General features: G+C 38.8%; 3 protein-coding genes across 3 annotated transcripts in view; all 3 read right to left on the minus strand.

Moving 5' to 3' along the window:
* Nucleotides 1–11,228: 11,228 nt before the first annotated feature.
* auh (AU RNA binding protein/enoyl-CoA hydratase) lies at nucleotides 11,229–36,266 on the minus strand. The gene is made up of 10 exons (XM_084383769.1): nucleotides 35,986–36,266; nucleotides 31,433–31,500; nucleotides 25,062–25,149; nucleotides 24,657–24,743; nucleotides 23,667–23,759; nucleotides 20,774–20,830; nucleotides 18,279–18,466; nucleotides 17,984–18,034; nucleotides 14,275–14,322; nucleotides 11,229–11,810 (listed from the first exon to the last, which is right to left on the minus strand). Exons 1-10 carry the CDS (start codon nucleotides 36,209–36,211, stop codon nucleotides 11,733–11,735), a joined length of 984 nt encoding a protein of 327 aa, XP_084239895.1. The 5' UTR covers nucleotides 36,212–36,266; the 3' UTR covers nucleotides 11,229–11,732.
* Nucleotides 36,267–46,227: 9,961 nt separating this feature from the next.
* On the minus strand, nucleotides 46,228–58,757 carry nfil3 (nuclear factor, interleukin 3 regulated). The gene is made up of 2 exons (XM_084383263.1): nucleotides 58,502–58,757; nucleotides 46,228–51,227 (listed from the first exon to the last, which is right to left on the minus strand). Exon 2 carries the CDS (start codon nucleotides 51,119–51,121, stop codon nucleotides 49,835–49,837), a length of 1,287 nt encoding a protein of 428 aa, XP_084239389.1. The 5' UTR covers nucleotides 51,122–51,227; nucleotides 58,502–58,757; the 3' UTR covers nucleotides 46,228–49,834.
* Nucleotides 58,758–70,288: 11,531 nt separating this feature from the next.
* The window catches only part of ror2 (receptor tyrosine kinase-like orphan receptor 2), a 58,018-nt gene continuing 56,217 nt past the window's right edge, over nucleotides 70,289–72,089 (minus strand). The window contains exon 9 of the mRNA XM_084383778.1: nucleotides 70,289–72,089. This exon is cut by the window's right edge and continues 2,105 nt beyond it. The gene's annotated coding sequence lies outside the window, so the exon portion shown is untranslated.

Below are 72,089 nucleotides of genomic sequence, written 5' to 3' on the forward strand. Positions count from 1 at the left end.
CTGACGGTGTTCCGGATGATGGTCTCAACATGCCCTCTGGTGGTCAACAGGGTGGTAGGTTGTCGAATTCAGAGTTTTTGTCGATGGAAAATTCCATCTGGTTGTTTAGTCACGTTGCTGCTGATGACATTATATAATTCTGCAGTGCATTTTTTTGAGTCTGCATCTGGGGGAATGTACACAGCAACAATAAAAACGCTGGTGAGTTCTCTGGGCCATAATATGGTCGACATCTTAGCATCACTGTCCATCCATTCATCCATCCATCCATCATCCACGTTTTTTTCTGTTACCCTCAGTGATTCACAGACAAACGTGAATATTGTATTAGACTCATGATGAAACAATGTTTTGCATTTTAGAGCTTCTACAATGAGAGCATTGTTGACTCTGATGATGAGGAAGACACCCTGAGGAAGTGGAGGCAGAGGCCATGAACGCGGGAGTGGAGACAGGTCAAGGAGCAGATGTTCTGAAAAGATGACATACATCGAATAGAAGATCTTCAAACTTTCTGATAAACTATGTGTTTGCACAGTATATTGACCAAGCACTTTTACGCATAAGTGCCCTAATCAGAATCTCATTTGCCAAGTAGTTTTTCAGTTTTAATTTGTCATGGTGCATAATAAACACAGTAAGTAGAAAAATGTAAAGAAAGAAAAAAGAAAGTCAAAAGCATGAATAGATAAATTTAAATAAAATGTAGTATAAACTGGGACATCTGTACAGTTTTGTCCAGGAATGTCTAAAGTATTGACCATTGAAAGTGTATATGTTCACAGTATGCTGAGGACAGTCAATCTCTGTTCCATGAAAATATCTAATCATGTTATCCATCTGTTGCTTTGCAGGCCAGAATTCAATGACTACATTTGGAGCAATCACATCAAGTGCTGGAACTCTGCCTGACACCTGTTTATTTGTGGTTCTGTATTATCCCCTTGTTTTGCATTATCTCTACAATGTTTGAATAAAGTCTTGACAATGATAAATGCCTTTTCTTTACACTTCCAGCATAAACAACCAACCCATTACAGATCTTACACTTTACATGATGCACTTATAATAACAACTGAATTAGGTAAGACTCTCTTTGCTAAGACTACAAAAATAGTAAACCTTTTATCATTTAAACAATATACAGTACAATTAGCGTTAACAACTCTATACAGGAAGGACACCCAGAGGTTTCTTGACTGATTATAAACACAGATCATTGTTGGCCAACAGGTGAGGCTGTTGATGTCGGTGCTGTCTTAATCCTCTACTGTTTTGGCAGTGATTTTCCTGTAGACAGAATAGCACAATTACTTATCTGACAGTAAATACAGCTTTTTCAAGGACCTTGAAATAGCATATTGCTTTACAACATTACTTGTCCAACTCCTGTGACTGAAATAATAATAATAATAATAATGATAATAATAATAATAATAATAATAGTAATATTAATTAAAGAAAACTGGATAAGGATGGAGGACTCAATGTATTTACAGGACATAAACGTAAATTTCAATGTGTTTACAGGACGTAAAGTTACATCTGAATGTGTTTATGGGGCATACAAATGCAAGACAACACAGAACTGTTGCCACGAAAAAAAAAATAAACACACATTCTACTGTGGTCAGCTGACAGTCAGATCATGAATTGAAATGCAAAGTCTATTTTGTTAGGAAATGTCTCACTTATATGTAATAGCTCAAGCGGTAGGCTGACATGTGACTGCTAAGACCAGTACTTGAAGCATTTTACTGGTGCAGGTACCAGGCGTTGTATCCCTGCTAAGGAGCACATTCATACACATAAAGCAAAACAACATGATATGAAAGACGGACAGTCGGACACATATATATGAAATGTATCCATCAAAGAAACATATTACATGAATAACAGTGGTGTGATCCATGTTGCTATCATCATCAAGTAACATTCACCTGACAGAGAGAGACTGCAGAAATAGTGGAAACATCAGGGCATGGTTCTGCTGTGAACTGACGCTTCAAGGCTGGAAGTTGATGCTTCCCTCTCATAACTATAGAACACAGAAATAGGATACATCAGCACATTTGTAAAACGTGCAGTTCAAAAGCTTTATGAATGAACATCACATAAATACCATCAAACAACATCTGCTCACAAATACAATGCAAACTATATTCACAGATATATGCAAACTTTCCATGACCTCTGAACAGTGGACTTGGCCTTTCACAGATGTAGCACACAAGACTTAGTCCGGCTGGCTGGCTAGTGTCCAAACAGCCCAGGGTAGCAGTACATGTGTGAACACTGCTATATGGATAAGATCCACAGTACATGTAAACGTTGGCCTGTGTGTAAACTGTAACGTTACATGTCAATATGTTTAATATAGCTAGCTAACGTTAGCTACAAGCTGACGATGCCAACGATGCTACTGTTGGGCTAATACATACGACAGCAACATAAGGAGCTAACGTTAGCTACCTTGACTACATAATGCAGAGTAATAATACGCTTGTGGCACATCAGTTTAACTTTGATTATTTAAATCATTCGATAATTCTTTGTTATTATGAAAAAATATTTACATAATGGCATTATGGCACAAATTCATTGAACTCTACAGTCTCTACAGCTAGTAAAACCGACTGAAAGCTGATCTAGCTGTGATCAGCTGCAGCCGTAATCAAAAACAGACATGGGTAATGTTATTTTTAAAAGACTTGTTGCGCGTGTTGGTTATATTGTCCATACGGCGTGTAGCCAACTGTACATCTACCCTCATTTTGTAGCCTTCTTTTACGGCCCACACTTGGTAACTTTGCAGCCTAATAATAGGAATGACTGACGCAATACAGCATTTACAGCTCCTTATTTTGCTAATAATCTGACAGCAAACTGGGCAGAGACATACAGCATTAGGCACAGCTGTTTCAATGAAAACAATACAACAAGGGCTCTTATAGCCTAGAATATGATGTTTAAAAATGCAGCTAATGAACTCATAAACTATGAGTGCTTACACAGAAATGATAAAAGCACAAATACAATGAAAGTGCATGGGCTTGTTTTTTTCAAAACACATACCTATATACAAACAATTAAACTTGCATTTCACCATGATGTTGTTCTTCTCTGCCATCTCGCTACGTTGAATTAGTTAGTTAGTTAGTGCATGCGCACTGACACAACTGTAGGTTCACCTTCCGCTGGCACACAGCCACCTGCTAAGCAGCAGGAGTGAAACAGAAACAGTGCAAATGCTTCAGGGATTTTATTTTATTTTGTGACGACAAAAGAAAAAACTAATACTTGTACTAGTACTCAAACAGATTACTTTGTAACAAGTTACCCCCAACACTGCTTGTTTCCTCTCCCCTCGCACGGTTTCCTCGCACCTCTCCACGAATCCTTGTGGGCGGGACTAAGAAGCAAGTGAGGGAAACGTGAATGCAACTATGAGAAATGGGATGCACCCTTTGTGTTGTTTGACCCTGAAGATGCACATGGCGTAGAAAGGTCATTATGCTGAATATTCTGAAAGTTAGCATGCTTGAGAAAACATGACTTTTGGTGCATAGCTCACTTTTCCACCCATGACAGGGACATTACCAGCTGCCTGCTGACGGTGGACCGGGTGATCATGAAGCAGCTCTGTGTAGCTTAAGCCCACAGAAGTAGCTGCGGCAGTTGTCATCCGGTCATGGCTTCCTTATCCCAACCTGAACCTCATCACCTTCTATTAAAAAACACATCAGGTGGAGATGTATAGATGTACTAACAGCTGTAAATCAACTATAGTCTCAATTATGAATTATAATTACAATAATAATAATTAAACACAATGATGATGATGATGATGGTGATGATAATAGGAGTCACAGTTTCCTGTATGAACCAAATACAGTATATTCATTTTATGAGTTACTATATAAAAGTTATTATAGTTATTATATAGCAGACATATGCAGTGAAAGTTTTGGTTCTGCTGCAATTTAATTTCTATGGGTACACACAGAGGTTGTGTTTGTTTCATCCAACCACTGACTGTAGCTTCAACAACAGGCAAGAGCAGAACAAAATATTTGCCTATCATAAAGCTTTGTTTATATGTGATTAAAATTTGGAAATGAGCTTTCTGTGAGTGTCATCTTTTGGCCAACTTGAACTTCTTCTGTTCTTCCAGTTCTGAGGGAGGGACGTATAAGCTGTCATTTATTTATTTCTTTGCACTATTTATATTGTTTACAACTTAAAGAGCAACTGACTTCTGTATAGACTCTTTTTTGGCTATTGCTAATAAATACAGTTGTGGTCAAAACTCAATGGAATTTCAACAAAGGTTGGCATCTTCTCGTTCGCAAAGGTGAACAGCTCTGCATGCTCACCTTGTTACATTGTGTGACATAAATGTAACGAGCTGGGCACATTCAGTGTTGTCCTGTCATTCACTCTGTGTGAGGGCCGAGGGGCTGCATTTCACCGACCTACACACTTGAAACAAGTAACTAAGAGTTACCTCTAAAAATAATAAGTGGCTGGAAATAAATGGAAATGGATGTTAATGCATGGACAGTAGGAAAAACACAATTGTAAATAATACAATGAATGATGGCTGAATTTCATGCTTCAGTTTCAGGGTCTTGGTATTTTCTCATGTTGGCTCACTGTCACGGCATCCTGGGACTAATGAATACAACAAAATCAATGGTAATACCATTGCTCTTCCTCTTAGTCAAAATGTCTTAATTAATTAGTTTGTGTTGCTGACAGCAATTGTACGGGAGATGTGCATTTTTCAAAATAATGTGCCTGTCATTCATATGATAATGCACCTCACTACTTTTGACCACGGAAATAGTACTGGCAATATCAAACTGTAACATATACAGTATATACTGTGGAGATGACATCCAGTGGCATGTAAAGCCCAAAACCATCTGTTGAGAAACAGTTTAAAGAAAAACAGCCCCTATGATATAGCCAGGGAGGAAAAGTCACATGTCCCAGATAGGGCTGACATGCGGTGACAAAAAACGGTTTCTTAAAAAAAAAAAAAAAACCTAAAAAGGACAAGGTGAAAAAATGCTATGATAGATGCCGTTACAGTTGCACCTTTAGCGTTTCCCATGAGAAGCGGCTGGGCTGTGTGCAGGCATTCAGTATTGGGGAACCGGTCTTTCTTTACGCAACCTTGACATGTGGTGGGATTCCCCCCGGCTTATTGCTGGGACATCTGCCGGAAGGAGGCCAGCCACAGTGGGGATGTCAGGCTCTGTGCAGCAGCAGCATGAAGCCACAGGGTAGGCCTCCACTCAACCGCTGGCCAGCGCCTCAGAAAAAGATTAAAAATTGAGCGCTAAAGAAAGCTTCAGACCTGAAAAACACACTTTTGGGTTAGTTTGACTGAATTTATTTTTGAATGTGAAAGTGTTGATATTTATTGCATATATACAAAAATATCAAAGATGTTACATTACTCCATCATTTATATTTTTTTTAAATTAATTAATTTTTCATACTTTTCACTGGCTATAATATCACAATCAGTTGTTTGATTTCATCAGTAGATATTTGTACTTTGTCTACTTCAAGGTTTTCTATCTGTCTAATTGCTATTGAGCCTGTTTTTCAATGGGGTTCTTGAACTTTGCAAGTTATAGCTTGAAATGGCTTGGTTTGTTGCATACTAGATTTTTTTCTTTTTATTAGGGTCCCCATTAGCACCTACATAAGCACTGGCTATTTGTCCTTGGGTCACATACAGTCATATACGTTTATAACTACACCCACATAAACACAACAAACAAACTGCTCATCTCATCAAATTAACATCGAAGTTCATATGGAAAAGAGAAACAACATTGCCATCCTTTCAGAAAATACAATACAATGAATCAACCACAATTCCTACACAAAGAAAAAAAAATCATAGCAAACTCAACTATTGCATTAAGACAAATAAATAAAATAAATCATTACAAATGTAACTCTGTGTTTGACCATCTTAAAATTATATAGTTATCCACCATATACCTTCACATATTTGATAAATAAAAAGGGTCTTTAATTAGATTTCACAGTCAAGAGCAATTTCTAATTACACCAAGATTAATGCACTCACACCCTTTTACATTTACAAAATACACGATTCAATTACAGTTCCCCAAATATTCGAAGATACTGTTTTAACATTTTAACTGATCTCTACAGAGCCATGGTCAAGTGGAATTTATTACCATTACTATACCATTCATCACAGTTTTCTGTATCATACTTGTATTTGCTATAGATAGTATATTGGTGGCTATGGCTCAGGTGGTAGAGTTAATCAATCTGAGATCCTTAGCTCAATATTATTTCACAATGTCAAACTTCTCTGAACTAATCCCTGACACAATTAACTAGTAGCACTGAAAACGATAATGCCACCTGAAACCTGGTTTTGGTCTACATGGAGAAGTTGAGTTTTTCATTTATGTTTGCTTGAATTGATGTCAGAAATTAGTTCAGAGTTCAAAATAATTAAATTATATATATGTATTAAGCTAAGGAATTCAAATTAATATTTCGTCTTGAAAAGGGTGACATCATCTAGTATGCAACAGACCAAGCCATTACAAGTTATATCTTGGAAAATTCCAGAACCCAATGAAAAACAGGCCCAATAGGTTTTTTTTTAATGCAGGACCAAATAACTTCTAGATGTGACAGAAGTACAGTTTAAATGATACTGCACAGAACCACATTTTGGTTGCAAGACAGTGAAAACCAGAAGGGTAAAAAAAAAGAGAATTCTTCATTCGGGTGAAAAAATACTTGACTGTAATCATTCAACAACTATTTAAATGAAAACCTGTTCCCAAGTTTCCTTAAAGTCTCTTGGATGTAACAAATTTCAACCCAATCCAGTTAAAAATGAGCAATTGCCAAATCCTCGAATACACATACAAAGAATCACAAAAATGCTGAAATTTAGTTCTGAGGGGCAAACTTGGGAGAAATTGGGATGCTCTGTAAAACATCTAAAAACAGAGTGTGATCATTTGCTAATCCATTTTGACACGTAGTCAATTGAAAACTGAATAAAGACAATTTATCTAATGTTTTTCCTGTTTAACCTCATTGATTTTTGTATTTTGAATTTGATGTCTGCAACAAGTTTGTACAAGTTGGGACAAAAGCAACAACAAATTGTGAAAGTTGTGGAATTCTCCAAAAACAACTGTTTGGAACATTTCACAGGAAATCAGGTATATTGGTAACAGGTGATAGTATTATGATTGGGTATGAACGGGCATTTTTGAAAAGCTCAATCATTCGCAAGCAAGGATGGGGCGAGGTTCATTACTTTGGCAAACATGTGAATGCATAAAAGGTTATTACTGCATGGGCTCAGGAGCACTTCTTAAAACCATTCTTGGTGAAAACAGTTTGTTGCCAAATGACTGAATTTACATTGTATGCAGCATGCCTACCTTTTTTGGAATCGGGGTTGTACAGGCACACATACATATATACTGTATATGTTAACTATATATACACACATTGAAATAAAGAAACATACACACTGAAACATTAAACCAACACTTTATACCAACAGAGTAAACAAACTAAAACAAGTTTGATACATTAATCTGAACTCAAGGTAAATTTATTAGCTTTCCCAAAGCTTTTGGCTTTGTACTTTATCTCACAGGTAAAGAGTAACAGCCTAGAGTTCTGAAAAAGATTGTAAATGAACTCTAAATTTAGTATTATTTATTCATTGATGTATTTCTAATATCAAATATGAACCCCCACTTTTCCTGGTCATGTCATGGATTTTCTTGAAAAAAAGAAATCACGTTGAATTTATTTGGAGGTTCAACATGATTTATTTTTCTCAAGAAAATCCTGAAATGACTGGGAAAAGTTCTGAATGCTATAGCTGTGGTCCAAATACTTTTTTAGTTATGAATTTTGGCACTCTGAGCTAAATTTCAGCATTTGAAGTCAACATAGTACAAATATCTGCCGACAAAATACAACCACTGAAAACAACAACATTCAACATTACAGCCAGTGAAAAGTACAAAAAATAAGCTATTAGTAAAGTTTCAAGAAAATTAAAATAATCCTTCTTGGTCAAACTAACCCAAAAGGTGGGCTTTTCAGCTCTGAAGCTATATTTAGAAAGATCTGTGGCACTCAATTTTTTCATGCATGACCAATTTGGTTGCAAAAAAGTGAAATCTAGTGGAGATGTGAATTTTTGAAAAAGACAGATTCTTTGTATGGGTAAAAATGACTTCCTGTTATTAACTTGATAACTGTAACCATTCAGCAACAACTATTTAAATGAATGAATGTTGCCAAGTGTCCTTAGGGTCTCATGGATGTTCAGGACAAATTTCAACCAATCCTGTGAAAAATTAGCGACTGGTGTGGTTTAGAATACACATACACAGAATCACTAAAGTGCTGAAATTTACCTCAGAGGGCCAAACTTAAAAAAATCATAGCTTAAAATGTATTTGGAGTACAGCTTTAGGATTTTGCAGGGTCTTATGAATTTAATGAAGTTCCAATATGATTTTTTTCAAGAAAAACAATGACATGAACTGGTAGGCCCTAGGTGAGTTGGCATGGACCTGATGTCATCAAGAAACTGTGTAATGAAAATAATACAACTATTCTCCACTTGCACAATGTAGTGTGACGTACGTCTGCTTCTGGAACTGCACCTCCTTTTGCTTCAGGTGCCAACTCTACAGTATACGTCTATAGTTATCTCTTTCATTCGTTCATTTCTGTATATGCAGTTTGTAAGGCGGATATATACTGATCAGCCACAACATTAAATCCACCTACTTAATATTGTGCAGGTTCCCCTTGTGCAGCCAAAACACTCTGACCAGTCAAACATAAGACCTCTGTCCCTGTATACCCTGTGGTGTCTAGCACCGGGATGTTTGTAGTAGATCCTTTGGGTCCTGTATGTTGGTGGGTGGGGCCTCCATGGATCAGACTTGCGCCAGCATGACCCACAAATGCTTGATCAGATTGGGATCTGGGGATTTTGGAGGCCAGGTTGATGCCTTGGTCTGGCTCTTTGTTGTGTTACTGAATCTGGCTGAGTCATTCAGCAACAGAGCAATTTGAGGCCTGATAAGGGTTTGCAAAAACATTCTGATATGTAAATCTGAATGAAGAATAAAACACATTCTATAATACAGAAGAAAAGGGTCAATTATTACAGTACAATGTCTGTGAAGTCTTAAAGGATAATCTACAACCCTGATTCCAAAAAAGTTGGGACACTGTGCTAACAGAATATAATCATTTATAAATCCTTCTCAACCTTTATTCAGTTGAATACAGCACAAAGACGAGATATTTAATGTTCAAACTAATAAACGTTTTTCCACACATTCCAAGTAAGTTGGACAGGTGCATGTCTACCACTGTATCCCATCACCTCTTCTTTTAACAGCACTCAGTATGAGTTTGAGAACTGAGGATTCTCGAGGTTTTGAAAGCAACATTATTTCCATTCTTGCTTGATATACTGTACAGTCATGGTCAAAAGTTTACATACACTTGTATGTATATCATGGCGGTCTTGAATTCCAATGATTTATACAACTCTGTGATGAAGTGAGTGGTACACATACTACTTTGTCATTACATCATTACAATTTGGAGATAATCCTCCTTTCTATTCCATTTACTTTCTTTAGAGCAGCAGATCCACTGGCAGCTAATCAGCCCCACAGCATAATACTACCAGCACCATGCTGGACAGTAGGTCTGGTGTTGTTGGGGTTAAAGGCCTCACCTTCTCTCCTCCAAACGTATTGCTGCTCATTGCGGTCAAATAACTACATTTTTGTTGCATTTGACCAGAGTTTTCTTCCAGAAGGTTTTTTCTTTGTCCGTGTGATCAGCAGCAAACTTCAGTGGAGCTTTAAGGTGCTGCGTCTGAAGCAAGGGCTTCTTTCTCACACGGCAGCCTCTCAGCTCATGTTGATGTAAAACACACTTGACTGTGGACACTGACACCTGTCTTCCAGCAGCTTCTAATTCATTGCAGACTTTCTTTTTGGTGGTTTTTGGTTGACTCTTGACCATCCTGACCAGTTTTCTCTCAGCAGCAGGTGATAGTTTGTGTTTTCTTCCTGATCGTGGCAGTGACACAACTGTGCCATGCACTTTATACTGACAAACAGTTGTTTGTACAGTTGATCTTGGGACCTGTAACAGTTTTGAAATGGCTTCAAGTGACTTTCCTGACTTGTTCAAATCAATACTGTGCTCCCTTAAGATCAATGCTGAGCTCCTTAGACTTTCCCATTGAAGTGCTTGTGGCCGGGTCTAATGGGTGTAGCAAACAAGCCCTATTTAAATCGCCCCAGAAAAGTCAGCAGCTGTTATCAATCAGAATCAGTCAGAAGAAGTGAAGAGGCCACGCTACAAATAAAATTTGAATCACACAACTTTCTATAATCACCGAAATTGATTGTTCAAGTTACTGTAAGTATATTTTTGAGCCAGGAGATTTGGTCACATTTTCAGAAGACCTGATATACAGTACATCCTCTTTACAAGTATATGTAAACTTCTGACCATGACTGTATGGCTTCAGTTGCTCAACAGTCTGGGGTCGCCACTGTCATATTGTGCACTTCATATGCATACAATCAAGCTACCTGCTTGAAGGTGTGTCTTAAACTGATGAAGGGTTGTCTTGAATACTGGTCAACAGAGTGTTATGGACACTACTAATTTAGTTTTAATCATGGTTCATAACCTATAAATTCTTTACAATCCATCCTGACCATCCTGGGTGCTGCAAAAACAAATCGTGGTTTGATTCGGCTCAGCCAAGTGTCAGTGGAAGAGCCTCAGAGTGACAGCAAAGTTGTGTGTATTCTGATGTTCAGTTATCCACTTAAATAATTTCTAAACAAATAACTGACTACTACACACAAGGTGTGCCAATGTGTCAGCGCAGTCAATAAACTGAGAAGTACCCCTTATTTTTGAGGCAGAGTAAAAACCTTTAGGGGGAAATTGCTTGGCGGTCATTGAAACATGTGTAGAATGTTTTTCTGTCATCATAGCATATTGAAATTATTCTAATGGTTTTAGGTTCGATTTGTAAAAAAAAAAGTTTTGTCTCCAACGCAGGAGATGTGGAGGCACCCAAGTCAGAAATTGTCAAATCCTACACATAGTAGAAAAACTCAAATCCAAACTCCACTCTCTGGACATCACTCAAGTGAGGGAAAATCCACTCTCTTTAATGACTTCATGCAGACACCTCTGGTGTTAATTAGGGTAGAGAACACAGTAGTACATTTTTATCAAAGTAAAACCAACAAAAAAACAAAACAATCATTCTCATAACTTTGTGGAAATTTCAATGGCTCTGACTAGTCAAGGAGGCTACTATTAATGACTGCCCACCATACTGCAAATACTGATATCAACCAAGTATTTTTTGTTTTAGATTCCACAAGTTTTAAGTGTTGTAAGCAAGGCTAATTCTTGGTTAGTTTGCTAGGTGATAGTTTAAGTCACTGGCAAGAATGCCAATCAAGATTGATGCTAATGTCCTGTGGTCAAACAGATACCCTCTGGAGACTGTACAGGTTAATGTGTTTACGGGTACAGTTTCACCAATGAATATATTAGAAGCGGAGGAACAGTAGGAGAGCTGAAGGCAGAACTCTGTGATTGTTTCTGGAAGGAGTGTGGCCTCACTCTCCCTTGAAGTGAGGACGCCTCTTCTCCTTGAATGCAGCCAAACCCTCCAATCGATCTTTAGTCGGTATAACCTTAAAAACAAGACCAATGTGTCAGTACTTAAAAAGATGCAGCTCCTTATCAGAGGTCTATCTTACTATGCTGTCAATCAATTTCCTGAAGAAGACACTGCAGTGAGTTGTTTCCTAACCTCATTTTATAGTGATGCGGGTAAACTGAATTTAAAAAGCACATCTCAGTGTAACACAATACAATTCATCACCAATTTACACCATCTAAAATGAGCATGTTAAAATTAATACTGCTCTTAAAAGAATTTCAACAAATAATGAACATTTGAACATTTTTGAATTTATTGCTGCAAAGCCTTGGTCACAGGCAGTTACACTGAAATAAAATCAAGTATTTGAACTGAATGAAACATTAGTAAAAATACAGAACAATATTCTTCAACAGTCTAAGTTCCTAGTGTGTGTGTGTGTGTGTGTGTGTGTGTGTCTTCTGCACTTGGATTTTCATGATTGTGTTGCAATTGTAAAACACACTGTGTTGCCCTGTGTATGAAATGAAAAAGATCGACAAGAATGACAAAATCCTGCCAATGGTTTTGGTCATCTTCAACACTACTACACTTGATGAAGCTTATTTTAAAGGATCTTTATGCTGTGAAGCTGTTCAGACCTGGTATCATCATGCACCGGAGTGATCCAGTGGACAGCTCTAATTACTGGGGTGTAAAGGTACCTGTATTCGTCCTGAACTGCCATGTTCCGGTGTATGCAGATATACGACGAATACATCTGACTGTCATATGGCAAAAACGTATGGCAAAAACGTATGTCAACAAACGAGAGTATAACTGTTCTGATCCACGCTCCAATCCAATAAGTGACAGTAACATGCCTAGAAGCTGTTTTCCAACCACCATAAAGCAACAAAAGCAGCAAAAAAAGAAGATAAATGAAGACGAAGAAGAAGACACTGTGATGTGCGTGTATGGCTAATTCAAAGAAGACACCAGAACTTATGGACCACCTCTTGCTTTCAAATCAGCTGTGTGAGAAAGTTTCAGAGTGAGTGGTGAATCAGATGAGGACTGTGTGTAAGCGTTGTTCAACAGTTGTATGTGAGTGGAAACACGAGAAACATGCTCACACATAATAGACAGTATCACTCAGATCTGTCAAACACCAGAGCAAGGCATAAATAAATGCGCATTGCTGGCTGTAAAAACAAAATAATACCAAGAATATATGAAAAATCTTGAATGTTTTAGGGTTTGTTGAAAAGCTGACGTTAAATGTACATTGCTGCCTGTATATTCTTTGAATAATGCATGAATGTATGAATAATGTGAAACATCTTAAGATTTGTTAAAAAGCTGTCGCCAAACTGAATTCCGGGCTGTAAAAACTTTGAATAATGCCAATAATGTATTAATGATTTCTAATACTTAACGGTTTGTTGAAAGCTAAAAAAAACAGTAACTGCTATCACTTAAATGGTGATATGAAACAGTAAGTCTTCTGAGCACACTGTGAAATTTTTGTCACTCAGTCTGTCAGGATTCTGCCCCATTCATACCAATGTAAAAATCTGATGATGAATGATGAATTTAAGTATAAATGTTATGAAAAAGGTGAATTGATGTGAGGAACTAAGCTTTGTGAACATTTCAAAGTTTGAATGGAGTTTCTATGTGAATATATGAAGAAGTGGGGAGAGTTTGAAAATGAGCGTTTGAAGTGCATTGTAATTGACTTCCATTATAACTAAGATACGACTAAGCTTCAAAGAAAGTTGCATATTTTGTAAAGTTTTAATGGGATTTGAAAGATGATTAATAACTTGAATGTAGACAAATTGTGGAATATTTGAAAATTAAAACTCACAGTTTGAATGGATTTTCTAGCTGAAAGCATGAATGATTTTAGATTTTAATAATGCTTGAAGAAGTGTCAAAATGTGGGATATCTGAACATTCCGTCCATCTGCACAAATGAGGAAAAAAAAAAAAAAAAAAAAAAAAAAAAAAAAAAAAAATCGCACAAAGCGAATAAATATATTATTTTGAAATATTTCTGAATAAAAGATATCACTGAGAAAAGTAAAAGCCGATATGTCCTAACTGAGCTAATATTTAGCTGTTTTAATGGAGTTAATACTTGTGTAAATGTGTAAGGAGATGCAGTCCAAAAAAACATGATGTGGGAATTATAAAACTAGAAAACGATTATTTCCTGCAAAAAAAAAGTGTGAATGCTGTCAGCTGAATTGATTTTGAAAAATTTGCTGAATATGCAGAAATGTGAAATCAGTTGCCAGAAACATCATAAAAAAAATAAAATCGTGTTGATACCAAATGTGAACAGCCTCTCTGTGGTTTCACATTTCAATGAACCACTCCAAATATGAAACACACCAAAAGTAATTCATTTTGGCAGTAAAATGACCCACCTAATAAACTGGCAACCAAATGTATTTCTTGTACAGCATGGCAAATAATTGTAAACTGAATTGAATTTAATTACTCACCTGGGCATAGCATGCCTCTTCTATTGCCAGACCTGTAGATAAATCCACCTGAAAGAGAATGTGGCATCTCTTAATGAATGTTCACACTGCAGTTGAAAATATCTAAATCTTAATTCTTTCCTTTATTTGACTCAGTCCTGATGACTTCTAATGAACAGTAATAAGATATATGCAATGACATGTTATTGTTTCTACACTACACAAGATGAATGAAATCAAGCCTGAATACAATTGTATTTAAAAGTTATGATGTTATGTTGACTTATGATCTGACTACTCATGTTTCTTGACTTGTGTTCAGCTTTACAACTTCAGAGCGCAGACAACAGGACAACTCCACCTATTCCGACTGATCAATGAGTGGGCCACAGTGCTTTAACTCTACCTTTTAGTATCAGATCAGAGTGTTAGGTACCTCATCGGAACGGTGACAAAAAAGCAGAACGAATCAGAAAGGTTGTTTTGGTACCATCGACAATTTTTGACAATGGAAACTGTTCCAAAGTGTAACCAACCACACTGAACTAAACCAGACTGCCTGGTAGAAATGGGGCTTTAGCTCCACCACAACTTGTGTCTTATATCAATAAAAGAACTGATACGGATCATATCAATAGGGCGTTTGTCAGAGGAGAATGCACTACTCCATTGCAGTCAACCTGGTCTGTCAGAGATTAAAGAGGGTAGACTACAACTCCAAATCACATTAGAAAACTTAACATGTATAGATGTTTTAGTAAAGAAGTAAAACAATGAATAATTAATACACATTGTACATGTCAACACTAAACTTGCTTGCTATGTATGTTTGCTTGTTCTGCTTTGCAATGTCATTCTATACGTAACCAATCAGCTAGAACATTAACGGGGGACCTCCGGCCCTCTAGCGAGTTCTGGGGGCATGCTCCCCTGGAAGAAAATTGTGCACATTTTAAAGTTAAAAGGCAATCTGGTGCACTTTGAGAGAAAAAAATAAGAGGCTCTCTCATAAATAATATGACCATGAATGAGAAATTATGGAAAATATAAAATGTAGAAAATAATCCAATATGACCCTAAGCTTTGGCTGTGCTGCCAGGTGATTAGTCCAGTCCTCACAATTCACTCTACTACACACCTCTGGCTATACAATGTTAGCACAAACCTATGAGCTAGAGTTAATATCAATCTTTTGCTTTCAAACTTAAAGTCTACTAGTCCTGACTTGAAACTAAACGTTGATTGAGGGACTAGATAATCATCGTCTTGTTTTAAAATTATGAGCACCCGACAGTGCCATCTTAACTATATATTGTCGTATTGCTGTTGGAAAACGCAACGGTCATTTCTTGTGTGTGCATGTGAACCTGTGTACATGCGCAACCGGGTTATCTTTCCGAGCTGTGAGTTGTTTTTCAGTCTCGTGTTTTTCAGCCACAGACACACAGAACAGTGCTGGAAGTGGCTGGTAAATAAAACACAGACAGAGGGATAGAGGCTATGTACTGCCCAGGTAGGTAGACAGCCACACAGACCAGACAGAGATTGTGACTACAAGCTACAGATGAAGCCTCTTAAAACTTCCCGTTCCTCCGTGACGGGGCCCTAACTGGTCTGCAACGGGTCCGTGCTTGGACCTGGAAGAGTCTGTGATTGGAATGAGATCCTCTGCGATTGGAATGAGTCCCCCTGCGATGACGTAGTGAATGCGAGACTGAATCGTAACACCCCTAAGTGCCATGTGGGGAGACCAGTTGCAATGGTTTATCTATCCACAAGGTGGAGCAGTGATGATGGAAGCTGAAGCAGTGTGAAATCAGCTGTTCTTACTGTATCATAGGCATACAGTATTTGACGTGCGTGAGAGTGTGATTCCCACACAGAGCATATTTAATGATTATTAGGCTACCATGTAATGAGGTCATCAATATTATGCTTCAGCTTTTTTGTTTTTCAACTGTACTGCATGGAAGTGAAAGTAATATTGCCAGGGATTTAATGATTTAACAGGAAGGAAAAAACTGCGCATGCAGCACTCGTCTGAGCGGCTGACTTTATCTGCAGTGGTACAGGGACAAATTATTATAGTGTAAGAGACATTTTCTTGCTTGTTTTTGTAATCATATAAATGTAATTTCTCATGCTGTTAGATTACTGCTAGACCACGTAAAAACAGGGAAAAACATGTTGTGGATTTTGGAAATTATTACATAGATCTTTTTTCAATATATTTTGACTTTTGGACTTTTCAAGTGCTCTGAACTTATTAGAAATGTTCGGATTACACAAGTCAGAAGCAATCCTACGCAAAACAAAACAAAGATAAAGGGCATTCGCTAATTTTTTCGGTATTTCCACAAATATTGAAGACACATGAGAGCAATTTTTGGTGATGATATCTTGTCCCTGTTGAGTCCGCCTTGAATGCTTCAGAGATTGTGGGATTACCAAAACTGAACAAATACTGTACATATAAACACCAAAATGCTTAGCTGTCTTGAGGTTGTTATAACTAAAATACCTGGTGAAGAAAAATAATTTCCACGGACAGATTTTGGTAGGCTACTAGATATCTGCAAACTTCATGTGAAGTAACTTCATAGTGTTAAGAAGTACAAAAGTTGAAATTTATGAAAAAAATAGTGATGTAATCGTTTTGAAAATCCACAACATGTTTTTAGCTAACGAAATATTCTGCCCCAATATGTATTTAATCACAAAAACAACATGTTCACAGTTGCAACACAAAGTTTGCTCTCGAACCCCTAACCCCCCTAACCCCTAACCCCTTGCGCAGGCACCTGACGGCGTGGTCTGACAGTAATGTTGTTAGATTAACAGTAATCTAAACACACACTCTTTGTTTTCATGACAGAATAAACAAATGGTCCTTTTCAAAATAATATACGTATAGTATATTCTCGAATTATTAACTATTAATAACTATTGATGCATTAATGTGTTCATAACTTTAGGACTGCAGCAGGTAAAGGATTACTTTATTTTTAATAGCTGTATATACTGGTGGGTGGCTTAACCTATACTAATATAACCTAGCTACAACTTTAGATTATTGATATAAAATATAAATAAAGTCAGTATAGCAATAAGTAGGGCTAACGCTACCTAAGCTAACTAAAGCTTTAAAATAAAAGTGTAATATTTGCCACTGAGATGTAATGGGGTAGAAGATTATGGTTTAGGTGTAAAGGGTATCAATGTTTTTTGTGAAGGAAGTGCCATCTCACGGTGACCCCCCTCAATTGAATGAATGGGCGTGCTTACATTGGAATCTAGGCACAACCCCAGGAGAAGGGGGGACTCCCAGTGGCTGGGAATCGACTAAGAACTGGCTTGCAGTTGGCTGAAAGGCAGTCGTATGGGAGGGGAAAATCGAGGCGGCTGTAACTGTAGCACAGAAGCAGCTCTGATACAATAGGGGGAAGGCAGTGTAATTTTGCAGGCCTCGGACCGGAGTATGTGTGTGCATGCATGTGTGTTGAGAGAGACATATTTTTTTCTTCACAAAATGTATATGAAACGTTTACCGCTGTTATTTGCTTGCTAGTAACAGCAGTTACTTGCTGGATCTTTGAAATTGCCTGACTGGTTGTATAACATGACAACTATTGCTGTAATGCCCTTTTTGTTTGTAAATAAAATTCACAAAGAAAATAACCAAAAAAATAAAATAAATCAAGGCAGTTCTGCACCGACCTCGAAGACTTACCTCTATACCTTGGTTGATAGCCAGTTTTGCCATCCTTACTGCAATTGGACCCTGCCGAGCCAAAAATTCAACAGTGACTGTTTATTTACAGATTGTAAGGTTTCATAAATTACCATGTGTGATAGAAATTGCTCTTGTGAATTGTTTTGAATCACTACAATATTATAATGCTATTATTCAAGACCTAACATGAACAAAAGCTCTTCCATAATCGGGACATTCACTACTAAATCATCTTTGTGTTCCCTCTGTATGAAATTTCCTTGAAACACAGGCACTGAAGTGGTCTATTTACCTGAGGGTTGATCTCACGGGCGAGCTCCAGAGCCCGCAGGTAGGCAGCATCTCCACTCTGATTCTGTTCCACAGAATGACTGACAAGACCCAGACGACACGCCTCTGTTCCATCAATCACACGGGCAGCAAAGATCAGCTCCTTAGCAAGAGAGACACCGATCACCCTCGAGAGTCGCTGTGTACCACCTGTACAGAAGAGGTGAGATTCCAGGATAGAACATGGCTTCTACCACAGACACTGCAAAATCCAAACCGTTGTTTCAGTGTTAATTTTGTTAGCTGAATTTTAATTTAGTCTTAGTTTTAGTCCTGTTAATTGATTAATGTTAATCAATTAAATGTGTGTTATTACTATTCATTAATAATCATTGGAGCACCACCTTGGAATCACGGATCAATAATCAAATGATATGCTTTTAGTCTCAAGGGCCCGAAGTTTATCTAAAATTGTTAATATTAAAGAAATATAAATAATTTGAGAAATAGAAGGCGTAAATCCGAGCACTGACCGTCTCAACCAGCTGTTATTATAACATTAGATTGTGCACAATAATCACAGAAAACTGCTCAGTTATAATCAACAGTGTTTATTAAAGCTTGTTCTTGATCAATAAACCAACTTTCTTAACAAACAACAGTTGCTAACTACGACTAGCAATGCTACAACACAAACACAAGCAAGCACAGATATTTATGGATGGATGCCTTTGTCATACTTCATAGAAGTCTCACTGTTGTTTGTATCCTTCACCTGATAAGTCAGGGTGAAACCCAATGCTGCTGTTTTTGTTAAAAATTTAAAGCAGGACTTTGTTAAAACATTTTGTTAAAAATTTAAAGCGGACTTTTGCTCTTAATGCTTTCCAAAAGCGCTTCTTGTCTCGCTGAACAATGAAAGTTTGTGGGGGAGGAGGTGGGAGTACGCACCGGTCCCATAATGCGGTGTTCCCTCTCCAGTACCACCGGGTGATGCACATTTAAAGTTTCTCTAAGCCATTTTTCCATAAAGGCGCAAGGATCCATCCCCTCTTCTTTCTTTGGTATGCCCACTATTTGTTTTATTGTACTATATACTATAGTGTTATTGCACTGACTTCTGTTCTCCAGATCCTCTTTCCTGGTCACCAAAAACTTCACCTTTCCTTCCAGCACACTGACTTTTGTTTGCAGGCTGTTAATTGAAACCGTGGATACACGGTCTTTAACCTGTGTGATGCAACTGCTGCATTCACTTATGTTAGCCTGAATATCCTTGAATGTCCTCCTAATCTACCCTTGTGTACCCCTTTGGACACTTGAGTAGAAGGAGTATGCTCTTCCTGTTGGATTGATAATCCTCCACACATCTTGTAAATTTGTATTCTTTATATGTATTTAAGAATTTCACTAGACTTGGAAGGGTTTATTCTCCAAGATGAAGACCTGTCTAAATTGGTCTAATACACAATTGAAATCACCTCCAATTATTAAGGTATCAAGATGTATTATATATTATTAATTTATTATTATCTATCAAGATTTGGCTCGTTTAAATTCACCAAAGTCAGCAAGGTTGAGTGTGATTCTCCCGTCACTATTATGTACCTACCCTCCTTATCAGCTATTGTGGCTTTATGTTTAAATGGTGTTCCCTGGTTGGGAATGGAGTTTGAAAATGTAGTTTACTTTCCCTCAGAACACTTTTTGCCCCCGTATATTCCCAATGCTTCCTAAGGACCTCCAGGGGGTAGTTATGGTCTAATATCACTGTTCTTTCCTGGTGTACAAACCATTTTTACTGCCAGGCCAACTTTAACATTTTCTGTTTAGTTTTGAAACTTGTGAATTTGACCACTATTGATCTTCAAATGATCGCTCCACAGGGACATTGAAGTTTTTAAAGTTTTACATTACAATACTTTTTTTGGTCGGCACGATCACGGATGGAGATGATCTGACTTCTCGTGGCAAATAAACAGTTTTAGCTCCCACAAAAACCACTGGAAATGTCAGCAGGTCTCCTTAAATAAAACACCCGGTTATGATGCAACAAAAATGGATGGAAATATCCTCAGATCCTCTGAAAAAACACCTGGTTTTGATGCAACTAAACTGGGCTGAAATATCCCAATGTGTGACTTGAACTGTGGTCAGGCGTTGGCAGCCTTGTTAGCTGTAACAATGCCATCAACCCATGAGTTCCCTCCCCAGACAGCTAACCATTCACACCTGGGCTCACCTAGCCCTAGCAACCCACATGAGGGCCGGTTGGGTCAACGACTCACAAGTGGCCGTATCGACTCTGAAACTCAGAGCTCACGTGTCCGTAACGTTTCTGTAAGGACACTCCCACACAGAGTTTAAAATCCTGCAACTCCTCCAGTTAGTTAGAACTGAAGAAGCCTCTTGGATGTGAGGTGAAACATCTTCAAGAAACTGAAACACTTCCAGTTACGGCGATACAGCACTTGGAAAATGAAATGGAATATGAAATCAAATAAAATCCATCCTTACCTGCCCCAGGAATAATCGCAAGTTTGGTCTCAACTAGTCCCATTTTCGCAGTATTGGCTAGAAAGAACAAAGACCAGTATTACTATTCACGCATAAATACTACTACTACTAGTAGTACAGATGTATTAAGATTCAATCATGGCCCTAGCCAGCTATGTCGTCACTGAGGTCCAGACCTCCATAATTATTTCCTAGAACATAGGCCTGTATTTTTTCTTATACATAAAATGCCAATCGCCGCTACATAACTGTATAATTAGGAGTTAAATGTATGTCCCTAAAGTTCCAATAATTTCTACAACTCTCATTTTTCTGTGATGAATGAGTGGAACACAAACTACTTTGTCACAAAAAACATTCATGAAGTTTGGTTCTATAATGAATGTATTGTAGTCTTCTGTCTTCTGAAAATGTGACCAAATCTGCTCGGTCAAAAATATACATACAGCAACTTGAGCAATCAATTTTGGTGATTATAGACAGTCAGCTTCTTCTGAGTGATTCTGATTGATAACAGCTGGTGACTTTTCTGGGCCCATTTTAATAGGGCTTGTTTGATACAGCCATTAGACTCAGCCATGAACACTACAATGGGAAAGTCTAAGAAGCTCAGCATCAATCTGAAAAGGCGCATTATTGATTTGAACAAGTCAGGAAAGTCACTTGGAGCCATTTCAAAGCAGTTACAGGTCCAAAGATCAACTGTACAAACAACTGTTTGTCAGTATAAAGTGCATGGCACAGTTGTGTCACTGCCACGATCAGGAAGAAAACACAAACTATCATCTGCTCCTGAGAGGAAATTGGTCAGGATGGTCAAAGCAACTAAAAACCACCAAAACGTCCGCAATGAATTTGAAGCTGCTGGAAGACAGGTGTCAGTGTCCACAGTCAAGCATGTTTTACATCACCATGAGCTAAGAGGCTGCTGTGCAAAAAAATAAGCCCTTGCTGCCCAGACGTTGCACCATACAGCTCGACAAAGGCTTGCTGCAGATCACATGACAAAGAAAAAACCTTCTGGAGGGAAAATGAGCAGCAAAATGTTTGGAGGAGAGAAGGTGAGGCCTTTAACCCCAACAACACCAGACCTACTGTCAAGCATGGTGCTGGTAGTATTATGCTGTGGGGCTGTTTTGCTGCCAGTGGATCTGCTGCTCTAACAAAAGTTAATGGAATAATAAGGAAGGAGAATCCGTGTATCATTCGTTCTTTTACTATTCAATTGGGAATCAAAAAAACGATTTGTTATTTCACTATTCGCCTATAAATCTGATACCAAAAACAAATAACGGTTTGTGACCCTGATAACTTCCGGGTCACACAAATTGGATAACTAAATATATTAAAATCAAGTTTGGCCCGTGGCCTGCTTGTTCATTTCCCTATTCTTGATCTGAGCATAAAATCAAGTTATGAGAAAACAAACCGTTATATGTTTTTTGGCATCAGATTCATAAACGAATGGTGAAATGATGAATCCTTTTTGTCATTTTCCGATTTTCGATTCCCAATAGTAAAAGAACAAATGATACACGGATTAAGGATGATTATCTCACAATTCTTCAGAAAAACCTTAAATCATCAGCATTGGGTCCTGGAAAAAGTTGGTTCCAACAGGACGATGATCTCAAACACATATCAAAAGTGAATTGCTAAATCGGGCTAGAATTGAGGTTTTGGAATGGCCCTGCCAAAGTCCTGACTTGAACCCCATCAAGAACATGTGGACTGTGCTGAAGAAACAAGGTCGTTTCCAGAAGCTAAGAAAGCTAGCTGAACTTCACCCATTCTGTGAGTGGTTAAAAATTCAGCCAGAGGACTACCAGAAGCTTGTGGATGGCTATCAAAGCACTTAATTGAGGTGAAAATGGCCAAGTGACATATAAACAAATATGTATGTATATTTTTGACCCAGCAGATTAAGTCACATTTTCAGAAGACCTTTAATAAATTGAACCAAACTTCATGAATGTTTTTTGTGACAAAGTAGTATGTGTTCCACTCATTCATCACAGCAAAATTAGAGCTGTAGAAATCATTGGAAGACTTACAAATTAGAACATTAACAACATTAGTACACTTTTTCCCGTGATTTAATTTGAAAAGTGAACTTTCATATATTCTAGATTCATCACACATGAAGTGAAATATTTCAACCCTTTTTTTTAAAAACATTTTTTGGTGATTACGGCCTACAGCTCATTAAAATAAAAAATCCAGTATGCCAAAATATTAGAATATTAAATAAGACCAATCACAAAAAGTATTGATAATACAGAAATGTGGACCTTCTGAAAAGTATTACCAGTTACTAGTAGTTTTGGCACATCAGCGTCTCCATACAATATGGAGACACTGATTTCCTTTTCCAGCAGGACTAGTAACTGGTTTGCTGACCATGGGATTACTGTGCTTGACTGGCCAGCCAACTTGCCTGACCTGAGCGCCATAGAGAATCTATGGGGTATTGTCAAGAGGAAGATGAGAGACAGCAAGCCCAACAATACAGACAAGCTGAATGACGCTATCATGACAACCTGGGCTTCCATAATACCTCAGCAGTGCCACAGGCTGATTGCCTCCATTGCAACACCGCATTGATGCAGTAATTCTTGCAAAAGGAGCCCAGACCAAGTATTAGTGCATAAATGAACTTCTGAACGAATGAATTTCTGCATCATAAATCCTTTTTTGATTGGTCTTGTGTAATATTCTAATATCTTGAGATACTGAATTTTTTTTCACTTTCTGAATTAAATAACGGGAAAACATTAACTTTTCCATGATATACACATTTTGAGATGCACCTGTACATGATCCTTACAAGTGTATATAAACTTTTGACCACGACTGTATCTGTAAACTCAAAATATAGCCCACTGGGTCTTACAGGCAATTCTGACGTCACAAGCAAGAGCCATTTCCAAGCCTCCTCCTAAAGCAGCTCCATCAATTGCAGCAATCGTTGGTGTTGGTAGGTTACCTTTAAAATAAAAGTCCGACAAACAACAAGAAAATGTAGTCATAACGTACACACTAAACCAACAACATGAGACAACTACAACTATTGATCAACTACTAATACTAATACAACATTTTTGGAAAATGTATTTCTTTCACTTCTGACAGAGCTTCAAGGAGTTTGCCTTCGATAATTATCAATAAAAATGATGATGTGATTTTCCTTTACCCTGATTAGAAAGAGCGAGAAAGCGTGAGGGAGAATGGAGATGGAGGGAGGGAGTAAAAGAAAAAGACAGTGCAGAGGAAAAAAGGGAGAACCATGTGCATGTTGCAGAAATTGTCGAGACTCGAATCTCTTGATCAAACGCCACTGCAGCCTCGCTTGACACGCATCTTAGCTGCTTTTTTTAAAATCTGTTTGGTATCGGCAATGAGAAGCAGGTAAAGGCTCATTCATGCTCACAGTAGAGTCACATATAGATACGGATGGACCCTTTTGTCCGTTCTCTGCTTTCATTCCATCTGTATTTTTCTGCACATTTTCTCAAAGCTTTCTGATACAGACCAACGGAGTAGTACATCAAGTAGTTGTGAGGGGCAGTGTAGCCAATAGTTCAAGCGAGAAGTGATCACAGGACAAGAGGAAGACGTTATAAAAGTTAGTGAGAAGTTTTAACATCTGTATAATGTTACTTTGCCTGGGAGAAACAAAAAGTTACTACAGAACAGCAGGGTGAAGATTCAACAGAGATTAACTGTGAGTTGGATGGTGGTGAAGGAAAGATGGAGGTCTTGAGCCCTGGCACCCTAGAGCTGTTGTATTGCTTAACGTCCATGCCAACAGGAAGGACAAATGGAAGTATGTTGGCAGTGACGGTTATAGTCACTGAATTCCAATATTCTTTACAGTCTTTACCCAGCTCTGTGATAAGTGCTCTTGCTTTGGACACAAACGGTCCCACCTCACTCTGGTGCATCTTGGCCCTCTCCTTTAGGTCTGCACCTGCACACAGAGACAAAGCATCAGCATCAAGCCAGAGGACTGCGGCTTCCTGAAAATGCAACAGTGCAGTCCACTAGACAGAGCTTTGGTGATTTCTCCAAAACTTCCTAATCAAGGTTTCTGGATATAAGATGAATATAGAATTTTCTCTACTAGATTCATACCTGCTAAGCAATACTGAATCAAGATCTCAATATGAAATAATACACATAAATGACACATGACGATTAGATTGGAAAAATGTCTGAAATTTAACAAAAAGAACTGAAATGGAAAAATAGCGATTCCAACAGTAAAAATCCCTCCAGTACAATGTACCTGCACAGAAGATCCCAGGAACCAAACTGCATAAAATGACACTGCGCACTTTGTTATTTTTCTTGATATCCTCCACAGCCTCAAACATCTGAAAGACATTTTTTAGGTTATTTCCAAAAAACTGCACTTAAAAACATTTCTCAAATTGTCATGACTTAAATGCAAAACTCACTTGATATTACCCATCAAAATAAAAATTTAGACATCAGACATTGGGATAAAGAAGATGCAGTGGCCAGTAGCTCCCCCAAATTATGTTACTTTTTGTTTTTTCTCATTTTTTCAGGGTGATTGCTGACTGTTTATGACATTGCTGCTTGGTGCTTACACAGTCAGTAGAGTATATGGACAGTGTTTCTCTGACGTCAAAATTTTTATGTGAAGATGCTGACCATATTATCATATCATTTTGCTTAAAAAGATGTACTACATGTTCATGTATATTTTCTATATAAATACTGTATGTTCTGTAATTTATGTAGCATGAAGTTTATGAAGAGTTTATGAACGATCATTTAATTTTGTATAATAGCAATCAGATTAACTTGTATCCTGTATTATAAGAGTGAAAGAACAAAATAAAGCTGGGCCCTATATTTACATACACAGCTGCAACAGCTACAACGCGATCCTTTAAGGCAATGTGGACTCATCAAAGTTTACTTGGAGACACTCCCAGCAAAACTTTTTTTCCAAAGTCATGGCTGAATATCCAATCACCTCACGAGATTTCAGAGTGACACTTATTTATAGAGTGTTCTGATCTTATTACTTAAGAAAAAGGTCCATCTCTGTAGAAATTGCTTCTGTAGAAAATGTTGTCAGACACTTAGGATAACAACCTCAGCTTGTCAGCGGCAAAAACAAGCACTTTTTGTACTGATGGCAAAACCTAGGGTCCAGGTACAGGAACTGTATTTATATTTTCTGAAGATCCACTGAGTACATTTCCATATACTGTCGTCGTCACATTAAGGGGTGTACTACGAAGCAAGATTAAAAGGTTGGTGAGGTATACTGATGCTAAAGCCAGAGTGTTCAATGACAAGAACGTGGCTGTTTTAACCTGGCTTGATCACCATGGTAACTTGTGCTGAACTTATAAATATGATAAATATCGTTATCATGAGATGAGACTGTATACCATCAGAGATTTTGGATATTGTTATGTCATATGGTGATATGACATAAGTTTTGACTTTTCTTGGTTTCAAAGGCTGCATTATAGTAAAGTGATGTAATTTTCTGAAGTTACTAGACTGTTCTACTTGTTCTAAAACTTAGCCACTTAGTCATGATATGATAAAAATTGAGATATACATATCATGTAAAAATATAAAAATATAGTGTTATTATTTTGGCCATACCACCCAGCCTTACTGCATATCTAACCTGGTACTATTATTATACTGTACGTAGGGCTTTGAGGTAAACTACAAAATATTAATTAAAACATGCTCTCAAATTGACAGATCGCACTTGAATGAAGATAGGGAAAATCTCCATAGTGGGTGTGGAGAAGATGCCATATGAGGCTGACCCATGTGCACACATTTCCAAGTTGATTTTGCATTTCAGAGTTTTTTAAAAATGAGACCCCAGGTTATATTCAGAGTTCCAGCTTGAAAAGCTAAGAAGTACTTTTCAATAATGAACTCATGTAAAAATAGCGTTAGTGTAGTCAATAGGCATGAGCGTTGCGTTTTTTTGTTGTTGTCAAAGGAACCCCTATCGCCTACAGTATGTAGAATATCTGAGAATGAATATTGATTATTCGGTTTTTTTTTTGTTGCTTCTTGCTTTTACTTAACTACTGAATGAGTTTGTATTGTTTCCTGACCATGTACCCACACAGGCTATAAAAGAAACATTCTATAAAATAGCAGAACATACATTAAAAGTTCACCTTATTATTAATCAGTAGCATATGGAGGTTGATAATCATCGTCGTGATACCCGTTACCTCTGACTGGGGTTTAAGGTTTTGTCAAGCCAGCTCAAGCAGAGAAAGCGTGGCTATGTCATATTTGCTTCATTGTATACCCCTCTGGATTGATCCTTCGGCGAGGTACAGATGGGGTATTATTAGTAACCTCCGGTTGCTAAAAGGCTTGCAGAGGAGCCAACATACACACTTTCAAAATCTCAACAGTGTGCCATTGTGATCACAAGGTGATAGATTGATTTAATTTGTGTCAGGATACGACTGAGAAATGGAGAAGAAAACGAATATATGGCAAACGAGTATTAAAGAAAGAGCCACACAATGGTCTCTGAGCGACCAAAGTGCACACTAGCTTACATGGAGCCTAGAGAAGCAGAATTTCAGTTTTAAGGCTTCGACATAATTTCATCCGCAGATGTGGATGAACGCATGCATGTTTTGGCACACATTCGCATTTTCAGAGCCATGCTTAATTCCAGTTGGTGGTGGTAATGCACCAAAATGTTATTTACCAAGCATCACAGCAATCAATAACAAGAAGCATGTACATTAGTAAAGAAAAGCTGTTTGTTCGAGATGAGCCAGGCATGCACAGAAATGATCACCTGCGAAAAAAAAATTTGGATCCGTGTCTGACTTGACTGCGATTTGCTCTGATGTCATAGGATATGACATATCTCACAAGACCAAGGCAGCTGCAGTTTTTTGAGCCAGGCACCGCAGCTGGATGTCACCTGATCAAAGAGCTGATTGGCCGTTTTCAGCAACCATTACTTGTGTGGTCCAATGGCACATTGTCTTAGCTAATCAACACGTTTGTCATGGTAAAAGGCTAACTAATCATTAGAAAATCTTATTATAGTAAAGTATTTTAGCACAGCTGAAAACTTTTTATAGCCTCAAAATGGCAAGATGAAAGAACTTTCTTCTGAAACTTTTATCTTGTCTAGGGAAATGAAGGTCATTGCATGTGAGAAATTGACAAGACACAAAGATCTTCTACAACAGTGTGCACTACTCTCTTCAAAGAACAGATCAAACTACCTCTAACAGGAATTGAAATAGAAGTGGGAGGCCCCAATGCACAACTGAGCAAGAGGAGAAGTACATCAGAGTCTCTAGTTTGAGAAACTGGCAGCTTCATTAAATGGTACCTGCAAATCACCAGTTTCAACGTCTACACTGAAGAGGCGACTCCAGGATGCTTTCCAAGGCAGAATAGCAGAGTAGCAAGATTTACTGTTTCCCAACATAGCTCTTCAGGTTATTTGGAATAAATTACTGTATTTTTTCATATATATATATATATATATATATATATATATATATATATATTTATATATACACATACATATGTGTATATATAAATCGTGTTAAAAGGCTAATTGATGATTAGAAAACCCTTGTGCAATTATGTTAGCACAAAAACTGGCCGTCCTTTGAGCTAGTTGAGTGTCTTGAGCATCAGCATTTGTGGGTTCGATTATACGTGTGGTGTGTATGTGTTTGATGAATTAAAGCAGGGGTCCCAAACTCAAATAAGCTTGCGGCCACTGCTGGAATTGTCATCTCGTAGAAGGGCCACTACAGCGTACAGTACTACAAGAGAGCGCAATATTTCTAAAAGAGTAGTTTGTATACATTTTTATATGATTAGTTTTTAACAATTAGTACAGTCTTTTTTTTCCATACTCTTAAAAAACGTATTGAATCCTTGCACTGAACTATAAATGAAATTCATAGAGCACAGAGTTGCAGCACAGAGTTACCTGGGGGGCGGAAGTGGCCCGGTGGGCGGCAGTTTAAGACAAAACACAGCATTTACTGGGATACACCAACTTTTGAGCATTAGTGGATTTTCCTGAAAAAAATCATCTTGCCCCCCCGCCAGGCTAAGCATTGTTTATTTATTTTTTTTAAATCAGTCTTGCGCTCCATCAACACGTGATCAGGTGTCTTTTTCATCACCTGACAACGTCACAACTTTGTCGCGCATAACAGACATATCACGGACATCATGCTCATCAGACCGCTGCTGCACCAGCTGACCGAGAGGAACGCACCAAGTCGACGTCGACCTCGTAGCCGTTAACGTGAGCCGAGCCGCGGCTCTAGAGGCTCAGCCAGCTGCTGCAGCGGCTAGTAGCTATTAGCTGTTAGCACGTCGTCCCCTGCAGCGTCAGAGCTCTGGACTTCTGTGAGCCGAGCTGCTTTCACCAGATGTGAAAATGACCCAGCGTTTCTCTTTTCAGCTCCTACGGTTCGCGTTTACACGCGTTTGTTTTCTCTGGTCCAAACAGTAGATTACAGAGTATCTTTGGTAGATCCGTGATTGTCACGTTTCCATGACGACTGACTGGAAACAGACGCATGGTCATGTTTACGTGACTCCAGATTGTAAAAATCTCTGGAGACACCAGGCAGTTGTTTTTTAGTTTTTAGTGCAGACAGTCGATATTATTCATCTAAATTATATTTTTATTATTTATTTATTTTTGTGGTTGGTTGAACAGCATTTCAAGAGTGCAATCTGTAAGACCTGGTGTTACATAAATGTCTTATAATAACATGATAATGATAATATTTTCAAATTTCCAGTCAACTTTTAACATTGATCTTAAAGCCTTATGGAATCACTCCTTCTAAGTTCTACTACTCCATTAATGAATCTGTTACCTATAGGGCCCTGCCATCAGTCAATGGTCAGGGTCAGGCCCCTGACACAAAAAACGTGCTTGGGCACCGCGGGGCCGCGGGTGGGCCACCCTACCACCGGGCTTAACAAGTTTTCTGGGGAAAACCCTGCTAAGGATCATTTGCAACATCATTGTTTGAATAGCTGTTGCACAATGTTGACAGTAAAAAAAACAAAAATAAATCATTTTTTACCTGAACAAAAACATCTTTCATTTTCCACTAGTTTTCACTTTCTTACAGCCAAATTTGTCTTCCATTTCAAAATTAAAGCTATTGTAAGCATTATTTTCTTATTAAAATGACTGTTATGGTCTGTAAAGCATGTCTCCCCTCCCCCGACTCATGCAGTCTAAGAGAAAATACATTTTCTGGTATCCCTGCCCATTTTATCCAATCAGGAGAGAGAACTCTAAAAAAAGGGGGTCCTGTCTGCTCTGGAAACAGGCACAGAAAAGGATCACCCTGTTCTGGTACCTACACCGGCAATGGCGGAACAGGGAAAGCTACCGACTCCAGCACTCTGAGTGACGGCTTATTAACAGACCAAGCGATGAAAAACGCTTGAAAAAAACAGGCAAGTGAGCTGCCCCGAAACAAAGAAAGGAGTCATGCAAGTGTGGTGACTTAGAGAGGAAGGAGGGGACTGCTAACTGCAAACAGACAGGAAGTTAGCCAAAATGACAACACTTAGAGAAGCTTCCATCACATCAAGTTATTTGATTGGGGAAAAAAAAAAATTCACTTGTGGTCTCACAGTAGGGTCTAAAATTACACTAGTCAAAATACTTCTATTTTGCATTTGTTTTGAATGTATTACCATTTTTCTCATTACATATGATAATATAATGTTTGAGTGAAAAGTTGATTCTATGAAAAATGTCCATGAATTTCAGTATATCTTAGTATTTTGTATGTCCTGCTTTTGCTTTAATGACAGCGTGCACTTGTGCTGACATGGATTCAACACGTTTGTGCAAAACCTGATGACTCATGTTATCCCAGCATAATTTGACAGTGTTCCACAAAGCTTCTTGTGATGTCACAGAATGCATGGCTTAATGTAAATGTCCATTGGGGTTGAGGTGAGGTGACTGTAGAGGAAAGTCCATGACAGAAGAATTAAGTTGTTCTTCTCCTTGGTCCGGTGTCCAACACCAGAGTAGACACCCCCAGACTTGAATATTCCCACTACCAAGTTTTACTGTCGGTTTGATACACTGCGGTATCATTCTCTCTCCTGTTGGTCTCCTTTTATACACCCTTCTCTTACTGCTATAAATCCTAAACTTAGATAAATCAGTAAATAGGACTTTTTTGTCATCCACTGTGAAATTGTAGTATTTCTTAGCTCACCCGAAGCATCTGGCCCCATTTCCACTGCTGATAATTGGTTTAGAAACTGCTAATTGTCCTCTAAGACCAGTTTTGCTGACTGAGTCTTGCGTTGTTCGTTTAGAAAATTCTGTATCTGTGCAAGGCTGATAGCTACCTTGCTAAGTAGTGTCTAGCCTGTATTGATTGTGGCCATTTGATTCTATAGTTCAATAATTTGATACTTCATATTACCTCTCCTGAAAAATTAGAATCAAAAGCACTATGCACACACCTGCTATGTGTACAGTCTGTGTGGTATATGAACTATGAATTGGCCTTTTCTTGTGATACAAATTGTTGGTTTAGTCATCTTTATCATGTTAGAAATAAATACAAGGAAAATAGCAATACATACCATTTTGACCAGATTTTTGCTTATAGCATTTTTGGCCTTTGGTCGATTTATCCCAACGACGACAATACCTGAAACACAGTGTTACATTATGCTGGTTAACAATGATACAAAAGTAGTACATAGCTTCCAGACAATGATGTCACAACTGGAAAACACAAGCACTATGTACAAAAGATTACATCATGAAACCTGATATGCTTGCAATATCCCTATTCCCTACTACTTCAGCAGATTTAGAGTGGGTGTAGTATGCTGTTTTTGCAGTTATTGTACTTGAAGCAATATGTGTTTTATACTAACAAGATTACCTGCACTTATTAAAAAGGAGTCTGTAATTTCCCCCAGAAAATAATATTAATTTTGGCTGCACAAGGTTTTCTTGAGGTGTGAGCAGCTGCTGATTTTCCTTTGTGAATTTCATACTACTTCATATTTTATTTCATTACTTTTACAACATGATCACACATATTCAGAGCCTTTACAGAGTTTTAGTGTGTATGGGGCTGGGACACAGCTTATGTCACTGGTTTCCAATTGGGGTCCAGACCCCTAATGAGTGGCACCAAAGCTTCCCAGGTGGTTGTAAGGCCTTCTCAATTATAAAGGGGTGTTAAGAAAACCTTTTAAAATATTTACAGTAGGCCTATATCTCAGCATTTCATTACCTCCGCCAAGGAGGTTATGTTTTCACCCATGTGTATTTGTTGGTTGGATGGTTTTTCAGCAGGTTCACACCAATACTACTAATACTACTTAGTCCAACTACCTGTGTTAGTTTCACAGAAAACTACTGTGGAAAACTGAGCCAGAAGCTAGCAAATGTTAAGTGAATCCACAAAATCATCACAAACGTCCTTTCAACCCAGGTAGAGAGGAGAGGAAGAAGAGTGAAGGACACATAAGAGGAAATGTAAAGATTACATAGCTAGCCAATTTCTTTCTTTTTTTTTTTTTGCAGACAATGTTTTTGAGATAAAAATAAAAAATAAGGCATGCAATGGAAAACTGTGAACCAAAGCATTTCATTTAACAGTGAACTATTTATTATCAAAGATTAGAGAGGAAAGAGAAGAAAGTGAGAAGGAAAAATTAAGAGTAAACATATGGCTGTTAAGATTGGACAGTTCTGTTTTTCTGTAGTGTTTCAGTAATAGTAGTTACATTTAATCAACTACTGTGCTTAAGTGCAAATTCAGAGAACTTGTACTTTACTTGAGTATTTCCAATTCATACAACTTTATACTTCTACTTCACTACATTTATCTGCCAGCTTTAGCTGGTAGTTACTTTTAACTTTACAAGTTTTCATACCCTGCCTGTCCAGTGAAAACCATGCATCTTCAAATGTGGTGATTTTGAATGTTTCTGATAAACTTTACCAATTGACTTGCACCATAGTTTTTTACAGTGTAACAGGTTTTGACTAGAGCCTGACAGATGTATCGGTTGGCCAATATTATCTGCCAATATTGGCCTATCACAAATATATCAGTGTCCGCGTATATGTTGTCAATATTGGCCGATATGCTGATGCAGCAGATTATGAGCCAGTTGCTATGCCACCACAGTGGACAGGCCTGATGGCGGAGGTGGGCTCCTCTGCCGCTGCTCCGCAGAGGAGCCCAGAGAGATGGCAGTTGCAGTGAAGTACCACAAAAGTAAAAGCCTACTAATTAAGCAGAATGGTCCATTTCAGAATAATATTATATTCTTGAACTTTGATTATTGATGCATTCAAATGTTCATAAATAATGTAATACTTCTGTCAAAAGTGTTTGATAACTGCATTTGCTGCACAAAGTGTCTGTCTGTGGACTGTGCTGTAAAAAACAAAACCGTGCCAGGAAGCACACAAATTTAGTTGAATTTCACCGATTCCGTATTTAAAAATTCAGCCAGAGGACTACCAGAAGCTTGTAGATGGCTATCAAAAGCACCCAATTGAGTTGAAGAGAGAGACAAAAGACAATTAAACACATTTTAGAATTACTATATGTATATTCTTTACCCAGCAGATGTGGTTACATTTTCAGAAGACCTATAATAAATTCATTATATAAACTTCATGATGTTGTCAGCCCCAGGGTGCTCAAAGCCTGTGCCCCCCTACAGTTCGCCCATCAGCCCAAACTTGGAGTTGAGGATGCCATCATCTACCTGCTCAACCCTGTCTACGCCCACCTGGACAAACCAGCGAGCACTGTGAGAGTCATGTTTTTTGACTTCTCCAGTGCATTCAACACCATCCGTCCGGCTCTACTGGGTGAGAAGCTGACAGCGATGCAGGTGGATTCCCCCTTGTGACCTGGATTATTGACTATCTGACTGGCAGACCACAGTATGTGCGCTTACAACACTGTGCATCAGATAGAGTGGTCAGCAACACCGGGGCCCCACAGGGGACTGTCCTCTCTCCCTTCCTCTTCACCCTCTACACCACGGACTTCAACTACTGCACAGAGACCTGTCATCTCCACAAGTTCTCGGATGACTCAGCAATAGTTGGATGTATCAGTGAAGGTGCTGAGGATGAGTACAGGACTACTGTGGACAACTTTGTCACATGGTGTGCGCGGAACCATCTGCAGCTCAATGTGACAAAGACCAAGGAACTGGTTGTGGACCTGAGGAGGACCAAGGTGCCGTTGACCTCTGTTTCCATCCAGGGGGTCAGTGTGGACATAGTGGAGGATTTTAAGTATCTGTGGGTCCACATTGATAATAAACTGGACTGGGTTAAGAACATTAACGCCCTCTACAGGAAGGGACAGAGTCATCTCTATTTTCTGAGACGGCTGAGATCCTTCAATGTCTGCCAGACTATGCTCAGGATGTCTGTGGTGACCAGTGCTATCCTCTATGATGTTGTGTGCTGGGGCAGCAGGCTGAGGGTAGCAGATGCAAAGGACTGAACAGACTGATCCGCAAGGCCCGTGACGTTGTGGAAGTGGAGCTGGACTCTCTGACGGTGGTGTCAGAGAGGAGGATGCTGTCCAAGTTACATGTCATCTTGGACAATGGCTCTCATCCACTCCATGATGTGGTGGTCAGCCACAGGAGTACATTCAGTACTAGACTGATCCCACCAAGATGCACCACAGAGCACCACAGGAAATCATTCCTGCCTGTGGCCATCAAACTGTTCAACTCCTCACTCTGAGTGTCAGACACTGTGAGTCAATAGGACGACTCTGGACGCTTTGTTTCTCTCTAATGTGCAATAACTAAGACAAACAATGTGCAATAACCCATATATTTTCAACTGTAGCATTATTTATTACACTGTATATATGGATATATTCTAGTAGAATGTACATTTCTTGTATTTTTGTTGAAAGTGTAAAGATATGGGCTGGTTCGTGTTTTCTGGATACCCAGCAGCTCACACAGGCGCTTCATGTTCACAAATGTACTTTGTACAATGTACAAACAGACCGTTTGCAACTGTTGCTTATATATAGTTTTTATTATTATCATCATCATCATCATCATCATCATTATTATTATTATTATTATAATCATTATCATTATTATTATTATTACCTTTTTATCTGCATATTTCTGGACTTTGAATGGGAGCAGCTGTAATGGAAGCTATTTCCCCTCTGGGATTAATACATTTATATTATATATATTATATATATATTTCTGATTCTGATATTTTTTTGTGATAAAGTAGTTAGTCCACTCATTCCACACAGATAAATGAGAGTTGTTGAAGTTGTTGGAACTCAAGACTGCCATGATATACACGTTCAAGTGTATGTTAACTTTTCACCACGACTATATGTAATTAATGGCACAATTCAAACGGACTCAAACAGTTATTTGTCTCTTACTACTGACAACTGTGCATTTTCTTATTCTGAAATAAGGTCCCATGGGGCACCCCGGAAGGGGTGGGACTTTGCATCTCTATAGTTGATTGTAGGCTTGTTCGAAATCATCTAGTCCTGCGCAGAATCGATCAGCAGTGATCATCACACAATGCATGCCAGTTAGATATGAGTCCGACCTGATCTGACATCATGCACACGTGGGAACGATACTCTCACGTCATGAGCTGGCTGCAGTTTTTGGAGCCAGGCACCGCAGTTGCTCTCTACCAACTGGTTGTTGCCTGATCCAACAGCTGATTGGTTTCGATGTCAACTCAACAATGACGTTTTATAGAAAGTTTATTTTTCCTCTAATTGAATTGGAGAGAATAGCCTGTATTCAGTCTGTAATAACAGTGGACTACTTTAATTTCGGCTTGTTAAAGTATTTACAACATAAAAACTTCTGGTAAGTGGGATGTGAAGCTGGCAGTATCTCTCTGACAGGTCGATAATGACAGCTACTGTCATGTATTTCTTTTCTGTGTATGACTGTTATTGTATTAAGTACACTTTCCAGCCAAGGCGCAGTTCATCTCGAACTGTCTTTTCAGCATTTCACAGCCGATTCCCTTTAATTGGAAAACTAACAAGACTTCCGTTTGACAATGACAACAGTTTTTTTTTTTAAACTGAAAATAATTTGAATCGTCTCCGATTGTGAGCAGAACTTACCGGTATCTTCTCCGTCGAGATATCTGACACGCAGGTCATCCTTCGAGTCAGAGCTGTAGTGTCGCGTCACTGCTCCGTGACCGTGCGGGCGAGAGGAGGGCGACAGTTTAACGGAGAACACGTACTGTCTGGAGCAGGAGGCCGCCAGCCTGCACGCGACGTCCCGGTCCGCTGTCTGCAGTCGGAGAGCTTGCATCAGGGTTCTTCGTCCCACTAGGACCGCCATGCTGAGGAGCCGCAGTGTTGTTTGACTTTCAACTTTGAACCCAGTCACGTGTAGTCATCACGTGACTCACTTGCGGTCCGTCCTTTCCTTGCCACTAGGACGGCAAAGCCAAGTCACGATAAGAGCGACACGTTCATCCAACGCCTCTGTTGTTGTTTTTTACTTGATCAGTGTTGACGTCAAATACAAGGAATATGGGGATTTGGGAGATCTATTATTTATAAGTGTCTGTCATTTTCAGAAATGCAAATATTGTAAATATAACAAAAACATTAACACTTGTTTTTAGTGTTTCTGAAGTAATGGACATCTTCATGGGAGAAATATTGTGTTTGCACAGGAAAAGTAAATGTGGAACTATTGACATTAATGTGATTAATTACACTTGTATGTTTAATCCAAGAGCCTTAGATAGGAAACTCTTTTTTTATTTTCCATAACAGCTGATCAGAAATAGTTCAATCAAGTGTTAGTATGTTCACCCTGAGGTAAGCACGTGGGTAGGGAAAGAAGAAAGCCATCATCAACAGAGTGGTGTAGGGATGACTATTTTGGAATATTGCTGAAAATATGCTCTGTTACAAACACAAGTTTATGATACTTTGACGTTTTGTTCAGCAAGATAACCTTTACAGATGAACAACTCTTTTGTGATATTCAAAGAATAAATTTAAGCTATTAAAAGCTATTGCTGGGCTATAAAGAGACTTCCCTGCGGTCGCACGACTGAAATGCACCACCATTAAGCGTCTTACCACACAATTATTGTACATGTTTTCTATAGATTGGTCGATCTAGAAGTTGTAAAGTTAGAGGTATAATAATTTTTAACTAAAGTCTGCCTGTAAAGACGGGCTAGTGAGGTGAGTCTCCGTGTTCAGCATGATGATGTTAAATTTCCATGACAACTTCTGTAGTCTCATTTAGCCACTTGTTAGCAACCGCCATTTTTAAGACACTTAAGATTAAACAATCAAATCTTTATAATTAAATTGTGGGACAATTAATGATGTATTTTATGTTGTAGAACAAAAAGTAAATATTAAGCCTCTGATAACCACAAGCATTTAACTAAAAAACCCATTCCAAAATCCCATCGACTTTGAGACAAGGACACTGGATGTGCAAAGATGCTAACTGATTTCCGGGTTTAAGGACCAATCTATAGAGCTCCAATACTATGAGTCATCGCAATGGGTAAATACAGATTAGGTCCTTCATTTTAATCCAGTGTACCTACAAATATAACTGCATGTCATTATCTTGCAAAACAGTATATGTAGATACTGCTTATATTCCTTATTCTATTAATAACCCCTTATATTTTATACCTTTTTACATTTTTATATATATTTTTTCTATTTTCATTTTTTTTATTTTAACTTAGCTTACTGTTCTGTGTTGTGCTGGATATCTGTTAAATGTTGTGTACAAATGCTCCACGTGCCTTACCTTGAATTGCCCCCCGGGGACAAATAAAGTTTTTTGAATTGAATTGAACTGAAACAGGAGTGAAGAAAACAGTCAATAAATTAACGCTATTAGGCCTACATTTTATTCAGCATAATCCACATTCATCATTTACACACTTGAATTCCATTTATGGATGAGAAGTGCTGGAATCCCGCCATATGCTAGCCTACATTAGATTTTTAATAGCCTATATTTATTTATATAACAACAACAACACACTTCCTCTCTGATACCCTCATGACACAGAACAAACCAAGCAGGAGCCAGCAGGACCTGTGTACACATTGCAAACACATCTGGAGCAAATTAACTCAAACCTATGAATTAACGCAACTTCTGAAATACACAAATTAGGTTAACAGTACTTCTGAACCTTACATTTCCTCCCTCTCACACATAAGAAATGCCCCCTTTTCAAATACAATAAACATAAGTAGCTGCTTATGAAGAGAACGATAACAAAGCAACAGTCTAATTTAAGAGTATAGTACATAAGGTATTTAGGAGGTTTAAAGGATAACTACCGTTTTTTACAACCTGGACCTTATTTCTGGCAAAATATATGATCATTTACTCACCCAGATAACTTTGGTGTCATTCGGCGTCGTTCGGACGAAATTAGATCCAGTGTAGCGGCGATATATCCATATAATGGGAGAGACGGGGCAGCGACACACAGCCTCTATATAACGCATTATCTGCCACGAAACTAGTTCATTTCATCAATATTTTGTTATGAAATGCTAGCGCTATTAGCCTCTGAGTCCGGGCTCGTCTATTGTCAACATCCGGGGTCAAACTAGCAGTAGCAGCTACAGGTAAACAAGCCGCGCTGTCGCGGGTGCGCGCGCAGCTCAGAGACGACATCTTCCAGGTCAGAGGTAGTAGATCAGCCTACAGACCCCGGATGTTGACAATAGACGAGCCCGGACTCAGAGGCTAATAGCGCTAGCATTTCATAACAAAATATTGATGAAATGAACTAGTTTCGTGGCAGATAATGCGTTATATAGAGGCTGTGTGTCGCTGCCCCGTCTCTCCCATTATATGGATATATCGCCGCTACACTGGATCTAATTTCGTCCGAACGACGCCGAATGACACCAAAGTTATCTGGGTGAGTAAATGACCATATATTTTGCCAGAAATAAGGTCCAGGTTGTAAAAAACGGTAGTTATCCTTTAACTTCACGACTTCTGGAGCGCAGTGAAGAACGAGGGCCCTGACTCGGCATGGCAGAGGGAACAGTGTTGGACTGGAGCATCAGCACTTGACCAGAGAGAGGAGTAGTTTCAGTTTCAGAGTCCATGGAGAGGGTGACGGGGTAGATTGGGATTGGGGGCCGTGGCTGGAGTTGGGGCAGAGGCGGTTGGCAGTTCTGAGGGGATATGAGGCATCACTGCTGCGGCCAGGCATGTTGTAGCTCTTTGTAGCCATAGACATTGAAAGTTTAAAGATATGGGCTGGTTCGTGTTTTCTGGATACCCAGCAGCTCACACAGGCGCTTCATGTTCACAAATGTACTTTGTACAATGTACAAACAGACCGTTTGCAACTGTTGTGGAGCGCTGGTCTGGAATGGCATAGAGGTTTACATACTGTATTTGGAGAAATAATCTTGAACTACAAGCATATACCTGTTGCTTGCATCACATGAAGTACATGCTTGCAGCACATTTTGATATCATGTGACATGAATGGCCAATAGCAAAGTATCTGAGCACTTTTCAAGACTTTATCTGCTGACCGGTTGCTGGATTTCTATGCAACAGCTTTAGGACAGTGTCTTTTAAAGCCTGTGGGACCACAACTTGATATAGAACTGACATCATGGATTTAAAAATTTGCGACTGAGTAAACAATTATGTAGTGGGCTGTGTCTGTCTGTCTGTGGTACTCTTGCCAAAGTACTTTACCAGCAGTTGTGCATTTCCTCATATGCCAGTATGGTGGTTTCCGACCTTTAGCTTTCTAGCTAATAACCTCTGAAAGAACAGGATCTTATTGTTGTTCCTATTGTTGTTGTTGTAATTCTAATATTTTGTTAAATGCTCCTTGGTCATTTTCACCTCAGTTAGGTGCTTCTGATATCCATCCACAAGCTTCTGGCAGGCCTCCTGCTGAATTTTTAACCACTCCAGAATTGGTGAAGTTCAACTAAATGTGTTGGCTTCCTTATATGTTTCTTCAGCACAGCCCACATGTTCTTTATGGGGTTCAAGTCAGGACTTTGGGAAGGCCATTCCAAAACCTCAGTTCTAGCCTATTTTAGCCATTCCTTTACCACTTTAGATGTGTGTTTGGAATCATTGTCCTGTTGGAGAACCAAACTGCATGCTTTACAGTAGGTATGGTGTTCTTGGGGTTAAAGGCCTTACCTTCTCTCCTCCAAACATATTGCTGCTCATTTTGGCCAAACAATTCAATTTTTGTTTAATCTGACCACAGAGTTTTCCTCCAGAGGGTATTTTCTTTATCCATGTGATCAGCAGCAAACTTCCGTTGAGCTTTAAGGTGCCACGTCTGGAGCAAGGGCTTCTTTCTAACACGGCAGCCTCTCAGCTCAAGTTGATGTAAAATATGCTTGACTGTGGACACTGATACCTGTCTTCCAGCAGCTTCTAATTCATTGCAGACTTGCTTTTTAGTGTTTTTTGGTTGACTTGTAACCATCCTGACCAATGTTTTTATTTTGGGACCTGTAACTGCTTTGAAATGGCTCCAAGTGACTTTCCTGACTTGGTCAAATCAATAATGTGCTCTTTCAGATCAATGCTGAGCTCTTTAGACTTTCCCATTGTAGTGTTTGTGGAGTCTAGTGGCTGTATCAAACAAGCTTATTAAAATGCAATGGACCTTTTTGCAGAGATTCATCAAACATCTCTAACAGCAGAAGGGCAAGGTGTTTAAAAAATATTGAAAAATTCTGTAGAGAATTCAGGCCCTGTAGACTGCACAGTAATGAAATAGCTTTGGTTATTTCAGCTATACTAAGTGGAGCCTCCAAATTGTTTTTATCTTGTCCTGTTGACAGGTTTGTGATGTCTTGATTTGAAAAGAAATTCAACATTTCATAGCTGTCACTTAGTGACTCTGACTGGTAAAAGTTGGGAGTAAAATAAACTGAAGGTGTTGTTGATCCTAGATAGGCCAGTTATTATTTCACCTGAGGAATTTTCTATTTGAATGATCATTTGTGAGGCTAACCTACCCTTCAGCTGATGTGCAAGAATACGGCCATCTTTTTCTTCATGTTCATATAGGAGCCAGAGGATTCACTACTTCCTCTCAGTCGTTCTATCCAAACAGAGATATATCTTTTTTCGATTTGGCTTCCACTCCAGTCATTATAATTTACACCTCAAACATTCCAAATGTGAACTTGCTTGCTCAGTTATCATGGCTTGTATCGTTACTGCATTATGCCTTTTCAAATCCGTGATTACATACTTGCTCTGCCAAATTTGCAGCCAACCAAGGGATTTCATCAGCCCCCTTGCAAAAACTGGGTCACTGGTCATCATCACCTCCTACATTGCTCTGATATCAACACTTTTCTTACAAATCAAGTACCTCTGAAGCCCTGAATTCCCTGGTATGGTGGTATTGTTCTCAGGTATTTCATTCACCATTTACATACACCTTGCTGGCCATGACTGTTTTTTTCACTCTATATTCATATATAGATCATATTCATTCATATATTCATTAATTCCTATAAATCACCATGTTTAATCTTTTGTTTTTGGATGTTCTGACATCATCACTTCAGTGTTTCATGACCTCATCCACTCATTCCATTCACCACTCATGGTCTATGTGACCTCATACTTCACTTTATTAATTTCAGACCTTACATACTGGTAGGTCATTTTTCTGTTTGGTCACTAGACCTTACATTTCTGTTTGCATTTTATTTAAGTTTTCCTTGTGGCCTTACTTTTGTTTGGTCGCATGACCTTTATTTCAGTTTAGCCCTTATGTTGACTGTTTATTATGTTGTTCGTACCCCTAGTCTTCCTGACCTCATGCATGGTATTTGCAGTTTGATCGTCTGACCTTAATTTCTGTTTGTCAATCACACTTTATTTCTGTTTGATCGCCGGAACTTCTGTTTGCATTTTATCTAAGTTGGTTTCAAGATATTAATTTCTGTTTGGTCATATGAGCTTTAATTTCAATTGGTCCTTACTGACCTTTTAATGTGTTGATCTTATGATCACTATTTCCTAGAGGTCTTACTCCACTTGTCTGGCACTCAGCTCCCATTTTTGTCATTATTCCTCTATGCTGACATCCTTCTAGAATTGCACTGGTGCATAAGATATCGCTTCAGGCATCGTCACTTCATTCATAGGATGATCAATGCAAACCAATCAGGGCTCATTATTACAATGTTCATAATTTTCTTTTCAGCTATGCATTCCTCACAATGGTGTCTAACTGCCAAGGTTTTTCACATTTTCTACTGTGCACATGACAATAAATTATTTTTTTTATCATTCATTCAAAAATGAGTCTCTCCTGACTGAGAAGAAGCTCAGCTCGCAAGACCTCCTCATGCCACCATCACTATCAGCCAATCATGTCACTGCAGTCTGCACTTTAAATCTGTTCTTCTCTCTCCTGCTGTCAGCTGTCATTTCAGGCAATTGTATGACCCTCCTACACCCTGTTCTCCACCAGTTCCTCACATCAGCGGCAGGTTCAACTCACCAGAATCAACTCCATATACATGAGATCTTCAGGATTTTCTTCCATCACCCACCACCAGAGTCTACACTCCATTGGGGGTTTCCTATACTACTCTCAGCTTCACCATCTCCTCAGATATGACAGAGTCTAACTGCCAGGGACTTTCACATTTTCTATTGTGCACATGGCAATAATTTATTTATATCATTCACTCAAAAATGACTCTTTCCTGCTACTCTTTGTTGCGAGAGTGTCTCTGTTAGGCAGAGTGGACAGGCTGGTAGTCTGCAGACTGCCTTGCTGCCTGTCCGCACTGCTCAGCCAGCCCAGAGGCACTGCAGCTGGACAACCGAAGAGGTCAGTGTGTTTAGTGGTGAAACTACAGATCACAAATCACTGTATCAGCATTGCAGCTGGCTTATTGTTTCACAAAGCAACCGCAAGGAGAACACACAAAACACCAGACACCAACTGACCTGCCTCCATCCCTCGGGTTGTCCAGCATGGACATGTGGGGACAGCCAAGTACAGGCACTCTGCCATGGTCACCAGTCAAATCAATCTCCCTTCCTCTGTTTGTTTAGTGGACTACAAGGGCCACGAAAAAAGTCTGATTTTTTGGGGGAAGCGCTCCACCTATTGTCTCATCTACTCTCGTTGAAAAATGGAATAAGTACATTTACCGATGGAGTAGAAGATGCCTGTTTCAGAAAAGCAGTTTCAGAAAACAGGTTTAACACACTCTGAACCAAAACCTGGGCTGGAGTTGACTAAACCTAAGATGGGAAGCTGAATTTTTGGTTCCAGAGCAGCTTATCAGAATTAGTTCAATCAAGTCTGGATCTGTTAAGCCTGAATTCAGTCCATGGGCGGAGAAAGAAAAAAGCTAAACAATGGAGCTCCGGTACTATGATTCACCATGGCAATGGATAAATAAAGAGCAAACCCTCAATTGTAATGTACTTATCTATAAAACAGGAATGGAGAAAGAAGTCAAAAGGTAAATATTAGACACATATGTTATTTAGCATATTCCACATTCATCATTTACCGGACTTAATTTTGTTAATGGCTTAAAGTGTTGAAATCCTACAGTATGTTTCATTTGATTTTGACCACTTGAAACCTAACAGCAACAAACTGCAGGTGGGAGCAACTTAAAATGAAAATATGGATTAGACTGATAAGATATATTTGACTCATGGACATAAAGATGATTGTAAAGTCATAGTCCGACCCAGTACTAATAAGTTTGGCTATTTGCAGTTGAAAACGTTTTCAAACCACAATTTTTATTTTACATTTTTAAATCTCGCTCATTAGCATTTAATGACTATATTTCAACATGTGTACATTTAAATGTAGTCAATGAAATGCTGTCAAAACACTACGTATATGTAGGCTGTATTCAATAACTAAAATTTTCAAATAGCCTAATTAGAATCTTTAGTTGCACCACAATCACCCCACTCTAACATGATATGATGACTATAATAGGGATGTTACATTAGGGAGACCAATTGCAAAATGACAAATTACTTTTCACTGATCAGTGTCTTACATTTCTAAAGCTTAATACAGATTAGTTTTTATTCAAACAGTAATTACTAGAGTAATGTAGCTAGGCCAATGTTACAGTGCAGCGGAACTGGTTAACAACCCTGACAGCTCCCCCGGTGTTCAGTTTGCTATAAGGGACAATGGATATAATTCTGAGCTGAGTATGAATTGTTGACTGTATATTCAATATGAAATGAATGAATCCACAATGTCCACAGATCACTGTCTTTGTCCTTACATTGATGAGAGATTGATAATTAAAGCACTAATTTTAGAGATAGTCCCTGGGTAATGAAATAGTATCTAAGAAGGATTTTCCTAAACCTCTGCAAATTAATGTGTTCCAGGATGTGCTACAAAATTAACTGTGTAGATGAAGACATTTAATGGTGTGTCAGACAGGACACCAGAGGCAGGCATCACAGAGAATCTCAGTTTGTTGAAGAAAACCTGCCAGTGACAGGTTAGGTTTACAGAGTATGTAAGAACAGTAACTGAGCCGGAGTTTAAGTTATCTCTCTTCCTACAACAGACCCAGAGTGTCAGGCCTAACAGAATCAGAATTTTAATTAAACCCACGCTCTGAAATAGGATTCTGTAGTCCGCTGGACTACAACAGGAAGGGAGGAAGATCAGTTGGGCCTGTGCACACGGCAGAGTGCCTGTCCTCCTGTGTCCACACTGGACACCCAGAGGGAGGTCAGTGGGCCCCATTGAATTTACTGGTTGATCACACAACAGACGAGACAAGAATTAGCAGCTAGAGTGCTATTTCCTAACTGTATGTTCAGTTTTCAGTGTCTGGCGTTTTACGTTGTCAGCTGCGATACTGATACAGTGGATGGTAAACGCCACTAAACACACTGATCTCTGGGAAGGTTAGGCAGAGTTGACAGGTGGGTGTCCACAGAGCAGACCAGCGACAGCAAAAGAACAGCTTGGAAGGTTGAGTGAGCCCGAGAAGAGCAGCAGCAGCAGACCAGAAAAGAGGCTGAATAAAGGTGAGTGTTTACCAAGAAGTGGAGTAAAATCGTCTTGCAAGAAAAGCAGTGGGGTCCATAATAATGCTTGAGGCACACAAAACAAACAGGAAAATAAATCCAACTGTGGCCAGGGACTTACGTTCTGTCCAATCACAAACAAGAAGGTTGTCCTACCTTTTCCATAATTTGAAATGTTGTTGTGAATGTAATCTTGTCTGAGATGTTATGGTGTTTTGTGAAATACTGTGTTTTCTATAATGTCAATGTGGTTTCTGTAATGTTTTTGTGTATATATGAAATGCTGTTGTGCGTTGTGTTTCCTGAAATGTTGTTGTGTTTTGCTGTGGCAGGGCATGTCACACTTCACAGCGGTGTTGGTGGTCAGCAGGACTTGGAATGGGCCGGTCCATCGTGGTTGAAGTTTGTTCTTTCTTTTGTATTGCTTCACGTAGACAAATTCACCAGGCTGGATGTCTTGGCAGTCAGGAGTCTGGGCTGCGATCACCTATGAATGCAGAGCTTTGACAGAAGAACACAGCACAGAAGAACACAGCACCTTGTGATGCACTCGCCTGCACAAGGGGTGAGACTATTTGAACTGGCTGATCATCTGCACTAGCTGAGGGTACATGGGACAGGAAAAAAATTGTCATCATTATCACTCTAGCTGTGTTGGGTAGATAAATGTGGTGTCTTATGTGGGTACTTTTTTGTTTCGTGTTTTTGATCAACTTTCTTATCAGTCTTTGCAATCATTACAGTATTATTGTCCCTTTGTCACTGTTTTACAAAAAGGTGTCCTTTAGACTAGCTAATTTACAAGCTGGGTTTCGTCTTTCACACTCCTCAAACCAGGCCTATTATTGTATCCAATTTACCTTCTTATTTAAAATCATTTCTATTCTTTTCTTCTTCTTGTAAAACCTTCTTTGGCCCCTCGAACACACTCTTGTCAAGTGAACCCTCTACTGGAAAACATTCATCTTTTCCGTGTCCATTTAAACCACGCTGGTACATCTGCAACACAATGGCTTCCAACATTTACGTACATATACGTACAAAACAAAAATTTTATGGCAAACTGGTAGTCAGAGCCAAGATACCCTTATGTATTTCTGCACTTATTTCCAATTCCAACACACACACACACATGTACATTCAGACACCAACACTCTCTAGTGACGACAACATACAACAAAGCAGTGGACTCTTACCAGTGAAAATCTAAACAGGACTCGAACCTTTTCAGACAAGGGGAAGGAAAAAAGGGAAATATAAAAAAATAACAAAAACAGAAAAAAACAAACATGATTACGTCACAAGACTTTTATTAGAAACAAAAACTCACCATTACAATACATTTTGAGAAGTGTTCAGACACCAGTAGATGGACCTCAGGTCTGGGCATATGGAGTTATCACCATCACCACCATCATCATCATTGTCATCATCATCATCATCATCAAGGTAATCAATGACGAAAAATGAACACATCATTCTTTTAAAATGAAGTTCATTATTTGGCATCATATTAGCTAGGGTTGACTGAACTAAGAAATGTTATATTGACTACAGAGAAGATCACAACACGTGATGCAATCACCCCAAATGGCCAAAAGAAATATAAGCCTCTATGAGACACAGCAATGTGAAGAGCTTCAACAATAAAATGATCTCTGCAGACTTTCTTAATGACACACTGTTATTTTTCTACAAATGGTGAACATGAATGAATGTGTAAGAATATATGCATTAGCTTTATAAAAAATCCAGTTACACTGTCCGTTCCATCAGAAGGTAGTCATAATTGTCCATCCAGTGTCACATACAGTCTTGGTTTAACTAGTGACTTGGAAGGTTTAAACAATTAACAAAAAAAAAAATAAATAAATAAAAACACATAGCAATACACAGCCAAGCAATGGAAATATGGCAAACAGTGAACGTAGCAGAGCCAAAATGTGGTTACGGCAAAATATTTGACTTTCTCCTTTTTGACTACAGGAAAGACGATGACATATGATGTCTATGAAGTTGTATCAGCTCACTGCTGGAATGACAAAGTCACTGATTTCAATTGTATTGATGTACAAGAGTTCAGTATTGATTACTGACATGATGGTCAATAACAGTCACCCAGGACAAGAGATACGATAAATGCTGTATTTGTGGGTCCATAATTAAAAGGAAAATAAGAATGTCCTAAAACAAATAAAAAACTTCATTTTAACTCAAATAAATAATTAATTATTCATGAAAAATAATTTGGAGACTTTTATCTTCATATACATATGTCAATTATATGTTTGTCCTAGACAATTTCCAAGTTTTGGCATGTTCAGCTGTCCTGAAGTGCAATGACTCAAGGTTACATAAGCAGTCAGCTTTAAGTAGTTGGAAGTTTGACAATTAAACATCCATTTTTTTCACAAAATTTCCCAAGGTACATGGTTGTTTCCTGCTTGGAAAAGTCTTCAGGAAAAAAAAAAGTTCTGGAAAAGTAACATTCCTCTTAAGTAGAAGCACGGGCATCTTTAACCACTGTTGGACTTTGTTCAGCTAGCAGGCAAATCAAATTAATTTCTTAAATCAGTTCTTGAAGACAGACTTCCCACACTTTTTGCAGCTGATCATAACAGATTTGGGTATGGATATGGGTTGTTGTGGTACTCTGCTGTTATCAGAGGCTTCCTCCAAAGTACAAACAGACAATTATCTGTCCTCCAAAACACTTGCATGAATTCTGCTGCTCAGCTGCTCGGTCAGCGCGAGATGATAACCAGATTTGCAAAACTTTAAAAACTTGGTAAAAAAAAAAATGTTTTGACCAAGCCAGAGGTGATTGTGAAAAGACAAAAACCAAGACCGTTTTGGTGAGTTTTATTTTGCTAATGTGAGTGAGTTTCAATGAAGTGTGATTCACCATGCGTTAACGAGGCAATGAAGCTTGTTGTGATTTTGTAAAAGAGGAAAAAACTGAATTCACATGTATGGTTCCGATTTTCTGTTTGGTTAGGTGTAAAAAATATCCCCTTTCGTTTCATTTTGTTAGAATAGTTTGTTTAGAGCAAAGTAAGAAGCAAACTGCTTTTACATCTCCCAGCCGACAGTACGGGGGCTAACAGACTCGCTTCTTGCTATACAGAGTGGTATTAGGAGACAGGAGGCTAGCTGGTCAGCATGCTAGCCTTAGTAGACATCTCTGCAACACAATACATAGAAAAAGTATCCCTCTTTTCGTTTACTTAATGTATATTTGCCTTTCGGAGGAACATTAAAATTAACATTAAACTGAATACATTAAGTATAATGTTCAGCATTAACTTACCAAAACATAACAGACCAAACGTGAACAAAATATTCACATCACGTTACTTTCGTGAAATTGATCATGGAGTTATAAATTTTTATTCACGTCTACTCGTGCTAGTTATGCGAATAAAACTACTCACAAACACACAGCCCCCAGGTCAGTGAATTTCACTGTCCGAGTGGATGACTGCAGCTTCCAGCGTAGTTTACCACAAAACCCAAAACAAAGCAATTTTGCTGTGATCTGACTGCAATAAATGGATCAAAAGGATGCCGGAATAACATCATAATGCCTCCTTGTAAAAAGCCTGAATTCATGCTTCAATACTTACCTCACTTCCCAGGAACAGATGTGTTAATTATACAGCTATGGGCATCCACAAAAGGCCACGATAAGTGATAATTATCCTCTCCTCCATTGTTGTTCACGTTCAATGTATGGACATCAGTGACGTTAATGTCATGACGTCAGTGTGAATGTCAATGCCATTAGGCTTTTGTAACACAGCGTCACGATTGAGTTCTATATTTTCAATTCACTAAAATGCGTGATTGACACGATTTTTTCGCGTCCTCATATCGCAATTAGACCGAAATTTGCGTCTATTCGCATCTTATCATTGACTTTGTATGTAATCTAGACGTGCAGATACTTTGCATCGCGTTTGGTCTGAAAACAGCATTAGAGAGTCACGGTCACATCATACAAACTACTAATTTCTAACAGATATACTGTTTCAATAACCAATTAATTCCAGTCATTTTCACTTTGCCAGTTTTTCGATCCCTGATCAAGCTTCTGCCAATTTATGTCAAATGGAATTAATTAGTGAATGGAAACAGTATTTGTACTCAAAAAACAGTATGTGCAGATAAAAAAAACTGAGGTGCACAGTAGTAACCATTGTTGGAGCTAGTGCTGGGGGCATAGAGAGGTGAAGTCAAGCCCCTTCTGGTGGACCACCATGGGACCTTATTTAGAAAAATATGTACAATGGTGAATGGCAAACATTTTTTTAAAAATTGGTTACTAGAAAGACTACACATCATTTAATTACAGTTGTCAATATAGCCAGATTTATTGTAATTTTCCCTTTTTTTTAACACCATGTCGGTGTTGGTAATTTTTTTTGACTTGCAAAATTATCTTTTGAATTGACAGAATGAGTTATTCAGGGCCCGATTCAAATGGGATCCCACATTTATTTGTGTCTCCCCATTGACTACGGTACACATTTTTTCCAAAGAAGGTCCCACGGGGCACACCAAGTGGCAGGGCTTCCCTCTTTGTTGTACATTACATTGAATTTACTAATTTACCGTGTGACCATTTACAGTACAGACAATTCTACCCCTCCTCATTACTTTTAATCATTCTACATTAGCATACAACCTTTGATCGTGCCCCATCAGCCACTATTGGAGCATCCGGTATTTGAATATGTACGATAATTGAACCATAATATTAACCACACAGTGCAACAGCAAATACAGTGGAAATGCAAAAGATACAAAGGTCATTTAGAGGAACATCCTTTTGACAATGACTAATGATGATCAGTGGTGCTTTTAGTTGACTCTATCACAGACTCTTGCTGATTAGATCAGTGTTTTTAGAGAGGCCACTTTTGCAGACAGGTCACCAAGGTCCTGTTTAAAATACAAGTCCTCAGCATCTGAATATGCACAGGAGAGTTCTTTTACATCCACAATGGTTTTGTTCGAGACAGGGTTCGGGGGAAGCCTGCTACTCTTGCAGCCACTCTGCAGTGTCTCTGTGCTGCGTTTATGCCACTTCTCAGACTGGTGGGTCCAGTCTTGCATGTTGGTGACCTGTAATGACAAAGGGCATGGAGAGGACTGGGTGTACTCTGAAGAGTCCTGAGTGGTGTGGTAGCATCCTCCTTCTGAAACGCTGATTGGAGAGAAGGACTTTCCAGAAGACTCATATTCAGGGTCGATGGCCTCTACTTTGATTTGCATGGTTCTGGCTTTGATCCGGAGTTTATGGGGCAAAGCTGAAGAACTGACATCTGGCACTTTGTGTGTGGAGACAATGACACTTCTTGGGTCAGCTACAGACGGCATCAACCCTTTGGGGACTTGCTGTTCATCCTCACCATCTGATGATTTGCTTACAGCACCATCTTCTGAGCTCCTGGGGGAGTTACTGGAGGACCTGGTGATCTGTATGAAAGAAGCAGAATGGAAGACTCCAGACAAAGGACTGGCCATGTAGTTTCTATATAGTTCATAGGGACTGCTTCTCTCTTCTGCATAGCTGGTATTCTCTGCTGATTCTTGCTTGACCTCTGCAGTCCTGCAGATATTGAAGCTACCCTGAGTTGCAATACATGTCTCAGGCATGTGAGGTGAGCGCTTAATGACTGAAATGCAGCTGCTGGGTAAGTAAAGAGGTTCCGAATCCCTGCTGGAACCTTGGCTGGGCATAGGTGGAACAAGCTCCTGATAAAGGTCAACAGTGGTGGAACTGGATAACTTCTGGACTTCTTGTGCATATGCTGCCGAGCTCATAAGGCCAAACTTCAGCTTCAACGACAGCAGCTCAGCCTTGAGGGAGGCATTTTCCTCTCCGAGGGCCATCAGTTTGTTCTCAAGCACCATATCATTTATACGCCGCTTCTCTCTGGAGCGTTTGGCCGCCTCATTGTTTTTGCGACGCCTCTCCCAGTAAAGGGTGTCTTTTTTCTCCTCTGGAATAAACTCCCTTTTCCTGCGACAGGTAGTTTTGGACTTGAATGCAATAGCAGAGATTTTGTGGCTCATCAGATCTCTGTTAGCCCCTTGCAATGCCACAGCCAGAACCAGGGCATCCTCTCCACTGTAGGACTCAGTGGAGTCCATTTCTTGCTTGATTGATTGCATATTTTTACTGTTGGCTACTGTGAATATCCTCTTTTAACTGTGCACCATAATGCTTGTATGCAGCAACAGTAACTTCCACATTGGTTTAATCCACGTAAGCTGAGACCTGTGAAATAACAGACAATGAGATGGGGTTTTATAAGTCAGTGTAAAGTAAAAAACAGTTTTACATTTTTGTTAAAGTAAGATTTTGTTTGTTGAGTCTCATCCCCAGATCATACTGATGCTTTGGGTTGGTAGCTAGGGTCGGACCAATCCAAAGCATCAGTTTTTGATGATCTGATGATAAGACTCAACAATCAGCTACAGGTAGCTTTTTTCAGGAGGTTAAGTTTTATTGCTTTATTAATATTCGCATGGTCTACAGTATATAAGGAATGAATTTCGACTAGGGTGGGCATGTCTCCCTCTCAGATGATTCAATATGAATCTAGATACATGGTCCACAACTTAATACAAAGCTTACAGATGACTTTGTTATGTTATGAGGTGATACTGATGCCTCATATGGATTCAGAGGGCTCCAACACATAGGTCAATTAGAGTCAATTTTTAGGTCAATCCAATAATATATATTAATTACAGCTGTACAATATCTCTGGACTATTTCAGTATTTCATTATAATGCTGTATTGTCACACAATGCAGCTTCTGCAATTGGAATGCTGAACTTGTAGCCCTAATTTTAACCTACTTTCTTAACAAACTATGTAAATGGTTGTTAATAGGAATAAAAATGCAGATTAATGTTTTTCTTCATTTAAATTACAACACATGTAACAAGAACTAGTGATAACCTCAACTGTTTAAGAAATAATGTTAAAATAGAGTGGCCTCAAATAAAATCAAGCAATAAAATAAACCAATAAACTAAAATCAACTGCAAAAATCATTGGGGCATTATAAAATCTAAACTACATACTACAGAGCTGATTCTAAAATATGAAGGTTTGGCAGAGTATTAATTTAATAATTTAATTTACACGTACTGTTCCCCAGAGAGAGAGAGAGACAGAGAGAGAGAGAAAGAGAGAGAGAGATCAAGAAAGAGAGGGAGAGAGAGAGAGAAACAGCATGACATAGCAGGAGCATGCTGATTATGGACAGAAGTTTAGATGTGTACAAATACTTTCCAAGCTCATAGTAACTACAGTTCTCTGTTTTTGTTGGTTAAGTGTTTGAACTGCAGACTGGATTTTCTGCTAGCAGACAAACAGAGTGACAGTAACAGCTGACTCACATGAACAGGTCCAATGCAGGTAGGTCTGCTTTATATAGCCTATGTCTGATATATAAAATGGCTGTATCCTAACAAACCTTTATTAAAGAGAGACATAATAAATACTGTATATGCCTTTTACTGCAGTAGCAATAATAACCTCTGTAAGCGCGTTAATGGGAATCCCTGTGTTAGCCTCGAGCTAGCTCAAGGCAGGCAAGGCAGCCCGTCTGTGGAAACAGTTCGAACAGAAGAGATTCAATGTGAGTGAAGCGTCTGTAAAACGGTGGATAAATTCTTTTGAGCATCACAACCACTGTGAAATGACTTGTTTCACTATCATAATTTGAGCCATTCAGTCCAATAACGTTTGAAAAGTCAAGAAGAGCCGCATGATTAAATGATTTATTCTCCATTCAAGTTAAGCCAGGCGCTAAACTGGAAGTTAGGCAGCTCGGCCAGCGATCTAGATATTTTCATAGCCGGGAATTCAAGCTTTTTTGGCTTCGCAACACCACTGACCAGCTCTCACAGGAATGAACGGGGTTCCACCTGTGTCCAGTAATGAAACCTCCTTGAATAGGCTGCATCCCAAATTCCTTCCTTATTTATGCGCCACCACTGGATGCTGATAACGCATCATCACTTTGCACGGCGGAATTTACTGTGTTCACCCGGGTCTTACATTTAGATCAAAGCCAAGCTTAGGTGATAAGACCTGCATCTACTACAGAGTCAATTGATCTGGGTGTAAATGCTGAGTGTACACATTCCAATTGCACACAAATGCCCAATCTTAGTGGGTTAAAGTGGTATTTTTGACCAGTTGAAAAGGGGTATTATTCTCCCCTCTCAGAACTCTTGTGGATTGGATATTGCAAATTGCAGTTGTGTTGTTCTCAGTGCTATATTGTACTGTAACGGCCGTCTTTGAACATAGGAGGTGGCCTACGACACTCCCAACCACCTATCGACAATGCAGTACTTAGTTCCCTCTAGGGCTGGGCGATATGGCCTTTTACTAATATCCCGATATTTTTAGGCCATGTCACGATACACGATATATATATCTCGATATTTTGCCTTAGCCTTGAATTAACACTTTGATGCATACAATCATGCCAATATGATGATTCTATGTGTTTTATTTATTTATTTATCAAAAATAGTTATTAAGCAGTGGCACAAACAAAAGCATACAACAACATGTTGCCAGACTGTATCCAGAGGTCGTTCCAAATAAAAAAAATGTCAATTTGAACTGAGAGGAAACTGTATATTCAGAAAAAATTAGACTAGAACTAATGTAAAAACAAAGATGTGTCTCAATATGGAGTAATTTTTTTGGAATGATTTGGAAACGGAAACGAAAGAGTGCAATACACACAATAGATTACAAAAAATTTTAAAACACAAGACGATTAACAAATATAAAACAGAAGTATGAACACCAGAGTGTGTATATAATGAGTTTAGGGGTTTTGTATTTAAAAAAGTGTATATTCTTAGTTGCTATTACTTTATTTTATTGCTCTGTATAATTTAAAGGCAGCTGACAAAATATAATTAATAAGGATCAGTTTTTTTTACCCCGATCCCGATCCAAGTCATTTAAAATTTAGTATCTGCCGATACCGAGTACAGATCCGATACTTAGCCCTAACTAATATTTTCCTAGATAATACAGCTGCATTAAGAAAAAATCACCTGCATCCAAGCTGTTCTTGATAGCTTTTTTTATTTTGTTGAAACAAAGTAAATACTTTCATATGGCTCTTTCTTATTCTGCATATCCTATTGCAACATTGGTTTTCATTATTTTTTAATTTTTTTTTAACAAAAACAACCAAGTAAACAAAGTCAGTAACTAAACCCTGATCCTCGACCACAGAGGTGGGCTGGTTATCCAGAGCAATTAATTCAGTTACCTTCTCTGTAATATTTTTGGCCATGACGCTGACTTGAGGATATTTCTCTTTCCTTTTGAAAGTATCCGTGAGTGTTTGTTGCTTCGGTGCCTTTGCCTGTTTTGCTTGAGTGAACTCATGTCTTTCTTTATGCGCTGTATCAAATGTGTAGTATTACATGCAGCTCTTTTGTTACCAGCTTGCGATATCGGGATTGGGACATCCCTAATAATTAATGTTAAAAGGGTAGGTGTAATAAGCTGAGGCTTCAGCCTACACATTTTCAGTCCTGTTTTGTTTATTTGTTTTTTGTTTGTTTGATTTGCTTTCTGAAGCTAGAAAGCATTAAGTTAATTTATTGTCCATCTACCAGTGTATTTGTGTTTTATAAACTGGAAAATGATCGAAAAAATTAACTAAACTAAGACTGCAAGACACTCAAAAAGTAAAAGGAGGAACTGAAAAGCTTAGACAGAAAAGGAAGTGGGCATTAGAGGCTCAGGCTTCCAAATACAAAAAATCAATCAACTGTTTGGCCATCATGATGCTCAAGTGGCAAGCGGTGTTGATTTGGAGGAGCACACAATAGTGGTAAGATTGATGTTTAATTAATTATAGGCTATGGCAGCTGTGCTTGGTTAAAATTTGCTCGAGCTTACAAATAACCCCACACTGACAGAGATGTTGGTATTAGCCTACTAGTTAATGCATATTGATTACAAGTTTCCTTTTCAGTGCCTCATGAAATGTGTCCTGGAATACAGGTAGACTTTCCAAACTTTCCATTCCAAAACCCCGACCTGACATTCAGATTCACCTGTCATCATAAGCCTAGCAACCAGCAAGTACTACGGTGCAGAAGCTAGTGGGCTATGCTGTGTTTTTTAGAGTCTGTAAGCCTATTTAAAAAAGGTTATTTATAAATAAATCCAAATAATGCAAAATTCTGCAGGATTGTAGAAATGGCCCTAAAGTCACATTTCTTTTTCACATTCATTCATGTAAATATAACAAAAAATAATAATAATGATAGTGGATGATGATGATAATTTGTGGTTCTACATTAAATGTTGCATGTTGTAGATCTATATTGAGTACCTCTGTGGTCTGATCATGCTTGTTTAGTACATGATAGGATGATGTATTTATTTTAGGACATTTTCAGGATTATTGGGATTAATGGGCCTGGGATTAATTGGCCCTCTGATGAAAGCCCTTGCATTTGCTGTAATAGCAAAGATACACACCGGGTGTTGGTGGCAACTTTCCCGGAAAAAATCACAAGTGGCGCTCAGTTAGTGACACGTTCACCCAGCAGTTTGCAGTGGTTGGTTGGCCAGAGTCATGGCCAAACAAATAGAGAAAAGACCTATAACAACTGACGATGAAACTTTTAAAAAAAATGCATCTCCAAAGAAAGCAATTAGACGTTCAGAAAAAGGCAAATGGTCTAAAAAGGAAAGCGACCGTCAGTGAGGAAGAACCAGAGCACTAAAAAAGGAAAAAGGACTTTATAATGTCAGATATAAAATCTACTCTACCTAAATTTTGGACCTTGTTTTGGGGTAATGTCAGTCACCACACAGACTGAGTTTGTTACCTCCGCCAAGGTTATATTTTCGGTGCCCCTTGTTTGTCAGCAGGATTATGGATTTGGCCAAATTTACATGAAACTTTGTGGAAGTCATAGGTTTGCAAACAACGAACGGGACCGTTTTAGGGCTAATTTATTTTCTCTGTTTGTGAGCTAGCTATGATCAAATTACCTCAGAAAACAAGCAAGGTAAAGTTAGACCCTATCAGACTAGTTGACTAGGTTGCTGGTAAATACAATTTTCACCTGCAATTGCAGCTTAACACCATCGGTGTCGCCGAAGAGAACAAAACGAAATCTTCGAGATTACCACTTTAAGTCAATATAAGTAATTTGGCTTTTAATTATCGGCTCTATTTACTGGCTATAATTTCACTGTTACCGATAAATAGCCGATAATAAACATTCCGTGCATTCCCATTCGTCTGCTTGTTTTATCACTAGATCATGAAAAAGTTGAATCATACACTTCTTATATTTTTTTAATTAGACACACTTCCAAAAACATTCCATATAACATGCCAGTCAGTCTTGCTGACTTTAATTTCATTATAAAATAATTTTGTAGGCCAAAATGAATAGAGTGCATACAAACCAAACACACAGAACAAAGGTGAGCCTTTAAATTAACATTTTTCATTTATAAAATTGAACTTGAAAACTGCTGGACTTGACTGCATATTAAAGTGCTAAGTTTTCCTGCTCAATAAGCCAGTGCTATAAAATAGAAAATGTAAAATAAGGATTGTTGTTCCTGGTTTGTACTGTCCAAGGGAGCAACATGAGTGTGACACAGACCAATAGTTAGGGGTGTGGAAATTTCTTGATTATAAGATGCATCGCCATGCGGATGTGGAAGATTCTGCATCGATGCAGAGACGGGGCATAATCGAATGTCTGCAGCGTATGTTGATTGTCTGGCCTCAGCTGGACAATAAAGTTAGGTTGCGATGTTGCTCCCATGCTTTGAATTGTGGGCGGACATTAGACTATTTATATATATTTATTTTCAATTTTCAAAGTAGGATATTTCTAACATTCAACAAGTTATGGCACGTGTATGGAAACCAAATAGCTAAATAAATAAAATGAGTCCTGACCTATAGCAAGCACAACAAACTTGAGGCTTACATTGCAAATAAAAGAAAACAGGACCAAATTTCTTCTCAATAAAATACCTCAGACTTCTGTGGATATATTTCCTCAAAGGATCTGCGTTTGGTCTAGTCATGCCGCTTAGACCGCTTTTGGTCAACGCCACAGTTTCACAACGTGAGACAGACTGTTTAGTACTGTCTTGAAGTGCCATTTAAAACATGATCAGAAATGTGCATATAAAACAAAATCCCTGAATTACCTTAAAATGGATAGAAAAAATAAATTCACTGTCCCTCACTGAGGTTCTGTCTAAGCACATTTATACGGGCACACTCACACTAGGCAATCCTACCATGCCCAAGCATGTTTGACCCCCAAAGTCCAGTTTGTTTCCATCTGTCAATCTAAACATGAATCCGCTGACTGTTTATAATCAAATGGATGCTGTTATAATGTGTTGTGATTGAGATCATGCACCACCATGCATGTATTTCTTTCTTCCTCTGAGGTCACTGAATGAACATATTACAGATGTTGCGATTTTGCGGGGATGGTCACTTCCTATTGTTTCTCTAAGGAAGCATGACATCAAGACTAAATTCGGATCACATGTGATAAAATGCGTGTCTCAGCTAGATGTGAGACAGGGGGTGCGGAAGTTCACCATCGGTTCAGCCTCGACCGGCCGGGATATTGGCCCGGACCGCAGCGACCCGTCAACGTCCTTTTGCCCCAGATTCCTTCCTTCATTGTGTCCGTATTACGCAATATCCCCCCCCCCCCCACCACCATGGCTGCAGATATTATGCAATAATTGTCAGTGTGGTAGCAACAATATGGCTCCGTGTTATTTTGTCTCTTATTCTGTTTGTATAGATAATCAATAAATAATAAATATGTTAGATCATTAAAGCTTCATGTATAAGGCTACGACTACAATAAGGGCATTCACTGTTACATGACATCATTGCCTTGCTTACTCATGACACTGGCGGCTGAAACGTGGGGTCTAACTACGCCCTAAAAGTAAGCCGTTAAAATGTCAAGATAACTACATATTATAAAGGATAGAAAACGTTGCTTTATTAACGTTATTGGATCAGTAACGTTAGCCCCCATACAGTCACACACCGAAAGCAGCCATAAGGCGTTGATAGCCAGCCTCATCAAATTCTAGGATACAATACTGTGTCGCAATCCGCAAACTCCTGCTACTGGTAGGCCTACGTACCTGAAAAAAAATCAATGTCTTATCGGACACTATGCTGATTATATCAGTTATGTACGAGCGAGCTACTAAAACAGTAACGTTACAGTCTATTTTATAACAGCCAACCAAGCAAAAGGCTCCAACTTCAGTTTGGGTAACTATTCTAAGTTTAAAACGAGTTTTACACAGAGGTTAATGTTAGCCACATGACAGAAGTACAAGCTAGCAACGCGCCGCTGTGATTCAGGGGCTGTCTTTACAAAGCGTAAACACAACACCGCCAGGCAGAAATCTTTGACACAAGGAGTTTGACTAAGGTTGGCTTTCTCTCAACCTCGAATCAAAACTGTACCTTTTCTGCCACCTGGTTGGATGGTATTGGCTGGTTTTCCGCCGCGTATCAAGCACAGGCTTCCAAAGCTAACGTTTATCAGAATCTTCATAGAATCCTACATGTTGCGAAGTACTAGTCTTTCCTCCCATGGCTTTTCCCTTTCAAGGTGGCTACTGACTCATGGATCTGTGTTAGTAGGTCAGCGGTTAAGTGTATTGGCAGTGGCAGATTAAATGACAGCCACTGCAGCCAATAGGAATGCAGCATTTTCTAACTCTAGCCAATGACTCTAGGCTTCAGCAGCGAGCCCAAATCTGATATAAAGCGTTTGTCGTAGTTCAGATTGCGTGTGGGGCATTGAGGTGCGTCAGTTCACTAGCACGCAGTACCGTTACTTGGATTTTCATGATTTCACAACGAAATGTTCCAGACATAATTAATGTTTATACTGGCTTAAGCACAGCACATTAAAGCTGAATGTAAACTGTTTTTATATAGCCTACAGTGAAATTGGCATATGTGTCAGTCAGATCCACTTATTGTTATAGAATGTCAATTGCTTCTTGATCCCTGTGTTGAATTAATGAGTGGAGCTTTACCAGACAGAATATTAAGCTACATTTATTGTGATTACATGAATAAACATGCATGATAAAACTAGCTCTACTACTGACATCAATTTTATTTTATATAGCGCCAAATCAAAAGTTATTACAGGACACTTTCCTATAGAGCAGGTCTAGACCACAGTCTTTCATGAACAGAAACCTAACATTCCCTCATGAGCAAGCACTTGGCTAAAGTGTCGAGAAAAAAACTGACAGAAAAACAGGCAGAATCCTTGGAGCAGACATTGAATGAAGGTGGGTGACCGGTGGGGTTGCAGCGGCAGCAAGATCCTCCTAGTGACACTGGCAAGTACTGGCACCGATGCCATCTGCAGCCACAAGCTGGCACAGTGTTTTGGACTTTGAAAAAAAAAAAACTTTGGAAGAAACAAGATTTCATTTACCTATTTTATTTCACTTACATTATGTGTCACAAGATTTTAAAGCCACAATCATGACCTAATTTAACAGTCCTATATTACATAAAGTAGTTAGTTAAAGAAAGTCTGTCCATTGTCGATCTGGTTGCCATTGTTGCACAGGAACATTAATTTGTCCTGAAAGATAGCCCACTTTTAGATATCCATTCTAGATTTATCACAACTTAATCACTGTGAAAAATCTTAAATCTAAAAGTAATGTGCCTATATTATTAATCCATTTCCTCTAGTCCCTCTGCTGCAATCCAAATGATTTATATTGTTCCCCACTTTTAAACCATGTCCTGGTATGTGACTGTATGTCGATGTTAGAGAGGGGGGATGGTCATCACGCTTTTTTTAAAACTTTCATTTGAATCCCTCAAAAACCTTATCCTTAATATTCAAGTGTAATGGAAGCCTAGCTTGTCAGGTAGGATAGGAGGGACAAATCTTTTTCACCGTATTCTGTTCAAAAGATTTCGGCTATCAAATATGCCCTGTGCACTTCTGACAACCATCCTCAGATAAAAATGTATTGACATATGAAATATTCATTCTCATTTTCCTTTTGTATTTATGTTTTATTTATTAAGTAGCCTACATGTTTTTAAACATGTTTATAGAATATTAAAACTGAAGATTTGTTTTTCAGTATGGTAACTCATTTTTTAAAATGACTTGGGGGGTGAAAGATAAAAGAAAATGCAAATACTGTCTAATCCAAATAATTACATTCACATAAATATAGGACCTATTTGTAATTTCCAGCCACCTGCTTCAGACGAATGGGGGCAGTATTTCCCCCTTCTCAATGTTTGGTTTTTGTCATTTATCTTATATATTTTATTTGTTTCTATACATACGCATTCTGTATTCTTCATTTGTATTACCATATGTGAGTTACTGTGTGGAAGCTGGGGGACAATCATTATGCATACTGCAAAAGAGAGCAGTCAGGATAATACCTAATGTGGGGTATAGGGAACACACAAACAAACTGTTTTTAAAGTCACATGCACTGGAATTTATAGATCTGGTCAAATTTAAAACTGCAATAATCATGTTTAAAGCAAGAAATAATTTACTTATTTATTACTTACTTATAATGAGTTGAAACAAAGCACAAATATCAATACATTTTAATAACTTTAAAACAATATATGTCTTGATAATAATAATAATAATAATAATAATAATAATAATAATAATAATAATACATTGGACATATAGTGCTTTTCTGAATACTCAAAGACGCTTAATTCGACTGTCCAGCGTCGCTACTTCATGGCTCCTCGTGGTGGCGCTTATCAGATAAATGAGTTTACAGTAGGGTAATGGTGGACATGAGTGTGAAGAAAGTAACGTTAAGAGATGCCCCAGCCACGTTTGATAGAACAAACAAAATCGTAATAAAGACTACGCGATATGCAAGAACTGCATGGCCCGTACAGCATGGCTGAAAATAAGGTTTTTGCAAAATGCTACAAACACTGGAACCGAGGTATGAAATACCGAGCAGAAATTATTTCAGTGAAAAAACTATTCCAGCTCTTAATGATGAGACGAGGGGAAAGGTGGAGGATGCACTCCAGTCTGCAGAGAGAATTGTGCTCACCTGCGATGGATGGACTGGACCTGCGACGGGCCACAAATTCCAACGTGACAATCACTGCCCATGTTAATGATACCGATGCACTCCTACCTGATACAAGCACGAGACGCCGGTGCTAATCACCGCTCAGGAAAATGCACTCACCTCTGAGCATGCTGATCAGTCGCTGTTCCCGAAGAACAGCATGAATAGACTATATGAGGAGACATTGAAATGTGTTCAGGTTTACATAATACAAGTTACCTCAAAGCACTGAAATGTTCTCAGGTTTGTGTAAAGCAGGCTGGTAAACTCTGAAATGTTCCAGGTTTACATAAAACAATTTGATAAGCAGTTAAATGTGTCCAGATATACACAGAAAAACAAGTTTGCCACGCTTTAAACATTGTAAGCCCTAAAATGTGTCAAGGCTTACATAAAGATAAGTTTGATAAAGCTTCTAAAACACAAGCATAAAATGTGTACAGGTTTATATATACAGGTTGGTTATGATTGAAAAAAGCACATTACAACATTAGTTCTTTTATAAAGGAATGTGTATTTTACACTAATTTGTTTTCATATTTGTTCTATAGTTCTGAAAATGTAATTTTCAGACTGAAAAACTTGTTCTGCTTTGAGAACTTTGCTGTTTTGACTTTCAGTTTACAGTTTAACTTACAGGTTGGACTTGCCAGTTTATGTGATGAAACATGACAGTTCAGTTTATAGAATATGTGTCATGGGATGATGGTCAGAGATGTCAGCTGATGTAATGTACAGACAGACCTCTACTCCCCCCAGTGGACGTATTCCTGTACTTTACATCAACAAGCAGGGGGTTGTTGATGAGACCATCTGCAGATGAGAATAAAGGGCAGGGTGGTAATTCATCATTGGGAGTGGCTAGACTGGAATTCTGGTCCTAAAAAGACAAAGGCAGGGCAATTAGTTTAATTCAGATATATTGGTTTTATTACAACATGTTAGGCCTGTTTATTATACAGTGTGAACAGTGATATGATCAGGCTAAGATATATATACAGTGTGAACAGTGTTTTGAAATGAGAGAACCAAAATCAGGAAATGAGCTGTTTCCCTGCTATCATTTAGAAGTTTTAATAATAAAAACTATTTGTTATCTGATTCTCTTTGATGTGCTTATAAACAGAAATCTGGAATTCAAATATGTGCTTGGAAATCCATCCATGTATCATTTGTTCTTTTAATATTCGATTTGGGGGGAAAAAAGTTGTTTTCTTGAGACTTTTTTAATACTGAGCAGGCAGAACCACAGCAATTAGGTGGGAATAGAAATGCAACTGAAAATCAGTTTACCATGAGCAACCAATTACAGACCATGTTATTGTATAATTTATTGTCATTTCATCGTCCCCATACTTTTTTTTGTCCATGAACTGGCTTGAAAATGACTGAACAAAGGCATCCATAGGTGGTATGCCACTTTCTAAGGTGGACTGGAAAATTCCAATAAAAATGTTCCTGATGAAGTGTGGTGGAAATCTCTGCATGTGTCTCGCCGGTTTCAAATAAGTCTTTATTATATCAGCGTTGACTTACAATCACTGCGTGATTCTGGTTATTCAGGCTTTCTTTCACACTGAACTGTTGGTGGATGAAGTTGCTGCACACTCAAGTCAAGTCAATAACATCCAGGTCACACAAATTGGACAAACTAAATATCAAAATCAAGGGCCCATGGCCCGTTTTTTCATTTCCCTTTTTTTGATCTGAGCATACAATCTAAGTATGAAAAAACAAATTGTTATTTGTTTGTTTTTTTTGGTATCAGATTGATAAACGAAATAACAAATCGTTTTTTCATTTTCCGATTTTGGTTTGCCAATTCAGTATCAAAAGAGTGAATGATACACGGATTTACATCATTCTTGGAAAGTCACCCCCAGAGATCACGTAGGAACCGGACCCAGACCAGTACCTGTATAGAATACACAGAATTGCAGCTATGAAGCAAATAACCAGGAGTTGGCTAAAACCCACCAGTCCATCAGTTCAAAACTGGAAAATAACTACACAGGAAATATCAGAAATGGAGGGAATAACTTATAGAGTTAGAAACAAGGAGACAGAGTACAAAAGACATTGGGTTTAGTGGTTACCCACGTGAGGGAGACTCACGTGCACGCGGGAGCGTGCCTCCAGGCAGATATAGCATAGTGACTGTTTAGGCTGTAAAAATGTACTAAATGACGTTGTTTCGAGTAAACTCTGGATGTCGCCACTTCAGGACACTTGGATTGCAGCGGTCGAGCAGTATGGAGTAATATTACAAAGTTTTTGTGTAGTTTTATGGACCTTTTCGTCTCGGGCACCATTTACGCCCGTTATATGAATTATTGCTGCAGGAGGGTACCCCCACGGGTCTCCAGCTGCACTTTGAGGAATAAGAAACTACACCGGACTTCCCATCAGCATGAGGGTGAGTCAATAGTGACTGAATTTCGTTTTAGATTGAACTATTCCTTTAAGCTGAACTGGTTTGGAACAACACTCAATGTGGCGGTCCCTCCACATGAATGCGCAAACAAGTGTGAAAGTGGGCGGGGGGATCAATGTGACACAATTAAACACCATTAATGACTTTTGTTTTTTTCTATTTTATAATTTCCATAATCTCACACCATTATAAAATGCCCAGTTATGTAGTGCAACACTGCAGTAACAGTTAAAAGATTTAGAGATAATAGTCATGTATAAAATCTTACTGCTAGAGTTCCTCCCTGCCTTTATACCCTTCCTCCCTTTTGTTTAGTTTATTTGTTCCTTCTTTATCTCTTCATTTCATCCCTATCTTTCTCTCCCTCTGATTTAGCATCATTTGCCATCCTCCCTTCCTCTTTCCTGTCATGTTTCCCCTCTTCCTAACTTGTATACTGTCTTTGCTCATGGCTTTTTGTGGTGACAGTGTCTGACCCACCTTAAAGGCTTAGTTTGGGTCTTTTGATGTGGGTTGTATGAGGTACTCATCCCTAGACAGTATATAACCTGCAGTAGATGACCGTCAGCTCTCTTGCCTGTTTGGAGAGGCAGTGCGTAGTGCCGGCAGGAAGCAGAGCATTGCACTGCTGTAAACTGTACCAGTAGCAAAACGTGTTTTAGCCTTCAAAAATAAGTCCCACCTAAAAAATATATATCCATTTAGTTGTACACTATGTTTTGAACAAATTGTCAGACAGCCTTTTCCTTTGGCACTACATTCCCTCAACCATACGTCTGTATTCCTACACACAAGCACAACTGTACATGCCACAGATGCCGAATGCCCTTTACTGTGGGGATAAAAGGGTTTACTTGTTTGAACCAGAGTATACAGAAGAAGAACTGAGCGGGACGAAAGAGAGAGGGGAAACATCAGTGGAAACTGAAGGCCCAAGCTATCTTGTGGTGCAGATGTGGAAATTATAAGCCCATACCCACAGAGCCAGAGTGCTATCTGCCAGTTTCCTGCCTTATTAAATGCTGGTGTCTTGCAGACCTCCTCCTATGTTCCCAAGATAAATTGGAAAAAAACACCCCAGACCAGAAGGGCCTAATGGCAGTTTGTCATAGTATGTTTTTTGCATTCAATACTTGTCATTGCATAATGACTTATTATTAGCAACAGAGGTTTTGTAGGCTATGTTTACCTAATCAAGACTACTGTTGTGTGCATATATGTGTATAAATGCAAGACCACATCTAATTGTAGTGGCCTACATGATAGTGGCAGCACATATCAAAAGTAACTAATCCCTATATTTTATATTATACTCAATATCCAACTGTATTTACATACATTGTATTATGTAAAAAATAACAGCATATTAGTATATGCATGTAATGTTTTTGGGAATTAATGATCTTCTGTAACCATTTTTAACTGTAATCACTGTGCTATGCTGCACATTATATTTTATGCAATTATAACCAACTATGTGTTGTCTTTTGGTTCTGTTTCAGGCTCAGGCTTTCAATTGAGGCTGGTTGCCTACCAGGTTGTCCTTGAATGTGCCCTAAGAGGACTACAGCTCGGAAAAGGCAACAGGACAGTTCTACCATCTTGTGTAGCGAACAATATCAGAGATGAATATCCATCACCAAATAGGCAGTATGCTGGCTTCAAAGATTCGAAGGATGAACCGAATCTTGTTTAATTTTTCTAAACAGAACATTGAACACAATTAATCTAATGCACTCAACACAAATGCAGTATGCAAATAAAACTGTGAAACACTGCTTGAGAAAACAGGATTTATTGTAAAAATCTTGTATTGTAACATTGTTTATTTGAAGTACATGATGGAACTCAGCTTTTGAACCTTGATGTGTGTTGTGTGACCAATGATTCTTTGTCTGGCTTTGGAGTTGGAGCCATGTTGTCTGGTATTTTTGCAGGTGGGTGGAGTCTGAGCTGTTGGTCATCTGCCCTTAGCGTAGTGTCCCTTCTCCACTGGAAGACACGTTCCACAAGTTCTTTCCTGAAGTCCTGGCTGGTTGGCTGGTGTATCTTTCTAACCACCCATTGATTGGACAGCTTGGAATGAAATACATTGTATTTATTTGAATCTTGGGAAGAAACAATTCCAGTTGGTTAGCAAGTCATCACATATGACACAACATGGTATAAATAAGACAAAAAGGATTTGGTGAGGATTTGTTTAGAAAATAATTATTGAGGACAGAAGATTTGAGATTGACAATCTGTATTGCTAAAACAGAATTTTTTGCAGTTATGTTCATACGCTCAAGTGTTGTATTATACTCCCGGCCAGCATTGTAGTTGTGGTCCATGATACTGACTTCAGTTCTGGCCTGCATGGAGCTGTAGTAGAAGTACCTCTTCTTCTCTACATACTTCAGCATTGAGCTGTGTTGCTCTTACTTTTTTTTTCTCTCAAAGCTACATAAGTGCAAGTTCAAGAAAAGTATATACAAGAATAAAACTTACAGGATAGGCAGATATTTCAATAGAGTGAAAACATTTCATGTACTCTCATAACTCTCAAAATTATTGAAACACAGAGTGGAGAATGGAGATAAATTTTACGGATCGACCCATGCCATGGAAACTATGTATGAAACTACCTCTGAGGAAGTCATTTTACCTGACTTACATAACAACAGCAATGTATAACCATGTAGTAACCCAAGGTCCAAAAGACAATAAATTGCTTGGCTTCTCCGCAAGCAAACGATGCAGTAACGAGGGGATGGTGACAATAAGTGTCATTTGTACAGACAAAGGGTGGACAGAGGTAAGCAACCACAGCCACTAAAGTACCCCAGAAGTGGATAGCAGTGGACTTCAAGCACCACAGGGAAAGGAGAAACATGCATGTAAAGGTAGTACAAGGTTGAGTTGATGAAAACAACAACATGGAAGTCCAATATGTATACCAATGGCTAGAATATTCAGCTAGACAAATAGGTAATTATTCTTGTTCAGCATGTCATAGACGGAAGGGACTGCTTCAGGTTAGACTCCTCCCAGGTGTAGAAGAAATTGAAATCCAGGCTGATTGTTTTGCACAGTGTATTATGAGGATGGCACAGTGTATTATGAGGATGGCACAGTGTATTATGAGGATGGCACAGTGTATTATGAGGATGGCAGGATGGCCGAGTCACAGTTATGACAGCCAGATCTATCCCATGCCAAAAAGAGGCGTGACGGTACACGTCATGATGATGATGATGATGTCTGTGTGTTTTTTTCACCGGTTTCCCCCAGTGACCTCCTGTTAATCTAAACATGCACCTGCTGACTGTTTATAATCATATGGATGCTGTTATAATGTGTTGTGATTGAGATCCTGACCCACCAAACATCCTGGAAAGTGACAAAGTTACGTTTTTCTCTTAATTACATAATCGCCATCAGTAAACAGGATGCTGTCTGACTCTGTCAGTCGCGGGAAGGGAGCCTGTTTTCTGGGGGAAAGTTCACTGAAGTCTCGGTCGGGAGGGTGTCACCGTCACCGTTGCGGGGACTTTTTTCAAAACAGTAACTACAACAACACAAAAGTGAAGGAGACAAACACTTGGTGAGTTAAAGTTATTTCTTGCCGGGGACAGACGCTGGCAGAAATGTGACGAAGAGTCGGTAGGACAGACAGGATGACAGACACTCCTCCACATATAACTGTGGTATTTTTTTCCTCACATAAGTTGTCAGACACTACCAGTCACTACATTACTGTTTGGTCCTGTAAAGTTGCTTTGTGGGACATTTCTCTTTTATTTGATGAGTGATGGACCTGTTTAATTATCAGACTGTGAACACCATCAGATCGGCACACCCCCCCTCCGTGCCGCCGGCTTATCCATTCACACATGTACAGTTCTCCAATGCTGTGCCTCTGATACTACTTCCGGAGGATTCCTGCACTCAAAGGGCAGTGTGAATGGTGCTACTGTTGGGATCCACAGATCATTCATCATGAGATTCCAAAATGCACTCAAACTGAACTCGTTCCCCAAGATTCCTCAGGTCTTCACACCTACGTGCAAAGACTGCCTAGAGACCCAGCTTTGAGCCACTATTGGTAAGGGTGACAGACCCCCCACTGACCAGGTAGCCTAATCAAAGCTCCAGCTCCTTCTTTTGTTTCTCACTTCTCCCTCAGGGGCTGCCTTGCCCCCCAGTCGTAGTCAAGTATTGGTTATGCTCCATAGACTCAGGGTCTTTGCATGCAATTAACCATAATCTCAAACTGGAACCGGTATCTCATACACACTAATTCTTCAGCCTAGACCATATCACACCTACATGTGATCTCAATGAGCACATGGTGTGAACACCAACATCATTTCTTTGTTCCTCCTATCTCAAGCTCCATTCACATGGCCCTTTCAGGGCAGGATTAAAAGCCGCAGCAGAGGCAAGACGGTGTCTGTGTGAATGGAAAAGCCAGGGGTGTGTCGGTCTGATGGTGTTCACATTCTGACAACTAACTGACTTCAAGATCCTTGAAATGACACACTTGAGCGGCTTTTTTACAGCAGCCTTCTTTGATGCAACAATGCAGAATCTCTGTGTGTAAAGGGCTAAAGAAACATGTGGTGATCCACCATCTTGGACCTGAGTCCACCCCTTGTTGGCCTTGTTTGTAGTTTTCCTTTGTTCATGCTATGCGGCATAACATCTTGAATCCTGGCCACCATCTGCTCGGTTCTTCCAGACCACCCCCCGATTCGATTTCCTCACGTGATGTCATTTTAATTTTGGGATTGATGAACATAATGAAAGTATGTGTAGATTCTTTGTCAGTATTCCCTCTGAGTGAAAGTCATCGTCAGGATGATCATGGTCTACCCTTTTTTAAAAACTTGCTACCTGGCAAGATGGATCCAACAGCAGAAAAAGTGTGTTTTACTGTATGCACTATCGTGATGATGGAACCACTTAGTCCTGGCAAGATACTAGAGTAACCTCAAGGGCAGAGTGCTGGAATTTCAGTTTTGAAATTTTTTTATTGGCTGGGCCTCATTTGCAGCATGATATCATGCTGTTAAAGGCAACTAGCTCATCTGTTTGATAATCAAACTAATTAACTCTTGTTCTAAAACATGTTTTTATGCTGGGATAACCTATTATTTAACCACAACAGTTTATATGTGTAACAAGCAGCAAACACGAGTATATAGCTCACATCATGCAAAAATGAAACATCCCATCTATTACGTTTATTTTTTGCTGCAGATTCTGTAGACTTGATTTGACTGGATAATCATTTTTTGAAGTTGGTTGCAGGGAGAGAGAGAGAGAGAGAGAGAGAGAGACTAACATTGACTGCTGGTTGAGCTAGATTCACTTTTAACAAGAGAGAGAGAGTGTCAGTTCATTAGTTTGTCCCAATAGAACCAGTCTGATTAGGCTTTCAAGGCAACATAGAGACAATAAGGTTGAAAGGAATCTCCTCTACCTCCCGTCTTGCCTAGCCTACATATGTCTTCTAATTCTTCTAGTCTCTAGAGCAATCCAAAGCAATCCAAAGTCAACATCTAAAATTTACATCTTGAAAAATAACTATGTTGTGACAGTGAGTGAGACCCACAACAAGAAGACAAGGAAGAATACTGATTCAGGATTACAGTCTGCAGATTGGAGGCAAGAGGACTAGCAAATGTTATCAGGAGCACTGGTAGTAAGGGTTAGAAATATGGAGACTCCGGCAACAATTGTGAGTGTTGGCTGATATGTATATTCTCCTGGTCATTTAGGGTGGGCCAGTTGTACAAGTGGGGTCGGCCCAGCGCCTGCTAAAATTAGAAAAAAGGGTGATTTGCATTTTCTATTTCAAATAAAAAATTGTGGAGCTGAGGTGAGCTCAATGAAGCCTGGTTACTGAAACACATGCACCTAAGTAGAAGCTACCAGGCTAATTAAGGCTAACAATTAGCTAGAAAGCAAATCACCTTACATGTACATTATCTTTCTGTTTCTTTACCCCATCTCTTATCTGTACATTCATAAAGTAAAATACAATTCCCCTCAATTCAGGAATCAAATAAGTGATAATTGCAGTACATGGATTTCGGCACCTCCACACTGTTGCAGTGGCGGAAAAGTGAGAGTAAAGATAAATCCACTTTTAATCTCAAAAGTTTAAAACAAACTGCTCTCCTCCACAAGTGTGTTTATTCCTCCAGATCTCACCAGCTCCAGCAGCTGTCTGCTGCTTAATGCTAACCAGATTTGTCAGGGATGATTGGAAAAACTTCAAAGTAAGTCAGTATTGCAATTAATTGTGGGTCATTGAATTAGTGAAATCTGGTGAAGTCTGCACCCCAAGCAGACTGAATAGGGGTGTCACAATTCTCCAGACCCATGATTCAATTTGATTTTAGATCCTGAGGTCACGATTCTATTCGATTTGATTCGATTCAATTGAAAAATTTTGTTCAGCACTGACGGCTATGCTATTGTTAGATTCACATCTGGATCTGTAAAAATCAGCTCATCATTTGACACACATGAAAAACTCATTAACGCTTTAATTCTCCTTAAAAACTATATTATTTTACAACAACTGTTCAACCTTTTCCTGGTTGCTTTTTCCAATCTAGGGTTAGGAAAGTTTAAATAATATTCACCAAAAAATAGAGCACCTTTGGGATGCGGTGCGGTTCAATATAATCAAGTGATAGCAAAAGATTTCCTTCAAAAAAATACACCTTTTTATTGACATGACTTTTTGTGAACATTATATGGTGAGCCAAAAACGTGGAGTAAAAGACATTGCATTAACACCAGGCTTAGTAATCTTCACCAACCATGAAAAAATAAAACAAATAAAATGTTTAACCAAAGTACATAAATTACTATCTGTGCAACTTGATTATCAAAGTTGATGTTAAAAGTATCAACCTTATGGGAAAAAGCAATTTGGAATAAAACCTCAATGGCCTGAAAAAAACAACAAAGATCGTTTGTTCTTATTCTTTGTTTTGTTTGATGAGTTAAGTTTCACAACAGATTTCCGTGAGTATAATTTTTTATCAAAGTTACCCTTAAACTGGTACATTTTTTGGTTAATGATTGTGCCTTTCAAAAACATAGAATAAGAACCTCTAATACAACATAAAATTGTCATTAAAAATAAAGTGTTCACCACTATATAAACCAGGGTTAAATCCCGGTCTCTGCAATACTTGACCGTGCATTCCAATAAACACAACTGGCACTGGTTGGGTTCCATTGACATTTGAACTGATAGGGTACCGGTAACGATACCTATAATTTGGCACTGGTTTCCCGTGGTACTTTATTCGGTACTTTACTCTCTCTGTAATAACAAAAAATTAACATCAGTTGTAAAATACAAGATGCCAAATCGGGTATACCAATGGCATTTCTTCAAAGAAGATTTCTTTTCAAAGACCTGGAAGCGTTTGGATAAACAGTTTTTACTCTGTGCACTTTACTCAACCTGAACTAAAATGTTGAAACTGATGGAATATCAGCACAAGATTGGACTATACACCGATCAGCCACAACATTAAAACCACCGACTTAATATTGTGCAGGTTTCTCTTGTACAGCCAAAACAGCTCTTACCTGTCAAGGCATGGTCGTAAGACCTCTAGGGGTGTCCTGTGGTGTCTGGCACTTGGACATTTGTGGAGGATCCTTTGAGTCCTGCATGTTGGAGGGTGGGGCCTCCATGGATCGGACTTGTTCTAGCATGTCCTACAGATGCTTGATCAGATTGAGATCTGTGGAATTTAGAGGCCAGGTCATCACCTTGGACTTTGCTGTGTTCCTAGAGTTGTTACTCTGCAGTTTTTGTGGTGTGTTGGTGCATTGTCCAGCCTCTGGGCCACTGCCATCGGGGAGTGCTGATGCCATGGGGGGGTGTACTTGGTCCACAACGATGTTTGGATGGGTGGTGTGTGTCAAGTGGCATCCATATGAATGCCAGGATCAAAGGTTTCCCAGCAGAACATTGCATTGTAATAAGATGATCAATGCTATTCAGATCACCTTAATGCTGTGGCTGATTGCTGTATATATATACACAACTGTCAAAAGAAGCATCAGTATTACAGTAGAGGGCAGCAATACAGCTGTTGTCAGCTTTATCCAAAGTCAAATAAACAGCACGTCTATTATATTGTTGTTGTCGTCACTATTACAGTGTGGGCATACATAGTATTTGCCAGTAAATACTATGCAATTCACCTACTATTGGATTCATACTAAGGTTTCAACCTTTGGAAAAAAAGAAGAAAACAATCAATCAAGACAGTGGAAAAAGCCCAGTTATTTCCATCATGTCCAATTACTTAATTAATTACCTCAAAATGTCACTGAAGTTGTCGATGCTTTTGCTATTCATAAAGGGCTAAAAACTCTCTAGTAACGAACACAGAGCTGGCTGCAGGCATGCTAACAGCAGCTGTGGGCACTGTGGAAAACTTTATGTTCAGGCTGTCAAACACTGTAATTGCTTTGGCTTTTA

This window comes from Pagrus pagrus, assembly GCF_965226575.1.
Source record: "Pagrus pagrus genome assembly, chromosome: 19".
Classification (NCBI taxonomy): domain Eukaryota; kingdom Metazoa; phylum Chordata; class Actinopteri; order Spariformes; family Sparidae; genus Pagrus; species Pagrus pagrus.

Excerpts from the sequence above, each read along its gene's own strand:
- nfil3 (XM_084383263.1), bottom strand. The coding sequence starts at position 51,121 with ATGCAATCAATCAAGCAAGAAATGGACTCCACTGAGTCCTACAGTGGA.
- auh (XM_084383769.1), bottom strand. The coding sequence starts at position 36,211 with ATGGCGGTCCTAGTGGGACGAAGAACCCTGATGCAAGCTCTCCGACTG. Across the intron at positions 31,501-35,985 it reads TCTCGACGGAGAAGATACCG|GTATTGTCGTCGTTGGGATA; the intron begins GTAAGTTCTGCT and ends ACTGTGTTTCAG. Across the intron at positions 20,831-23,666 it reads TTGTGACGTCAGAATTGCCT|CCAATACTGCGAAAATGGGA; the intron begins GTAAGACCCAGT and ends TGTTCTTTCTAG.